The sequence below is a fragment of the Hemibagrus wyckioides genome, linkage group LG06, assembly GCF_019097595.1.
Source record: "Hemibagrus wyckioides isolate EC202008001 linkage group LG06, SWU_Hwy_1.0, whole genome shotgun sequence".
In the NCBI taxonomy this organism is placed as follows: domain Eukaryota; kingdom Metazoa; phylum Chordata; class Actinopteri; order Siluriformes; family Bagridae; genus Hemibagrus; species Hemibagrus wyckioides.
The window spans coordinates 16,206,702-16,277,476 of record NC_080715.1 but is presented as its reverse complement, the minus strand read 5'-3'; the positions used below and the strand labels follow the sequence as shown (position 1 = coordinate 16,277,476).

At 35.8% G+C, this 70,775-nt stretch overlaps 10 protein-coding genes across 14 annotated transcripts in view; 8 read left to right on the top strand and 2 right to left on the bottom strand.

Annotated features, from left to right (window-relative positions):
- The window catches only part of lnpa (limb and neural patterns a), a 14,502-nt gene extending 13,564 nt beyond the window's left edge, over positions 1-938 (bottom strand). For all 3 annotated transcript variants that reach the window (XM_058393368.1, XM_058393367.1, XM_058393366.1), the window contains exon 1: positions 851-938. The gene's annotated coding sequence lies outside the window, so the exon portion shown is untranslated. The remainder of the gene's footprint in view (positions 1-850) is intronic.
- A 9,722-nt stretch (positions 939-10,660) lies between these two features.
- Positions 10,661-15,484, bottom strand: evx2 (even-skipped homeobox 2). The gene is made up of 3 exons (XM_058391233.1): positions 14,517-15,484; positions 13,655-13,896; positions 10,661-12,872 (listed from the first exon to the last, which is right to left on the bottom strand). The coding sequence occupies exons 1-3, from the start codon at positions 14,929-14,931 to the stop codon at positions 12,282-12,284; spliced, it is 1,248 nt and encodes a 415-aa protein (XP_058247216.1). The 5' UTR covers positions 14,932-15,484; the 3' UTR covers positions 10,661-12,281.
- Positions 15,485-19,324: 3,840 nt separating this feature from the next.
- Positions 19,325-21,469, top strand: hoxd13a (homeobox D13a). 3 transcript variants are annotated; one of them, XM_058391187.1, is made up of 2 exons: positions 19,325-20,016; positions 20,272-21,469. In XM_058391187.1, the coding sequence occupies exons 1-2, from the start codon at positions 19,425-19,427 to the stop codon at positions 20,517-20,519; spliced, it is 840 nt and encodes a 279-aa protein (XP_058247170.1). In that variant the 5' UTR covers positions 19,325-19,424; the 3' UTR covers positions 20,520-21,469. The 3 variants fall into 3 exon arrangements, with proteins under 3 accessions (XP_058247170.1, XP_058247169.1, XP_058247171.1); XM_058391186.1 differs by having other exon boundaries at positions 20,269-21,463; XM_058391188.1 differs by having other exon boundaries at positions 19,325-20,030; positions 20,269-20,493.
- Positions 21,470-24,154: 2,685 nt separating this feature from the next.
- Positions 24,155-26,020, top strand: hoxd12a (homeobox D12a). The gene is made up of 2 exons (XM_058393675.1): positions 24,155-24,732; positions 25,033-26,020. Exons 1-2 carry the CDS (start codon positions 24,192-24,194, stop codon positions 25,269-25,271), a joined length of 780 nt encoding a protein of 259 aa, XP_058249658.1. The 5' UTR covers positions 24,155-24,191; the 3' UTR covers positions 25,272-26,020.
- A 2,810-nt stretch (positions 26,021-28,830) lies between these two features.
- hoxd11a (homeobox D11a) lies at positions 28,831-31,101 on the top strand. Its single transcript, XM_058393674.1, has 2 exons — positions 28,831-29,471; positions 30,235-31,101. Exons 1-2 carry the CDS (start codon positions 28,862-28,864, stop codon positions 30,462-30,464), a joined length of 840 nt encoding a protein of 279 aa, XP_058249657.1. The 5' UTR covers positions 28,831-28,861; the 3' UTR covers positions 30,465-31,101.
- A 3,684-nt stretch (positions 31,102-34,785) lies between these two features.
- On the top strand, positions 34,786-37,277 carry hoxd10a (homeobox D10a). Its single transcript, XM_058391118.1, has 2 exons — positions 34,786-35,601; positions 36,344-37,277. Exons 1-2 carry the CDS (start codon positions 34,887-34,889, stop codon positions 36,616-36,618), a joined length of 990 nt encoding a protein of 329 aa, XP_058247101.1. The 5' UTR covers positions 34,786-34,886; the 3' UTR covers positions 36,619-37,277.
- Positions 37,278-38,332: 1,055 nt separating this feature from the next.
- Positions 38,333-40,974, top strand: hoxd9a (homeobox D9a). The gene is made up of 2 exons (XM_058391096.1): positions 38,333-39,457; positions 39,790-40,974. Exons 1-2 carry the CDS (start codon positions 38,902-38,904, stop codon positions 40,032-40,034), a joined length of 801 nt encoding a protein of 266 aa, XP_058247079.1. The 5' UTR covers positions 38,333-38,901; the 3' UTR covers positions 40,035-40,974.
- Positions 40,975-43,736: 2,762 nt separating this feature from the next.
- Positions 43,737-63,108, top strand: hoxd3a (homeobox D3a). Its single transcript, XM_058393148.1, has 4 exons — positions 43,737-43,985; positions 58,187-58,249; positions 60,655-61,191; positions 61,482-63,108. The coding sequence occupies exons 3-4, from the start codon at positions 60,750-60,752 to the stop codon at positions 62,228-62,230; spliced, it is 1,191 nt and encodes a 396-aa protein (XP_058249131.1). The 5' UTR covers positions 43,737-43,985; positions 58,187-58,249; positions 60,655-60,749; the 3' UTR covers positions 62,231-63,108.
- Positions 48,189-52,834, top strand: hoxd4a (homeobox D4a). The gene is made up of 2 exons (XM_058393150.1): positions 48,189-50,240; positions 50,642-52,834. The coding sequence occupies exons 1-2, from the start codon at positions 49,775-49,777 to the stop codon at positions 50,929-50,931; spliced, it is 756 nt and encodes a 251-aa protein (XP_058249133.1). The 5' UTR covers positions 48,189-49,774; the 3' UTR covers positions 50,932-52,834.
- Positions 63,109-64,802: 1,694 nt separating the features above from the next.
- On the top strand, positions 64,803-67,768 carry LOC131354996 (homeobox protein Hox-D1-like). Its single transcript, XM_058393149.1, has 2 exons — positions 64,803-66,637; positions 66,752-67,768. The coding sequence occupies exons 1-2, from the start codon at positions 66,154-66,156 to the stop codon at positions 67,072-67,074; spliced, it is 807 nt and encodes a 268-aa protein (XP_058249132.1). The 5' UTR covers positions 64,803-66,153; the 3' UTR covers positions 67,075-67,768.
- Positions 67,769-70,775: the final 3,007 nt, after the last annotated feature.

Sequence of the window (70,775 nt, the reverse complement as noted above, 5' to 3'; positions counted from 1 at the left end):
ATAAATTACCCTCTATAAAATCAGAAACATTTAGAATGATTTATCATAACTTGATTACTACTGCACATTTTGTGTCCCAAAATACCAAAGTACCAAATGAGCTGTGTAAACCTTAAAACCTGATACCCCTCTCTATTTTAAACTTCAGGGCACACAAGTGATCAGTAAGCTGCTTAAAGATCTGTCCTAGCTAACTTTCCACATCATCACCATCATCATCATCATCATCATCCAGGAATAAGGGTTGTCTAGTTCATTCGGCCAGGTTCAGCTGAACAAACGACTCTTGGATGAAGTAAAGCACTTTTAACAGCCCAGGAAAGCCTCGAAACTTACTTTTCTACGTGTACTGTTAGAGCCATTCTGCTAAACTCCACCAAAGTCCCGAGTCTCCTTATCCATTCAGACATTTTATTACTTATAAGCAGACACACGAGAAAATCTCTCTTTAATAGTGATATAAACATATAGAAACTACGATCCTGCTAATCCGAATGAATTAAAGATTCGCTTCCTTTTTTTAGTTGTAAATGACGTCGAATTAAAAAAAAAAGTAGCATGTGTACATGGATAAGGTCAAAACGATTTAAAACACAGCTACGATCGACTAAATAATCTAGTTTTAGATGCAATAAAAACCCTGTTAAACCGCCTATCTAAGCTAAATCAACTAGGCTTATGCACTGCACGAGCTAAACTAAGAAACCTAACTAGTAGACATGACACAAAGTAACCTGACTGCGATAACTTTTACAGTACTGCAACAACACGGCACACTCTGCTGTGTATCAAAGCGCAGAAAACGGAAATAAATATAAATACATATATATATATATTGTGGATACTTTACCTCACAAACATCAGCAGAGGGGAGGAAGAGTAACTTGTTTAATAGACGTCATCGAATACCCATAACTCCCTGCGGTAATCTCCTGCCGCGATTGGGTCGTCACGTGACATTAACTTCCACAGAGGGCTGGAAAACAAAGTGATGTGTTGGGCTTGGTTTCCTTATGATATTAAAGCTATAGTGAGTGGAAATTTTATTTTGTTGTGTCTGAAAAGAAAATTCTCAAGTACTAAGCTGCTGTTAGTCGTCCTAGTGAAAAGAAACAGTTGCCAAACCACAGGCCAAGCTAGCAAAACTAAGAGACCATCTAGGAAACTATTCTGAAACTATTGCTACCCTTGCAACACAGTAGCTGAGTTATTTTTAAGACAATAATAACACAACATTTGGCAATTAGAAAATCTAATTAATTGTTCAAATTGATCAGTTCCTTTAATTACCCGCAAAATTACCAGTTGATGAAGATGAACTCCTGGTTCAACCGGCTTGGCGGTTGGTTATTTCTTGCACCTCATGGCTTATCCTACCAAACAATATTTTTCTGAAAGACGCTCAGCCAGTGCAGTGTGAAGGGTGTCAGCTCAGAAATTTGTCCTCATACATCATATGCCAGCTCAAACATGTCAAATGCCGTGGCTCCACAGCTGAAAGAAGTCCAGCTACATGTTGACGGGCAGAAGCCGCAGCCAATCAGAAGAGAAATTGAGAACTTAGTCGAATGTTAAAATGTCAACAAACAAACACAAGAGTGAACGAGTATACTTATGATAATATACTTTAAGAAGCAAATAGATTCAGCTGTGGTGGAGTTTTGTTTTTTTTCTTTTAGGTGACTGCACCATCTACGTAGTATTTTTTTATTTTATTTTTTTACAATGCTGTGCAATCAAATATGTATACCGCCCAGAACATCTCAGCAAGGATGAAACTCATTGATATCCTTTTACAGCTATGCTGAGGTGAAATTCCTGCAGATTGTTAATGATATTTGTGTACATAACAAGGCTGCTTGAAATCAGTGCATTCAATAACCACAGTACTGCTGTGCCATTTACACATCTCCATCTCCACAACTTAAAATTTCGAGCCTTGCCTGGTGCATCTAAGGCTTTTTCTATGAGTATTGTGTACAATGCTGCCCAATATTCATTCCAAAATAGGTAACTGGGGGTGTCTGGGTTTTTTAATCCTCAAATACTTTACTGGTGCATTTTTTTCTCAATTTAGAAATGCATAATTTAGTACTGTTTGCCTTTATATTATACAGCTGTAGAAGAGGATATGTTCCCTTCTGAGTCTGGTTCCACTTAAGGTTCCTTTCCATGTCTTCTCGGGTTCTCTGAGAGTTATTCTGTGCCACTCTCCCTCTACCTTGCTTAATAAGGATCAAGCATCTACATCTGGATTTCTATAAAGCTACTAATGTCTGTTGGTAGATGTGTTATACAAATAACAATGAGTTTAAATGAATATAAATAATTATGACATTAATCATTAACCCATGGGACCCATCTGACATTTTTTTGCTTCCTAACCAATGTGCATTGCATTATAATTACCAGAACACTTCATAAATCATAAACCTAAAATAGACTTCTCTAAGGCTAACCCTAAATCCTCATCATGTGGAGGTTGCAGTGTTAATTTGAGGGGAGTACTAAAAGTACCTTTTGTTGTGATTGCACTGCTGGTGGTTCTGTTGGTCAAGCATAAGCATGTCCTCTTATAATTCAGGGACATATGATGCTGTTGCTATGAGTAAAGTGCAATATAAATGGTAGCATGGGATAGCAATATATGAAAAGCACACATATTGCCCACATTTAAGTGACATTGATCAGTGTCAGAACATGAAGAAGGAACTTTTTGTTATATTTAAAGAACTTACTTGGCAGGTACTTCACTTGTTTGTTTGCATTTGCTGTGTCTCTTTTTTGTCCTTTCATTTAACTCCTTCTTTTTGATATATTTTTTGGTTATTTTAGATGGCAATGTTATTCTATTACTTTTGCATCCTGTCAAATGCACCAAGATTAGAGTACTGTGGAAGGACAGGAAGACTAGTAACTGCATGCAATTTTGAGTTGAAACAAGTTCCTGCTCTTATGCCAAAAGATGTCATATCCATTGTTGCTATATATTCATTTATATGAATCTGTATATGTTACTGTCCAAGTACTTAATCTTTGTGGCCGGTCATCACATGTATCCTTTTTCTGTGTTTGACAACATTTCATTAGATTTAGGAAATAACATTTATTTATTTCTATTTTATGTTGTGTTTATGTTCTGTCTGATAAATGTTGTTTTCTTAATTTGTTTGTAAATTTTGTAAATTTGTTTATGCTTAAATACATTACCTTGCATTTGCATTGCATTTAGAAAAGAATGGTTGTGTTAGTAGTCCAAAGGGCATGTGTATTTATATGGGTGCATAAATAAAACAGTTATTTAATACAAATTACATCCTGTAAATCTAATTTTGGACACCTATGGCAACTGGATGGATGCTAAGTTTATTGTCTATGTGGAGTTTTGCATGTTTGCATGTACATGTTAAGGGTTTTCTCTCTGTTCAGGATCTATCCCTGCAGAGGAAAAGAGGTGAAAACAAGGCATCAGGTTTCTTTACCGGATTCAAGGGCTTACTTTCTAACAGACAAATACATCTAGTGTAAATGGACAATAGTTAACAGACAAGAAGTGTGAATATGAATGGGAAGAAATAAAGAACTGGCAGAACTGTTGACGTGGGGACCCATTGTTTGTGGATTGCCTCAAATTGCATTAAAGTTGAGGTTAACTTTCATAGCAGAAACTCCTTCCCATTAGTCCATTTTGGTCTTCTAGATACTATATACCACATAGTATGTCCCGCCAATTATTGTTTTTATATGTAATGTAACTAAGTATTTTGTGAGTTAATAATTATTTTGGGTGCTATTTAAGCTTAACACAAGGCCTTAGGCCTTAAAACCAACACAAAACAACAAATAATGATGAAAACAACTCTTTCATAATGCTCAAAATTAAATCAGATTAAAGTTCAAATGCATATATCAGATGAGTTTAAAAAACATCCGCACACTTTTTTGATCATAATATATCTTGGGTAATCTGTCCATACATCGAAAGACAAAGTCTGACATCGAAAGAAATTACCAGCTGATATGTACAATGGCATAAATGCAGGCTGCACTGATATTTTAACTGATTTTTGAATTCTTACTGGCCCTTATCAGTAGGCATGGGCTCTCAACGAGATGTGTATCAAGGTTTGTTCAACCATTTATCATTTTCAATTATTTCATTTACGTCATATCGGCAGAGACCCTTATCCAGCGCAACTTAGATTCTTCATATGTTTTTATACCTCTGAGCAGTTGTACTGAAATACCAAAAGTACTTGAACACTCATCCCCATTCTATAGATGGGATGTATGTCAGATAGTTCATTCAGCAATCAAGTTTCAAGTTTCATTTAATAAATACAACTAGCAGAAATGAAGATCATAAACAGATTTTTCAGATAGAGATTTTTTTGTAAATTAGAAAAAGTTGCAGCATCTGGAGGTTCCAATAGAAAATTTGAAAACAAAATGTTTTTATCCTATTCTCAAATATCTTGTTTTCTATTGTATTGTTAAACATTTAACGCTTAGTATATGGCCAAGTAATTATTTTTATATTATATATTGTTTTAGCTCTTCAGGCTATTATAACATTAGCTGACAATATTTAGTAGCTAACAGCCAGAATTATGAATAATGCTATTTCAGTAGAACATAACTTTAGATGCCCTTACCTCATTACAGTTCATATGATCTATTTGAGGATGAAAGATGACTGTGATAGCTAAATGTTGAGTTTATCCATTCTGAAATCGCCTCCTCTTTTCTGAAAATCCTGGCTTCTTCAGCTTTGGTCTAAATCTGGTTCAAATAACCAAGATAATTTTAGTTTAATTTTGCATTATATGTGTGGTTTAAATTAATTGATCTGGAAAGCCACTATTCCAGATCAGCACCATGGACAGTTACATATTTCTATTGTACCAAGACATGAAACGAATAAATAGCATAAAACAGTTTTACACCATATAAAACTATCAGCATTAAATTACCACCCTATCCTAAGGACAGCCTACAAAGTTTGGAGTCAGGCAAGTGTGCTATTTTATAAGCTCCCAAATAATGAAGTTTGACATAATTAATGTGTTTATGACTATTCATGCAGCAATGTAGTATACTGACAATATACTAGGCTCCTAGATACAATGTTTATTTAGATGCTTGCCTTCTTATTATTCATATATCATTGTGTTACTTTTTTTCTTGCTTTTGTGATATATCATATTATATTAGAAGCAAATACCTGTTTCTTCAGTTCAGAGACTTATGCTGCCAGCTCTGGGCCTGTAGCCAAAGAGACCCCAAAAGAAAGGACGTTGGTTTCAGGATCTAGAAAGCCAAATCGGCAGGACACAATACACCCTTAACTCAACTCAGCCCCCTGACCTCATGTAAGCACTAAAAATGCAGAGTCGTTCGAAACAGTGTCCTCACCACCGCAAAAGCATCCTGTGAAGGAAGTGTATGAGAGGATCTTTACAGCTGAAAAGATTGGGATACTCTTTGGGCTACTACATTGTACCAGTGGTTCATGGAAAAATTTTGCTGGGGTACAAACTTCAGTTCCACAATTGTGTCAGGGCCTCATAAATGTCATACCTTATCAATGCTGCTGCTATGATCTGACTCTGGTTCTCTCTTGGACAGAATAAAGTGCTCTATTTATCATTTAAATTTGTACTTAACATTTTAATGTGTGTTTTATGTTGTTTTCATTCAATTCTAGAACTGAGAGAGCTAAACTAGTCCTCATTCAGCGTAAGTTTATCAGATGCTATTCATGCACTGGAACTATGGGATTGATTCATATCAGTGGATCTGCATGATGCATATTTCAATGCTTCCAGTGGCCCATCACACCCACTTTTTAAGATTTGCTCTTTCAGGGACATGGTTGTTCTCAAGATGTATGCTGGTGACCCTGTTACCTCTGATGGTCAGAGGCATCAATATATTGCTATATTTGTGTGACTGCCTCTTATGTGCCTCTATCACAGACACATTCACCGACCTTGCACACATCATGATTCTCACTCGTCCTGGTAACCTCAGAAAAGAGCTCCCTATCAGTGAAATAACAGCATCACAGTGCACCTTCTCCAAGTTATTTTCATAGTTATTATTGCTCTCATGGCATGAGTACAAGGGTCATGTCCAAACTGGTTTTCTACCAGTTCTGACGTTGGTCAGTTCCTGGTGAATGTATTCATTATCTATACATTATCCAGTAGATTTTTGCCAACTTTAGCAGTTGGGATGGTCAAATAGACCGCTAATTACGTATGTAAGTATGGATCTATGAACACCGGATAACCATTAAGGTTCCCTTTCATTTTGAACTATCAGATTTAACTGGCGCTTGTTGGCAAAGATGAATATATGACTGCTATTTTATTCTAAATGCTATCGCCGTAATACGCCACTTTGTCACTTTTTTTGTGGATTTTTCTGAATCGTGGCCTACGGTTTTTGACTCCATTTGAAAATATTGTGTCCGAATTTGCTCAAAAAAGCAACGCTTCACCAATATTGTCTGAACCACGGCCAACCGGAAGCTGGATAAAATGTCAGATTTTAATGATAACTTAAACATTTAAACTTTAAGCCATGTAAATTGTTTTGCATCTAATGTAAAAGATACTTTATTTTACATTTAATTATATTTAAATATTCTGATTACTTTTATTTCATTGAAATGCAGCTTGTCAGGACAATTGACAGAAATTTGATTTACACTTTTAATTCGTACAACCAGCTTTGTATTATATGTAACTAGTATTAGTGTAATCTTGGCGTTTATTGTATAAATTTATGATTGTGCAAAGTGAAAGAAAATGGTGACACTCACAATTTACAGTACAGATCATCGTTGGAAATAGGCTGTCATCAATGTTTTGTAGCCTTGTTGAGAAAATACTGTGAAATTACTCTTCGATGGCATAATGCTTCATTTTTGTGAGAGCCGACAAATTTGTTCTCATTTGGTAACGCCAATTACAACCATCCCACTTTTTCGTTCTTATTGATAGCAAAGTAAACAAACGACACAGAACCAATATGACTTTTTAAATTCTACACATAATTTCATACAATATAACAAAATCAGCTACAACATAAGATATTTCGATATATAACATATTTCCTTCAAATGCTTTTAGAAATTGTTTTTACGTCATAAGAGGGTTTTCCCGAAGTACTTCGTTGTGTCTTTTATGTGAACGTTTAACTAATCTTTCCTGAAACCCTACTTAACCTGTTCCATTCGTTATTCACCTACAACTGGAGCTTGTGTGCAGTTCTACCTCAAATAGACAGAGGCCGCTAAATTCTACACAACATTCAGTTACATAGCGAAAGTATGCTCCATTTCCTTCGATTGTTAATCTGATGAAGTTATCCACATCGGGGTGGTGCAGCGGGTACTGTGGGCGCCTCACACCGGCAGCGGCTAGGTTTGAAACCCAGATTGAGTAACTGCCTATGTGGGGTTTTATATTGTGGATATTATATTATACATTGAATAAAAAACACCCCAGCGCAGGATCAAACACTGGTGCCAAAACGTTACCCACTTCAACACACTAATTAGCTAAGTTAGTTTACTACTATTTATTTATGTACTATTTATTACTCTATTTTTTTTTCAGCATATCCCTTCCACGTAATTTTCTTCTGTTTCCGCTGATATCTGACTCTTATGTTAAATTTACTGTCAGTCGGTTTTTGACTACTGACTTATGCGGCTTCTGTGCAAACTCTGGCTGGGTGGAGCAACAAAAAAAATCTCTGATAATTAAGGCTTTCGGGAAATACTTGCAAAACAGGCTCGTACGTTGTTTCAAAAGCTAAGCTAAGAAGAAACAGTTATAAAAATGAACCGTAATCTATTTGATGCACAGCCTATTTGATATATGAGTTCTGAAAGGAGTGATTCATTCCACAAACATGGTTTTCTATGAGGTGTCATTAGAGCTGAGGATTCGTAAGCAGCCGTCAGATGAGCGTTAGTTCGTGTGGAGGCGCCCGCTGCTTTGACCTGACCTCGTCTGTGCACTCGCTCCTGCTGTTCAGCTTGATCAATTCGCTCAGGGCAGTTTATCACACCCCGCCCTGTCTACATCCTAATTAAAACAATTCTCAATTATTGTTGCGACAAAATTCGTTTATCTTTTTGCAATCTCGCTCTCAGCTCATTATATGTCTAAATTGCCGTGAATCGCGGAGGATGTTAGTTTTATTCCTCAAAGTTGTGGGAGCTTTAAACGTGCGCATATTGGAGTGATGGTCCAGGAAGTATGCTAGTTTTGCTTAATTTATTAATCTATTCCATGAAAACCACTTGAGGGCTAGCTATCTTCGTCGCAAAATTAGAAGGCAGTAACATGACTAATTGTTTTAAATTACATTGCCTCATGTTATGCAACACTGGCAAGGTGAATACCATATAAGATGTGTTCCCAGAATTTTATCAATCACCAAAAGCCAAAAACACTGCACAAATTAAAACTTTGGTCCTTGTATTCCGTTGGTTCTCGGCGAATATAACGAAATGTGGTAAAATGTATCTGACTTGTTGTGTACCCTTCTGAACATCAATGACTCCTGGATTCCATTTCCGCGAGGCAACCCAATGGACTTCCCTTTGGCGCAGTATCCTGGCATGACATTAAAGCCGATGAAGGCAATTTTCAAGGATAATTGATAACATGTTTTAATGCATATGCATGAAAGCTTGTTTTACGGGACCGACTCTACATGTTTATGTAATTGATTGAGGGGATGACCTCCTATTCAGAATGGTTTTGAGATGTAGCAAAACGCACAAACTTGCAAATAGCCCAGCTTGTGTCTGAATTAATACCCCATTCATCATCATTATGGGCTGATGAGTTAATTTAACCATTTCATTCTGTCTTAATGAACTATGGTTAAATTAATGAAAGTAACATTTGAACAGAAGCGTACATAAACAAATAAGATTATATATACCTCTGCAACGGATTTAGCAGATTCGTCCTCACTTTAGCAGTTGAAACATTTAAAACTAAGGAGATGGATTTAGTTTGCAAATACGAAGAATGGTATTGCAAATCTCACCAATGAATCAAATCCCCTCTCACATGTCCAAAATTTGAGTCTGTGAAAAAATCTGACGCCAAATGGTAAATTGTATACATTTTTTCTTAATTAGGTTATGTATGTAGATCACCCATTATCAATAGACAAATAAAAATAAAAAATAAATAAATAACATCTGTGTGTATTTTATTTCCCCTACTGAGGTTGTTTCACCTTAAAACGACGGAGTCGTTTGGCCCACGTGCTCCCTGTAGTTTTGGTTTTTGTCCTCCTTGCAGCTGCTGTCACCTCGCATTACTCGCAGTCAGCTAAATGAAACATTATTCTAAACATATGCATCGTAATCAGTTCGGTCACACTTACAAGAACACGCGTTAATAAGGCAATCAATCACTGTGGAACAAGCGAGTTGTTCTGCAGCAGCTCATAAACAGTGTGTAATGAAGAATTGGAGGTTAGAATGACACGCGCTGATCAGATAATCAATGTCAAAGACGCGATGAATGTCAGTAAATGTAGTTTTCACGTCGTTTCTATAAAATCTCCAATTTACAACAAGCAGTTCAATTACCCAGAAAATACAGTCAATTAAATAGGGGTGATTGGACAGTAGGGGGAGGATCATCGATCTTTGCATTTCTATCTCGCCAGTGGACATTTAATTTAGGTTTCCTATTAGCAGAGAAATAAAGAAAATATAAAATATATTAAACAACCCGCAGATATATCTTCTTGTCAAAAGAAATTCGGTTAAGGTGACAGACATTTTTTACATTTTATGATGAATTCTTTTTTAGTCTTTGCACACTGGATACAAAACTAATCGTGTTATTGTGGCCAGTGTTTTTCTGCCCTCTGTCTTATTCCGTTTAGCTCTCCATCTATCTCAATGCCTTTGTTGGATGGGTTGTAACCCTTGCTGGAGTAAAGAGCATGAAGAACCACAGCAATACATCACATACAAAGCTGAGTCTAATCCTATTTCTTTAATGGGGACGTTAAAAAAAGCAACTTATCTCAGAATCCCATGGGGGTGCTCTGGTATATATTTAACCGAGCTGCAATTAACGACAGTATCAGCTTGTATCATTTAGAGGTAATGTAAACATAATGGTAAATTATAGGGTCGAAATGACCCGTGATCTCACTCTTCATATTCCCTACAGTTTTGGTGTCGGTTTAATTAATTTTAGTCTCTCTTTCCAAAAAGAAAAACATGCGTCGAGGTACGAAGTAGTAGAAACATCGCTTTTCAACATCTCTATAAGTTTTATTTATTTATTTTTTTGTAACTTTCTTCATATTAAAAAAATCACTGTGCAGATAACGGCTCAGTTCAATCATACTGATGAGTTGAATCAAGATAAAATTATTTATATAGTTTTATTCTAATTACCTTTAAATATATGATCGATTATCAATAGTAATACAAAACAGAATGCAAACTAACTTTTTATTTAAGCAGTTTGTATGCCGAAAGGGCATGATACCTACTTCAGAAAATACCCTTTTAACTTTTATTAACTATTCATTTTGATAGTTGAAATGAATTTACAAGATATTTGGAAGGGACAAAATGCTAAGCAACAATATTCCGATTTTTTAAATATTTATTTCCCCAAGAACAAACACCATCAATAAATAACAATTTACATTTTATATTGCACATATTTCTCAAGTGAAAATATGAAAAATCATACAGTTGTTAATATTTAAAATACAGAAACGTAATTTAAAGAGTCATAAATCACAGCGATCCTGGGGAGAAGGGCAAAACACAGTTTTTTTTTTTTAACTCCCATTTATTGAACAAACTGTTTCTATAGCGAGAACCAACCCTTCGCATCCCCTACTAATGTATAAAACCCTTTAACATTCGAAACTTTCTCAGCAATGTAATATGCATTATATACAATGACCATTTGGTATATGTCCTGCATTTCTGTATTCTGTCTTGGATGCCATGATATTTATTTGAAATTGTGGTGTCGACATTAAGTGTGTAGAACTGTTAGAGCACCTAAGACAAACTCAAACATTCATCCAGTCACTTGAATTAAATAGATGTCTAACTCATTGAAATAAATAAATAAATACAACGTTGAAAGTTCTTTTCACATAGCTGTCGGTATTTTGGTTTAATTCTATCAGAACTAGACTATGCATGTTATGACAAAATATCTCACCATTCATAACTGGCTATACAAGTGCTGTTTTGCGTTTGTTAAAATGCGGTTGTCTAACGGGCAAAATGTTATCTATGTGACAAAAAATATACATGCAGACAGAAATGCATGAGCAATTTGTCTAAAGTTTGGGCTTGTGCGGATAATCCCGTTACAATGTGAGTGAAGAGTCTCTGTTGGGAGCATTATGGAAATATCGGTTCGTATTTAATGAGGCTGCTCGCATCAGCGGAACACAGCTGAGAGAAAATTCTACCCACGACGACTAAAGCTCCAATAAGGAGACTGGAAATAGGACTCAGCGGAAGGGGAGTTTTTTCTTCCTTAAATTTCTTCAGATAACGAATGCCACGTTTGTTACTGTATATGCACCAATAACAATGTGTGAAGCACAAGGTCCTTTATCTGCCTCGTCTAATGACTTCCCACTGCGGGTTGTTATGATGTGACATCGGGTCTCAGAACAGGGAAGTTCCTTACATTTTCGCTTTCAAAGGAGCTCCATCAAGGTGCATGATTGGCAATTTTCGTCATAATCTGCACATTATTAACAGCAGAATTGACACTGTGGAAGCAGTGTAGAGTCTCAGCGCCTATAGTTCCATGGAATTAAGGGAGTCCCTGAACGGCATCGTCATCATCCTCATCCTGGTACCTCAGCAGACACTAAAAGTTGCACATGCACCGTATTTTTCTCTTTACAGCACGAAAGTGGTGTGCCCTGTCATAATATTTGAAGACGAAAAGTGGGGAAAAAACTAAATATATATATATAAAAAAAATCCAATAGACGCTGGATCACACATCTGTGCTGTTTATTTAGTCACATAGCTTTCGAGATACCGAATCTTTCTTTTATGTTTGTGACGCTAGTTCAGGATGTTATCATTTTAATATTTGTTTATATTTTATAATTTTGTATAATGGATTCTGCTTGGAATGGCTTGGAAAAATGTCCTTAGTACTTTGAGTGCGCTAACAACACGATGCTGATTAAAATCAAATGTAGCTTTCGCTACATGTTCAGATGTGAAGTTATCTATTAAGCGCGCTTTCCTCTCTTTGATCTGGCGAGGGAACGGCGGTTTTGCTTAATACAGCAGCCGAATAGGGTAGAAATCCGCTTTCGGACCTGGGCGCGCTCGCCGTGCATGTGAAGTCCGAGCCCGCGCTGCGAGAACTGAGCGCGCCGCCGCTGTGGCAGCTGAGACACGAGCAAGCACTTGCCGAAGGTGCGCTCACCGCCGCCGCAGCCGCTGCAGCCGCTGCTGCAGCCGAACTGTTGAGACCCGCCGGTGACTGGTACAGTCCAGGATGGCGAAAGCTGCAGAGTAGCTCTGGACGCGAATACGGATGGGAAAGCGCTCGGAAGGTGTCAAGGGGCCGGATGGAGGTGGCGAATGGTGATGATGCGGCCCCCGAGGCCGCGGCAGCAGCGGCCGCGGCCGTGACGCCCACGTGCGGGTAGTAGTGCAGGGGCATGTGAGAATGGAACGGGTACGGCAGACTTCCGGTGGCGGCTGCGTGCGTCATCATGTAAGTGTAGAAGCTGGGATCGGCCGGATGTGGCCAGGACATGGCCAGGCGCTGCCTCTTGTCCTTCATTCGCCTGTTCTGGAACCACACCTACACGAACATACACATACACACAAACATGCACACAAACAATAAGTCTGCGTATAGATTGACCCTAATTTTTAAAATCCGATTGTCTTCGCGTATGTTTTCCCATTTTGCTTGTAAATTTGCTGGGAAACTGAAACAAGAAGAAGAAGAAGAAGAAGAAGAAGAAGAAGAAAGACAGAGAGAGAGAGAGAGAGAGAGAGAGAGAGAATAGTTGGAGAGATCTATAATAAAACATTTTAAATTATAACTTGCTAGGAAAAATATTTTTTGTAATATGGCGTGAGGGCATAGGTAGCATAAGTTAAATTTATTTACAGTATAACAAATTATAAACTGTTGTGCAAAAAACAAAATTGGTAACATCAAAAACGCAGGAAAATAACCTAAGCCAACGTAGCGTAAACCAATCAGTATTTAATAACGCAATATGCGGAATTTTAAAAAAAATCTCACACATTTATACACTTTAACTGCTTCCTACACCTTATAATTGCTTCTCACCTTAATCCGAAAATGGATTATATCTGGGGGTTTTTTCGTGTATCTCAATTTCAGATTTAATATTTTTATCTACGTTTAAAAGTATTATAAAATAAATTTGTTTCAATTTAAAAAATGTGTATCATGTGAGTGGGAAGTTTTAAATGCTACGCCTTTTTCCAAAATTATGAAAACATGCATTTTTAAAAATAAATATTAAAACATATTTCTATAATGTTTTTATGCATTTTAAAATGTATTTGGCTTTTTTTCTAACCATCAACATTGAAACGAAATATTACCTTTATCGTGGTTTCAGGTAGGTTTAACGCTGCAGCTAGCTCACATCTTCTGGGCCTTGAAACGTAGTTTTCCCTGTAAAATTCTTTCTCCAGTCTCCCTATTTGTTCCCTGGTAAAAGCAGTCCGGTATCGCCGCACCTGGTCTGAGTTTGAGTTGGTGGAGCTTCCGATGGAGTTTCCGTTATGATTGGAGACAGACGAAGAACTTGAGCTCGAGGTCCCCGAGTTACTATCTGAGAAACCTAATGAGCACGAGAAATGATTATAGACAAGACAAGAAATGATTTTAGACAAATGATGGACAAATGTTAACATGCTTATTTGGTTACATTAATGTCACAATTTTAAACATTTCATTAAATTACATATGAGAATTTTGCCACATACTTTAGCCTACACAGTGTGAATTTCCCCTGGTTATTTATCTCTGAATCAAATATAAGTAATGCACCCACTGCGTCTATTTATCCAAAGTAAATCAATAAATTTATAAAGCATTATTTCTGATATTATTTAACGTGTATTATGTAAATAAAATGCAACAAATAATTATTTGTATGTTTTGTATTAGTAACAGGTTATTTTTAGCATGATATTTTAAACATAATAATAATAATAATAATAATAATAATAATAATAATAATAATAATAATAATAATAATAATAATAATAATTTTTTATCTGACTTTAGGCAATTAAATAGGGAATCAATTTCAAACGCTCTAGTTCTGTATTGTTTTTGTACACTTAGGCCAATACGCTTCCCGTACTATTAAGACAAAAAATATAATTTGTATAATGTTGAAATGATAAAATCTCAGCATCCATTACTTAAACGAAATAAAGGGGATTTGTGCTTTACCTTTATTATTGTTTTCCTTGTGTTGGCTGACACTGCTTGGGGAGCGATGAGATGGGCATCCCACTTCCACATCGCTATTCATTTCGGAGTCTGTCGAAACTTCAGGATACAGACTTGATTTCTTCCTGTTTTCCGAGGATGTGATTTCCGCCGAAGAACTGTTGTCGCTGGCGTGGTGATTTCCGAATAAGCTGTCTATTTCAAATTTGCCTTTGCTGGGTACGTCGCCCAGGCTAGCGTGTAGCGAAGCGGAAGTGATTCTAGGGCTCAGTCGCCCCGCGTGCTGAGAATTTTCGAGGGCCTCGAGCACTGCGTTTCCGTTTGACTCGGAGAGGTTCGGGAGCCTCTTGCCTGACACGGGACTGTGCAGCCCTCTTTCCATCAGAATCATCTCTTTTCTTATCCTCTCCATCATGAAGTAGCGCAGAAAAAAACAGCCCAAGTCCCGGCGCCGCTGGTACTCCGATGAATTTGTGGCGTAGCTAATCCGCCGTCAGCTCTGCTACTGGTACTAAATAATATAACACCTTTATGGGCAAGACGAAAGAAAGAAAGAAAAAAACAGACGAATGCCAGTGCGGGCAACGAATGACTGTTCAAAATGACCCGTGCATCTTATCCAGTCCGAAATGTCATTCATCAAAAAAAGTGGTTCGCGGTTTCGTCGTTAAAGGTGCGCGTGACGCTTCTCGAATGATCATTTATTGTAACAGGTTTATAAGCAAATAAATAGGAGCAGGACTGTCAGTGGAATGATGTAGTCGGGCTGAGCTCGCTCAAAGCCACATATCCAGGTGGAGGGAGAGGGGAGAAGTGAGGAGAGGAGCTGCTGTCCCGTCGCTGATCTGCGTCTGCTTTAGATGGCTCCTGGGTTTGGCCTCTGGGGTGAAATTGACAGTCTGATTAATAAAATGAGTGCGGCAACATTTCCCTCTTCATTTAGGAATATCATTATACTTTGATTCTCTATTGTTCCTCCCTTCTGCTTAGACTCTCGCTCCCCCTCTCTGCCTCCCTTCTGATTCTTTTTTTTTTTTTTTTGAGTAGATTATTTCACTCAGATGTTTTGGACTGAAAGGTGTTGAAGATCTTTACTCCAGGGTATCGGCGTGCGCAGTTTAAGAACAGACGTTCTTTAAAGATAGAAAGAAAAAGAAAAGAAGAATAAAAAAAACAATCATGTTTATGCTACTGTCATGTAATCAATCTACATTGAAAATCACGATAGTATTCTGTTTAGAAGTATAGATTTGTGCATGTATTTTTGCAGCTATAGTATTTTTAATGTATATGAATTTGTCGTTAAAGAAGAAATAAAGCCGCCAGACCAGTTATAAGGTTATGTGTTATTTATGTTAAGTGGATAATAATTTACAAGAAATACAATTTATGTATAATGTAAAGTGCATAATTTTCTTCGAATTTTTATTACAAATGTATTAAAATTTGACATACGTTAACCAGCATAGTCTACAACTACATGGAGATCTTTATTGAATCAATATCCAATTTTTGATAGAAAATTAAGGAGGTGCAAAGGAGTACTTTTTGTTTTTTATTAAGAAAAACAATTTCACTTTGAACACACGCGCGTTTCCCTTAATAAATCACAATATTCTTACCAAAGCGTCGTAATTATGCTTTGTTGGAACAGGGAATAAAGCTTATATTTGGTAACAAGGGATAGTCTGTCTACACCTGTGGGTTACAAAATCATTGCTGTAATAATCTCTGAAATTCGTTCTGCTCGTCTATCTGTATTGCTGGCCTATATTTATAGTGTATTTCGTTTCTAAAGATAGTATATATCTAACTATGTGCGAATTAATATCTAATGCGTATATGGTGTTTAGAGATGAACTCCGGATCAAATGTGCAGTGGAATGAATGGAGTGAGTAGACGGCTTGTGAAGGTGAGGTTAAGTGATGGAACTACGTGCTTTCACTGTGGTTGGAGACGAAGCGCTTCCCCGTTCTTTGGCGCCCCCAGCAGCTTCTTTCCAAGTCAGTACGCGCTGGCTAGCCTTCTTAAGCAATAGATAAAATTGCAATCACCAACATGATATGAAATTGGAAATGATTCAACATGTATTACAAATAAATTAAACGCTCACAAATTGGAATTTCAGATGCAAACAGCAAATATTCCTAAATCGCTGAACCCCTATTATTTTATTTATTTATTTATTTATTTATTTATTTATTTTTAAGAAAATATAATTTCGTTTATGAACTAGATTAAATCTAATTAACATGTATTGGCAGAGAGGCACGCTACATTTTGGGGAGTATTTATATGGTCTACAATTACTTATAGCTGCATTCATTTGGCACCCCCAAAACAACAGTAGTTCCCTATTACATTAAAATTCTCATAAATATCTTGAAAAAGGCTATGTAGTAAGATAACACATGTATAAGCCACTTCTAGCGCATGTGTCGCATAAGAACGAAGCTCTTGTAAGTGTGCTGATATTTATAGCCTAAGCTAGTGTGTTAATATACTGTGTGAAATAATAATATGAATAATAGATATTTACATTTAAAATACGACTTCTTATATTTTTTCTCTAAGCAAATTTCCCACCGAATTAAAATGTATTACTAATTACAAAAAGAGTCTATAAAGACACGCACCTTCAGTTTGCTGTTTCTGAGTTGCGTTCTCCTGGTTTTATTGCACTTGTATGTCAGTGCAATGACAGCTAACTACAGACCACAAGGTTGTGTCCAGACAAACCTGTGTTAAAAAAAGATTAAAATGAGCTAACTGAACCTTTGGTAGGCTGAATCGAGACTGTGCATTAACGACTAGTTAGAAAAAACCCTTCTTAGTCTATCGCTGAAAAATGTGAAAACAAAAGTCGCATTTGGCATTTTTTCAACAAGAAAATTGTTTGTGTTTGTATATTTAAACAAATCCTTTACATAGTTTTGTAGGCTATATACACTTCATTCTTTAGTCAAGCCAATCGGAAAAAACGTTTGCCCATGAAACGTTAATGGTTCCCTACCGCCACCTTTCGCCTCCAACGAGTAGATTAAGCACTGTTTATAGAAGGGGAGAAGGGGGTCAACAAGGCTGGCTCTGCATGATGCTTTATCAATAAGGACTATGTTATATATATATATATATATATATATATATATATATATATATATATATATATATATATATATATATATATATATATATATATATATTTAGACCAAAGTTTGAATAATAGCATGAAATGTGTAACGAAAATGAAAATAAAAATAAACGCAAAGTTGTTTCTTTTGGTAAACGTAAGAGTGGAAATTAGTGTGCCTCAGTCCAAGCCTAGCAATTTGCAATTTTATAGACATTGAGCTATAATAACTTTATAATCATTCCTCATATCATATCATCAATCTTTCATCATAATTTTTTATCTAAAAGCATATATAAAAAAATGATTAAATGTATACTGTGATTGACAGGTCTTTAAAAATTACAGGTGAGGTTAGTTTCAATGCCAGGTCTTCTAAGCTTCATAAGCTGCCCAGTCTTTATTCCAGTAGACTGATTATTGCTTTTTGGAATGGAAAATTCATATCTCTGTGAAACTTGATTCACATTATCAGACTAAATCGTGTTTAATGGGAGTAAGCTTGGTTGTCAAGCGAACAATGAGTGCCCACAATGTGGACTGATATCGCCATCTACTGACAAAACTAAACTGCTGCATGTCTGTAGGACTTTTCGATCAACGATGTTCTGAAGACTAACCTGCATATTAATGCAAAAATGTAGCTTAAGCTATCTATCTATCTATCTATCTATCTATCTATCTATCTATCTATCTATCTATCTATCTATCTATCTATCTATCTATCTAAACCTGTAACCTTCAAATATCTTTACTGATTATTAATATGTCTATATACGCACATAACTCAATGTACAGACAAACATGATTTCTGTTTGAAGAATGCCATTTTAAGATATCCCCCATTATCCATGTTTGCATTTCTTGCGAAAATGTTCGAATTTATTTGACATCTATATACCACATCGAAGGTGCTTTGTTACTCCAGCTACAAGCAAACAGAGAGCAGACACAAACAAAAAATACACAATATGAAAGACATTTATTCTAGTCATGTACATTAGTCTGCAATTAGCCAGAACGATATGGGATGGCGTGATATTTAACAAGCATACATCAACTTATTGTTATTGTCTGCTTACTTATTACATAAACTTAATTAAAACTAACAGAGAGGCCTATGAAAAACATATACACCCGTATAAAAGACCTGTATACGTAGACTATATACATAGTTCAGGTATATGAGTAGAGTCTATAATATTTTAAAAGCTTAAAGATTCAGAGACTTGTAATGCGTCAAATAAGTAATTTTTTTACTTTGTAAACGTTATACTGTTTATCGGAATGTCTTAGGAATCATGTCGGGTCTTATTTCTGACCTTTAAAAATCATTATGCACATTATTTGTTATGTAAATTTAGATGGATTTAAAATCATAAATCTATGTAGTTAGTTTTTATAGACAAACAATTGTCACCAGTTGAATGAGGCATTTGTCAACTGAATTTGTCAAACTGAACTATAATTAAATGTAAAAAAAAAAAAGTAGATCATTAACAAATGCTCAAACTTGAACATGGTCTTTGGTTTTCTGAACGTCTTATTCCCTTAGTAACGTATTATACAAGGTTAACCTAGTTATTTGCATGTCACGTGGACTGTACTAGCCAATCGTGTTTCGGGAGACAGCGTCCTGTAATTAGTCAGGAAAATATAAAAAGCCTTGCTGTCAATTGATTTTTTTTAATGCTTTGACTTGCTTGACTGGACCGATTTTAGACAGGATGGTGGTTTTGATTACTGTCTGGTTAATTGTGTTGGTTGTCATATAAATATGGAGCGGCAGGAGCTTGGCGGGGAGAAAGCCAATAGAAGTTTTTACACGTCTGCGTTTGGAGCACATTCGAGTAGATCTTCGTCTTACTTGCTGTCGGATACACCAAACTCTCTGAGCCCCGAGCCTCTATCATCTTACGTATCATTTCCCAACGCAGCGTCTTGTACCAACTCTCAAGTTACTTTTGGGTGCCACTTCGCTAACAGTTTCTACAGTTGCAAAGCTTCTCCAAGCGCAGTGTTTCAGCAGCGAGTCATGAACCACCACAATGTTAATGGGAAAGTATATGGACACTTGGCTGACAAACAAGATGTGGTGGACTTCAGTAGAGCTGCACTACACTGCGGTGAGGGTCCCACCCTGGTTAGGGACATTGGTGTTTATCAAGGCTATGCAGGACCCTATAGGATCCCTGGATATATTGATGTCCCTGTAGTTCAGCGCGCCAGGACAAGAGATCACATACATGATAGTCCTTTCGTAATGGAGGAGTATGAGCCCTGGAATTGGTCGACTAGTTGGAGCAACCAAATTTATTGTTCGAAAGAGCAAACGGCCAGCCCATGTATCTGGAAATCGTCACTAACAGGTACAACATTTACTGTAAGCCACATTTTACTTCACCTTATGCCTGTAAAGATATAGTATGCTTAGTAATAATCGCTGCATGTTTGAAAGATTTAGGCTAGTAGGCTAGTCTCACAGGCATAAGAAGCAACAAGCTGCATTAGACCATTTTAGTCTGAAATTATATATATATATATATATATATCATTATGCAAAGTCATATTTATGTAATTTGTAGAAGGCTGCTATTTTATTTTGAAGTATATATTTCCAGAAGACCCTGCGCCTGATACCAGCCCTTTTCTTCGGCGCGGGAGGAAGAAACGGGTTCCATATACGAAACTGCAGCTGAAGGAACTCGAGCATGAATACACCATTACGAAGTTTATTACTAAAGAGAGGCGACGACGGATAGCCTCCTCCACTAACTTGTCAGAGAGACAAGTTACTATATGGTTTCAGAATCGCCGTGTCAAAGACAAGAAAATAATTTCGAAAATATCTAAAGACTTTGAATCTTTTTAATGAACTACTACATAAACTACCTTTATACGCTAAATGTTGTTAATGGTCTGAAGGTTCTTATTTATAGAAATTAATCCTAATGCGCTATAGGTGTATCCATTTTAATAGCTTTAATTTCTCATTGAATAATTAATGTTATTCTACAAATACCACATTTTTTCCATATACATGTCTTTAAATGTTAAGGCTACTGAAGACTTATTATATACACTTGTAATCCTATGATATTAGTTTATTCTATAGCAATGCCAGTTCGGGTTTTTCATATACACTTCGGTTATGTTAACAGTGATATTTCTTTTTTCCAATTAAATACCATAGCATCATTTGTGAATGATTGTGATTCTGTTGAGGTATAAACAAGAACCTATGCACTTGTTATAAAGAAATGGATTGTTTATTATACACATTTTATAAGGAAAGTATATACGTTATAATGAAACAGAATGTTATTTATTAAAGAAAGAAAGCTTTTTATGGCAACAGCATGAAATACACGCCCTAGATTCAACCACGTATACAAATGAAACGTTCGTGATTTGTGTTTATTTGTGAACACACGAAGCTAAACAATAAAATAACATTTGCAGTGATTTGAAAATTCATTGCAAACTTTTTTGTTATTTGTTATTTTCGCTTTGTCTGTATTTGGCATTGAAGGCTTGAAAGCTATTGAAGGCTCATTGTACTACATAATTTCAAGTTTCCCCTAAAGTGTGTTTGGAGTCGGGGAAAAGTTGAGCCACCAGGAGTGGAGTTGTGATACACACATCACTTTATTTTCAATATGAATAATGTCAACTTGTCTGCTGTAATTGAGTGTTATTGTTTGGAGTGCTACACTCTAGGGGGAAATCGTGTTTGTCATGTTTAAAAAAAATAACCAACTGATTAAAATGGTTACTCAGAAAATGTCTTAAATTGTTAATAAAAAGGCTTCCATTTTTTACATAATTAGTATATATCATATTTTTCAGATAGCATTTGAGTATGCCTTTAACCAAAGAAGAACGTAGCGAAATCATTTTCATTCTGGATCGGGAAGCTGTCGCACGGTTGCGATGTAAACAATAAACATGGCAAAATCATCACACACGACACAGTTGCTACACTGGGAGCCACATTGTGAGAGACGAGTCTGTGTGTGTGTTTACAAAGAAATGGCAATCCTATAGAGAATGGTTTGTAAATAAATTAACATATGGCTAAAAAGAGTTAACTTCCCTTGCGTGTGAAAACGTTTGGACATGCATTTTAAAAGTTGCAGTAAATATACATTTTATGCAAGGGCGCATAAAATCACATTTTTGGATCATTTAAATAGTGAGTCTCGTATTTAGCGTTGACCTTGACACGCATTCTTAGCGGCGACCTTGACTGCAACGTCTGGGTGCCCAAACTACCGAATAGTCCTCAATTTGTGGAAGTTTGTTTCCATCTACTGGCGATGTTGTGTAATTACAGTAGAGAATGAACGAAAATGCCATTCGAATATTAATGTAATAATAGGTGCCAAGTGGCGTTGAACTAAACGAAATAAGAGACACTTAACACTTGCAAATCAGAATGGCCGAATAAAGGCTAAACGACTGTATGTGCACGAGAAAACTAAACCATGACCTAAAATCAATAGAGATTTCCTTTATCTTTGTCGAGCACGATCAACAAAAGCAAACTGTTTCAATTTGTGTACAACTATATTATTACAATTAAAAATAATTCGGACTGTAGCTGCAAAACTGCCTTTGCGATTAAATGCACTTGGACTTGTTTTTGCTAAATATATGTCTGGACTTTGACCTTGAAATTAGTTTTTATATTTGCAGTTAATCTGTATGTTTTGCATTAAATAAATACGACAACTTGTGCTATTACTCAGAATGTCGAGCAAACGAAAGAAGTCTAGTTTTAATGCGTTTTATGTAATTGCTAGACTCGTAAAGGGTGGGAGGCTGAACCGTCTCTTCTCTTTCCGGCGCGTTTACGATTCATTCAGTCTGCTCTTGCTAGGCAATAATTTGTAACGTTTGGAAAAAGTTACTCAAGGTAAGACAAAAATCTACTGAAATATTTCGTGCTTATTCTTAATATTAGGCATATTAGATACTAATTTTTGCGGCTAGTGCTTATACAGTTTCCAAGTAATATTCTTACTCGGCCATTCACATTTTGTTATCTAAAATTGCTGAAAATGCTCGAATTTATTATTTGTTGATTAAAGTTTTGCCATCACGTTGGTCTAAATATTTTCCCCTGTTTCCAAATACTTTAAATATAAATTAGGCAGAATTAGTCAGTATATTATATCAGACACTGCATCATTCTACCAGATCATCACATCATATACACAATTTCGGGAAATTCGGTGATCTTATTCGGTGATTATTGGTCAATAATTTTGACATTGAGAATTCGTTGTATTTCTATCTCAGACTCAATACAAATCTTTTAAGCTGTAATTATTAAATTTCACACTTAAAGTCCACTTCGACAACATACCGTGTGGTATTGTAATAAGAGAGAAAGGCTGTTAAGAATATTAAACTGAGACATTTTTTTTACTGAATACCTCACTGAAAATTACACTGAATTCTGAATTTGACTAACCGAAAAGGGAAAAGATCAACCAAAGGCTCAATGAAAGATTAAAAGAAGAAAATCAAATATGTAATGCCGAAGAAGGCTAAAAAAATAAATTCTCCATATATGTCTGTGGAAAAACACAAATTTGCTAAAATATCTGTAGACAGAGAGATAAACATATTTTACGACGTTGCAAAAATTGCGAGAACAAAACTGGAGGAAAATTAGCTCACACCTATCGGCTTAAACATCGTTTTCAAAAACAATAAAACAATACTAAGACATTACCAGTAAATGAAACGCGATGATTTACACCTAAGAAATAAAGAATTTTATCAATAACATCAAGAAGAAGAAGAAGAAGAAGAAGAAGAAGAAGAAGAAGAAGAAGAATGGATGATTTTTTTTATTTAGCTTCTACCTAGTTTAACCTCAATGATTTGTTTGCATTTATGACTCCCATATAAGATAGAACTGAATACAAAAAAGTGAAAAAAAACAAAAACAAAAAAACCCCACATAATTATAATGAAATAATATATTGCAAAATTATACAGAACACGCATGCGTTGTGATCATTTTAAGTTTGTTATTCAAGTTGCAGGGGTTTTTTTTATTAACAAAACAGAACTTGTTTTAAAGTAAATTGGGCGGGGCGGTGGTTATACGTGGTTATTCGTGGTTATACGTTGGTTATCCAACTTATACGTTGTATTATATTGTCGTAAGCAATTTGCAATCGCAGGCTATATGGCTCTTAAATTTATTGACATATAACTCGTTGTAATTAAAGCTTTTCTTCAAACCTTACCTTAAGAAAAAAAAGAATTTTAAAAGCCACAATTTAGTTATGTTAAGTAACACTATATAGACAAGAAACGACGGTCAATTGCCTATTTAAAGTCTTTCCATAAAAAGACGTAGCCTATGTATTATGCTGTGTAGTGAGCTGGGGCAAGGGCGGGGACCGGCGTCTTCGGTTTGCATATCACGTGACTGTGCATTAACAAATCAACAATTACTGACTTTTATTCTTTTAGGGGTAAAATAAAATCGCTTGTAAGAATTGCGTGGGCGAGCTTCTCAGAAATGTGTGAGCACAATTTTCTTAGCTCTGGCTATGTTAGTCCTGTGTTGAATTATCCAAATGCGGATTCGTTGCCTTTCTCCAGCTGGCCCAATGGCGCCCATCCGTCCGGACTCGCGCAGCTCTACGGCAGGAGAGAGGTGTGTTCACTCCCGTGGACTTCCCCAAGTTCGTGCACAAGCCCGCCACAGAGCCTCGCATTTAGTGGTTATTCTCAGCCGTTTATTACTAACTCAGTGGCTGTGACTGGTCATAGCAAAGGAGACTCCTGTAAATACTACGTCCAAGATGCAAACCCCAAAGCAGAGTTGCCGGACAAACACATGACAGCGTTTACTGGTGAACATGGGATAACAACAACTGCCAGCTTTAGCAAAGGTGACTTTTCAGACTTGGACAAACGGTTGCAAAACACGGTGGCACAGGCTGGGGTGAATTCCAACAGCCATGCGATAATCGATGGCACTGAACAGCTTGCACACTCCACTGTCCATGCACACCCCACATCGAGTTCTCAGAACACCAGTGCAGCCTTAACGGACGGTACGCAACTACTTTTAACTGGAGTTATACGGTCTGTTTATATGAAACTGTTATTTTACATGTATAGTACAAGATGCAACAAGATGGCTGTTCAGTAGGCCTTTTCATTTAAACAGATCTGAAGTCAGTAATGTTCGTTCAGTATATTGCATCTGACATCTGCCATATTAAAAATTTGCAATTCGTTGTTTCAGAGAGGAATGCGTTCTATGAAACTACTGTAACATATTCAGGATCCAGTGTGGTCATAAACAGTTTACAATATAGGGGAAAACTGCTAATGCCTTCTTTTCTTTCTAGGATTCCCTTGGTGTCCTTCACAAGTAAGAGCCAGAAAAAAGAGGAAACCTTACACGAAGCCACAGCTGGCTGAACTTGAGAATGAATTTATGATCAACGAATTCATAAACCGACAGAAACGGAAAGAGCTGTCTGACAGACTGGACTTGAGTGATCAACAAGTAAAAATCTGGTTTCAAAACCGGAGAATGAAAAAGAAACGCTTATTAATGCGTGAGCATGCTTTCTCTATGCACTGAAGAAAATTCAGTGTTTCTCTTAATGGTGACCACATGGTACATTTTGCTCCTTACCTTGGCAATGAGTTACCGAGTGATATACAGTGATATAAGAAGTACAATGCACCGTTTTTTATGATACACTGTAAGGATACGAAAAAATCGACAGAATTTTCAATGTTTGTTTACGGCAGATTCTGGTGTAACAGATCACGAGAACAAATGTATAGTTAGTTCCCGTCATAACACTTTTTGACGTAATCGCCAATAGATAACATTTTACAGCCATTCTGTAAAAGTAAAATTAAAATGCAACATTGCCTGTAATGTCAAGTAAACATTTTTTTTTCTTGATTTATTCAAAGATTTTACCTATACTCAAATTGTTATGTAAGCTGCCCCACTGCATTGCACACTGACCAAAATAAGTGTGTGTGTGTGTGTGTGTGTGTGTTACATTTCTGTTTTCTAATGAAAAGCCTTGAACTGAAGCAAGAGCGTCAGTCTGGCGAGTACAAGCTCTGCTCAGTCTGTAAACAGTCAGGTGAATTCTAAGTCTGGTTGGTAATCAAGTCCTCACACAGATATACCTTTAACGAGAAATCTGTTCTATTGTATAGAGGGGCAATGTATCCTAACTTTAAATGGATTGCATACACGTAGCTATACTTTTGTTGTAAAAAAAAAATGTAATACGTGTCTATAGCTTCACATTGGGCTATATAATTAATTTAATTTATAATGTTTTGTAATACATTAATCTAAACCAACATGTAGTGTGTTTGATATTTTTTAATCTAGGCCCTTTTTCTGGTGATATTGATCTGTACTCTGTTGCTTAGATCACACTGGTGCGTGAATGTTCAATGCCTATAGGCATTAGTGGCCTAGTGTATTATTATTATTTTCGATTGTTTCGATTGGCTGGAAATGCTCGATGTGCTATTTGTAATATCGAACTGTGTACATGTGGATTAAGACGTGTTTTTATATTTGTTATGTTATGTTAGAATAGCCAAGTGAATCACAACCTTGTAGGAGATTGAAGAAATGTTTGCTTTCAATTAATAGGCAAAAAAAAGAGTACATATGTTTGAGCGAGTTGCTCGCATATTACACATGAATACGTTTTCGGACTCAGCGTACTGGAGCATCACTATAAGGATACAGTGAATACTAAGAACGTGCTCTATTTTTCTTGAATATTTGAATTTCTTTAATATAAAATAATATTTGTCAAATATAAATACCAGACACACACACACACACACACACACACATATATATATATATATTTCAACATGCACATGCAACGTCCAATTAAACTGGGCCGTTCTTCTAAAAGATCCAAGCGCTATATAATTTATTTATTCTGTAAGATGGTGGAGCGCTGGCGCGCGGCAGATACGGGGACACCATATCAAAGTTAAGGTCAAGTTAGTCTTCAGCCTTTCACGATAAATACACAAATACATACATTATTCAAAATAAAAATGGTTTTGGGTGGTTATTTAAAACATTAGATATTAAGAAACCTTTTTATTAATGTATTATTATTAATCATCATTATTATTATTAATAAGAGGAGGAGGAGGAGGAAGAGTAGTTGTAGAAGTTGTATAAGTAGCAAAAAAAACAACTAAGCAGATCGAATTCTATGAAAGCTTTCTGCTGTGAAACATCTGTGTTATTGTGATGTGTTTTTTTGTATTCATTTAGTTTTCTTATTTCTTATTTATTTATTTTATTTAAAATATTTTACATTCCGTAAAATTGTGTTAAATACGGGCTTCTTTAACAACAAAATTGTGGTATATATACGTCATCGTTTTTGGGATAATTAATATCAACATCGCTCTGTCCACCTATATGCTGATATGTTGATTTGTACTGATTGTTGATTTGGTTTGGAAATCTTTTGTAAACTAGATAGCCGTAGCTTCCATAGCTTCTTTCATAGACTTCTCACATTTTTCTGATAATTTTTAGTGAACGGCAAAATGTGGATCTATTCGTAATATATTTTCTTTTGTTAAGCACGTGATTTGGTTTGCTTGAAAATTACAAGTAATCTCAGTCAGGACCAAAGCTAGACGGTTTAAGCTTTCATACAGTTCGAGTTCAGTAAAATTCAGTAAACTAAATAGCAACTTAGGTACCTGAACGATTTAATGTTGGATTAATTAAGCTATAAAACATATTTTATACATTCTGTAAGGTTTGACTAGATTAACCATTCTACCATTGAAATAATATTCTAATAATATTTTTTTTCTTGGCTCCAGTGTAGTCAACAAATTCTTCCACACAACTCAAGACAGTAAAACCAGGGCTCATCCTTTTGTCTCAGCAATAAAATGATTTAAGTGCTGACGGTTATTGTAGATTGCCGGCTGCCTTTCAGTACTCAGACGTTCAAAGCCAGAAGAGTTGTTTTGGACTTGGCAGTGTGAATCCAACGTAGCTCTCGTTTCACGACATGTTTCTGTGTTTAATTGTTACGATGCAGCGTTCGACAAAAGCTAATTCAACAGAGCTTGGATTTACTACTAAACACTAAAGTAAGTGCAACGCAGATACAGTAATTCTATTACCAAATGTTACTACTACTATCCTTATGATTAGTATCAGTATTAATAGTTGTAGTAGTAATAGTACTGGTGGTGGGGAAGTAGTTGTAAATTCTTCGGCGATGTAGCCTATACAGTCATTTTTCCAAAATTGGTTTAGGAATAAGCCTACGTTTTGCCTGTGAATAAAACTTATTTCTTTATTCTCTCACAATCTGACATAAAATATATACTTCATAATGATTTGCATTAAACGGCTAGATAAATGAGTTGTCTGCTTTTGTCTTTAAAAAGATGCAAGAGTTTCCTTAAAAATGTTCTCTAAAGCCGAGGTGTTACTATAATAATCGAATGTGAACTGCTGTTAAATCCAGTGCCCGATGCGAAAAAATAGACGAAGGATAGCAGGCATAGGCTTCTGTAATTGTTGAGAATGGAACAGAACATCAATTGTAAGTCTCTGTGTTGATTGAAATCTCCGATGGAAGAAAAAAAGTATATTATCCCGTTTATAAATGTCACAGACGCTCATCAAGTGTAAGACGTGGGTACCTGGGAAGAGAAAAAAAACCAACAAATATTCTTAAAAGTCACGAAACTAAACCCTGTGACTGAGCAATACAGACATTGTAATCTAAAATTTTACTAAATGTACTTAATTAGTTGTAATCTGTAATGCTTATTTCTGGAACAAAGTGTCTTTGATAACCTAGCATTTCAGTGATTGTTTAGCTCACTAAAGCCTTGTTTATGCACATGGGGAGTTTCAGAAGATGCAGGCAACCAATAATTTGCCGTCTGCTTTTGCCTATGAGCTGCCCGAGACAGTTTCTAATGACTGATATTGATATATGGTAATTTCTTTACCGGATCACATGACACAATTACCTCAAGAATCGATCAAGATGAATTGCACGTCAGCCTACGTTTCCGATTTTTTTCTCCCTCACGACTCCTGTCCACACGCCTATGGTGCAATAGATGTACAAAGTTTAACACAGTCGAGTTGCCTGTTCGTGCTCTCTAACGCCAAACCGAGATATGACGGACTACGATGATCGCGGTAACTGCGGGTCCAATATGTATTTACCGAACTGCACGTACTATGTTTCGGCGCCTGATTTCTCGACTGTGTCTTCGTTTTTACCGCAGTCCACATCGTGTCAAGTTAATTTTCCATACTCTTCCAATATAGCTCAAGTCCAACCTGTTCGAGAAGTGGCTTTCAGAGACTATGGACTGGATCACCCGAGCAAATGGCATTACAGGGGCAATTACGCTTCCTACTATTCAACGGACGAGATAATGCACCGAGATTTGCTCCAGTCATCAAACAGGGCGGAAATGATATTTAAAAACGAGTCTGTGTACAGTCATCACGGCGGCACGAACTCCGCGTGCAATTTTTTCACTAACGTCGGCCGAAACGGAGTACTTCCTCAAGGCTTTGACCAATTTTTCGAAACTGTTAACGGTGGAAAGCCCAACCCCGAGTCGTCCAGACAAAAGACTGAGCTTACTGTCCCCGGAGATGCCGCATGTAATAAAGTGTCCTCAGATAGCGCGGATCAGACGAAAAGAGACGCTGAAACCACAGAGGAAGAATCTTCACTATCAACATGCGAACAAGAAGGGAAGAACAGCGGTTCAAGTAGGTACACACATTAAACAATACTTAAAGCTGCTAGGCCACTTTGTCGTTCGGTTTTATGTGCAGCTTTATAAGCATGCAAAGGTTTTACATAGCCAATACGACTTGCTTTGCTGTTGTAAAACATTTTTTATGATGGGAAAGCAGTTCTGTGGGCATATGGCACTGAGGATGGCGATTTGTGTATTTCTAAAATGATTACATGCAACTTGTAACTTATATAAAAGACCACAGTAACATGTCATATACTCTACCGGGCTTGTGAATTGCAGTTAGCGCTGCAACTATTCCCGTGTCTATTTCTGCTCTTTCGTGTTCCATGAGCTTGGAAGACCAAGCTTATTAGGTTTTAAAAAATACTGGTCTACCCCGACAAATTTAAATTAAAAGTTTACGTGCTGCTCGTAGAAACAACAACAACAAATACCTTGTTGGCATGCTTTTGTGTCTGCACGCATGTACATGTTGGTGTCTGTGCAATATGAATGTACCACTGGTTTCACTGGTGTATTTGATTCGTAGGTCGATACTTTGTTGTGTATTTGACAATCTGTTGTTAGCCTCACGATAATCACAAAATCACAAATCGTGTATCTGTTTATAAACATAAAGTTTGTTTAGTCTTTTGAGGCCGTTGTAGAAAACGTCCAACTTTAGTTGATCTTAATGCATTAAATGTCAGCCTGTTACGTGGTTGCGTAACTAAGTTAAGCACAGTTGCATTTTAATTGCATTGTTAACTAATTTATGTTTCTTTTCTTAGGTACAAAGTCCCGAAAAAAGAGGTGCCCGTATTCAAAATATCAGATCCGAGAACTTGAACGAGAATTCTTTTTCAACGTGTACATAAATAAAGAGAAGCGGCTCCAGTTGTCAAGAATGCTAAACCTTACAGACCGACAAGTAAAGATCTGGTTCCAGAACAGAAGGATGAAAGAAAAAAAACTCAACCGAGATCGTCTCCAGTACTTCACTGGAAACCCTTTATTCTAAAATCATTAGTCTATTTTAGCAGACCATGTTCGTGGCTTTCACCGAGTCATGATTATGTATGTTAGAGGGACATTATGCATCCAACCGAAACAGATACGCAAGCTAAACTGTGAGGTCTGATGCATACTTTTAACTATGCAAAAAATTTTGGTAGCCTATTACAACAATGAACTCTTACCTCTGTGAAAATTATATCCGTAACAAGCAAACATTCTAAAACAGAATGGTACCGAACGGTCGACAATCTTTTCTTGTTTTGTTGTTTAATTGTGATTGCTACAGAAACGTAATCGTATTGTATCTTTTTTTATTTATTACAATTTACATGGTACAAGGCTACGTAACTCACTACGATTGCAGTAAGCAAAACAAAGTTTGATTACAATAATCAATGCGTGTTTCCATTAGTGTAGAATTGTGTATGCATTTGTTTCAGTAGCATGGCGTGTATTGGTGTAGTAAATAAATATGAATATTCCAGAATTCTTTGAACTTCTTTTAAGTAATAGCTTGTATTTTGTGTGAGAGAATGTGCTTGACGTTATATTTTTATTAAAGCTATTTGTTTTTAAACATATTAAAAGCAGAAATGTGCATGTAAATTACTAAACATATTCTTTAAATAAACTTCTTTACACTTCTTCGATCCTTTTAATGATATAATAGTGTAGTTTGTCGACGCTTTAAGGTTGGGTGCAGATACAAAATTATCACGTAGACTAAACGCGTGAAAAGCTATATAGGCCTAACTAAGGCCAGACGCCTCGAGTTTTTGTTCTTTTACACTAAGGGTGTTTACCAAACCTTGAACCGCGTCTAGACAGTTCAATAAAGTCTAGCTGTAAAGGTCTAAATTGGGGGCTATTGTACCCTCTGGCCAGTCCAAATGCAACGTTGGCCCTAAACCCTGCACATTGCACGGATTTTCTTTTTTGAATACGATGTGGATGTACACAAGACCTTATAGATTTAGAAAGAAAGTAGCATTCCTAAAATGAATCAATAACGTAGTAAGATGAAAACTTGAGAAAATTTGCTAAGATTTGAAACACCGCATCATCGCAGCGGTAGTGACATTTGTGTCAAAGGTAAGACTTGAATAATAACATGGGGTTCCTATTAGCCTTCTATCTTATGGGTCAGTGTGGAAAACGTCGATACAAATATGAAAATCGGGTTTGAACTTCCGTAATGTCAAGGTCGCCACCCTTAACCCGTTTGTAAAATATAGGTGCTTTTTTCGTTGTTCTCGTTGAGAAACTACGCCCTCCAAGAAATAAAACACTGCAGCATGAGCCAACATGGCCGCGGCGCACTACGCTTCCTTCCATTCAGGACCTACATTCCTCAGCCTGCTACACAGTCTAACCAGAAGGTACAGCTCCATGTAAAAAAACAAATCTAAATAAATAAATAAATAATTTTGCTTTCAAATAGAAAACCTTTATGACAGATATTCGCATTTAGACCATGTGTTACACCCATGTGAGCTAAAATATCATTAATAAACAGATTTGTTTTTGTTTTTTTGACAAAAATAATGTCAAATGCACAAAGGGTGAACGCTTTTTCTTTAATCGTTAAAGGTTTTTTTTGTTTGGAAGATATGCTTCTTAGAGAAGAAGACCGTAACCAAATTTAGTCTTTCATTTAGTCTTAGCCTGTTACAACAACAAAGGCTCGTATCGAAAGTGGAAGATTTACAAAAACAATAGGCCAAATAAAAAAAAAATATTTTTGTCAAGAACGACATAATTTTTTATTTAATCAATTACGCCTACATATTAACTTATTAATTAATTTCACTGCATACAGTAACATGAATGATGGAATAAAGTGAAATATTATTATATTTATTTTAAAAGGTTTATGATTTTGGAAAGAAAGGACAGTTTTCCCTGACAACATGTTAAGATATAGTTCTGTCGGTTACATATCTACATGGGGTACTAAATATACTGTTCAAGGCGTGATATAAAAAGATATAACAGTATTTACTACAGTGGTTACACATGCAAACATTTTTTGAGATTATACTGATATTATTAGACAATTACACGGCTGTTAATATTAACATTAAAGTTATAAATAGGGTTCTTATTTTAACCAAATTTCTAAAAATGTAATTTAATTATCTCTTACTCGCTTTTGACGTTAGTATACTCAGTGGCCACGTGGGGGCACGCTTACCACAGTTTTGTAGAAGACACTGTGTATTTCAAGTGTTCAGTATGTAACAATGACTGTGATCTTGGGAGTAAGTCGTTTGTATCCAAAGATTCTGACATTTCGTACAAGCTGCATTTTTAAAATAGGATCACAGTATATCGGGTTTTAAGGGAAAAGCATTTTTATGGTATATTGCATATCTAACAAACCGTCTTAGGCATTAGGAAGATAACATTTATAAGAGCTCATCGCTTTCATCAAATTGTGTGTGTGTGTTTAAGTAATTTTCATTCCAAACTGTCAGAAAAAGTGTTGTTTAAATAATATATATATATATATATATATATATATATATATATATATATATATATATATATATATATATATATATATATATATATTGTTTGCATATATATGCATGCATAAGGAATACTTCTCAGTGTTTTTATATATTTATCAATTTGCTACGCTACGCTATTGAACTACTAGTCTATTGGCTTTTTTTTTAAATATTGATACAACTGCGTACGCGATATAGTATCTAAATTTACGGCATGATTGCATATACAATTGCAAAATATATATTTTTAAAAATACGGTGATCACTGAGAATAACAGCAATGTCAACATTCGAGGTTACTTTAAACGTTTTCGGCATTTTTGTCCAGAAACACAACAGTTGGTTCATCGTGTAAAGTTAACAAATAACTGACTATATCAATAAAATATAATAAATAATAAATTATAGTAAATGAAAAAAATGTAAATGGTCAAATAAAATGTTACATTTGTGTATATGTTGTTTCCCTTTTGCTTTGTTTCTCAGTATGACCCTGCATGTAGCTGCGGTCAGCATTCATTAGTTGCTTTTATTAAATGTAATGTAAAAAGAAGTTAGCAATGTACATCTATAAGAATTTTAGCTACCATAAAGAAAATGGTTTGCTTTTAGCTAACAAAATAATTATGCAATCATATTTAAGAAAAGCGAATACATAAAAAATGTACCCTTTTTAAACAGTGGACATGGAGTAGGCCAATTATTATATTTATCTCCACTCCTGTGCCATTTCAAGCATTTTATTAAGGTTAACTGATAACTGTTAAACTTGAACATGCATCACATCACAATGATACATAAATAACCCTAGCGCATTTTCCATTCATGTGCTATGAAAATCGTATTTTAATGTACAAGCGACGCTTAAAATAAGCCGATGACTGTGAGAAAAGAAAAATTAAACACAAAATTCTAAGGATTAATTTATTATAATATACAGTGAATCCTGATACAACTTCAATTACACATTCTATTGTAAAAAAAAAAATAAAGAAATAAATTATTTTAATATTTTTAGCATGTGAAAACGATTAAAATAAATAAGCAGCATGTAATTTATTTTAAATTAAACTCAACTATTGCATCTAAATAATGTTATTTTAGCTATTGCTGCTGCTGCAGTTGTTGTTGTTGACCAGAGTGGTAGCGATGTAGGTGATGAACCCTCCAAGGAATTTGTAACTGATTTAGTTTGAAAAAAAGAAAGAAGCTATTATTTGAACCAGGCCTATAAAGCCACAAAAGACTTCCAGAAGAAGGGCATGAGAATCAGCGGTTGCAGGTGTATTTTACAAATGAATATGTAGAAGTAGCCAGATCAAATATGCACGGTAACCAAATACCATGGAAATATACATAAAATATAACATATAAATTAATATTTTAATACCATTAAGTCAGTTTTTAAATAATTAATAATTAAGGAAACAGCCCATATACATTCCGTCAACTGAACCCGTACTATACAATGCTTTTTTAAAAGTATTCCAGCTAATAATATTTATTTAACTTGCACTTGAATCAGTTTACATGGTAAAGAAATGTGTGCTTACGAGCAAAGTTTTCTCAGTATAAATCAATGCAAATAGATATTTGTACATGCGTTGTTTTTTCGTTCTTTATTATACATGAAAAGCATACTGAATTGTTTAAAACAGCATTCGTCTTTGTCCGTCTTGATACCAATTTCAAGTCCGTGTTCTAGGTGTCGCTGTTGACCACGTCTGAAGCTCCAAATCATGTGTCAGTGCGCACACGTGACAGAGAAGAGCCTGCGTCTCAAGGCCATTTTCAAATTTCATTGGTGAGATAGTCATGTGGTTGCAGAGAGACCCTCCGGGTTACGCGGGATTGTTTTGCTAGATATGTCAGCTTACAAAGGACATCTCTCTCTTCTTTAAAATCTCTCCAAAATGTCCTATCCCAACAGCTCTCCCACTGCTAATACGTTTTTGGTAGATTCTTTAATTGGGGCCTGCAGAACAGACAATTTCTATTCCAGCAGCAACATGTATATGCCATCCAGTGCAGAATTGGGAAGTTATGGAATGCAAACCTGTGGACTCTTGCCGTCTCTTGGCAAACGGGGGGAAGTAAACCACCAAAATATTGGCATGAACGTGCACTCGTACATACCTCAGCTTGATAACTGGGTAGATCCGAACAGATCTTGTCGAATAGAGCAAGCGCCTAACCAGATGCCCACTTGCACATTTTCACAGAATATAAAAGAGGAGAACAGTTGCTGCATGTATTCCGACAAGAGAGCAAAGGTCAGTTCGTCCGAGATGCCCGCGTACTCCAATCTGATCTCCGAGGCGTGTACGGTGGACGGTCCAGAAATTCCGGTCCCGGGTTATTTCAGACTGAGCCAAACATACACGACGGCTAAAAGCCAGGATTATAGCCACGAGACCAGCACTCCGAACACTTTGATGCAGCTGAACCGACTGACTCCTAAGCCGCACTCCGCGTCCTTTGTCGAAGCGGAAAAAAAGGTGCCGGAGATTGAGGAGGAGGAGACGCGCAGCCCGAGTCCGGACAACACGGCGAGCTCTCAGGAGGAGAAGAGTAACACTGCCGAGGCGCCTGTCTCCAGCCCGGAATTGCCACACAAGGAAGCGAAAGGTGGGTACAATAAAAAGATTTAATCGCGTCGCGCTGTAATACGAACGCTCCACCATCATAAAACCCAATATAAAACACAAACAACCCCGAAAGTCGTAATGTTTAATGAGAGGCTTACTCGGGTTGCAGTAAAAGACTTTACAGGAAACGGTGCCGCGCGCTAACATTAAATAGCCTACCTTTTGTTGCGGTCCCTTTAAAGTTTCTTTCTTTCTTTCTTTCTTTCTTTCTTTCTTTTTTGGATAACCTGCAAGTTTAGTTATTTCTTTACAACACGAATATATTTTATTGTTAATTTCAATTATTATAGATTTCAAGCGTATATAATTAACTGGCAACATAAAACTGGAAAATTCATTTTCATGTTTGCTAAACTTTAATTAATTTTTTAAATAAAACCACTGACTTGTGCTAAAACTCTTAAATAAACCTATGACCACTTAAAATTGAATAGCTTTGTTATTTGAAGGCTAACCTTGGCCAAAAGCTATACCTTTGTTATAGACTATTCTACATCTTAAGGTCATAGTCATAGAATAGCTGATTAAAACCTGAAACAGAATGGTGGGTGATTTTGGTGATTCGTTCTATATTTATGTAATATTAATTACAGGTTATGAATCATTCTTATTTATTGATGATTTGGAAAACTTTTGAGATATTTTCGATGGGTAAAGAGTCACTCATTTTGAGTTATTTTATTTATTTATGTATGTATTTATTTGCTCTGTTTGTTTTCCAGAATGCAAAACGGATACACCGACGAGCAACTGGTTAACTGCGAAGAGTGGTAGAAAAAAGAGATGCCCATATACAAAGCACCAAACCTTGGAATTAGAAAAGGAGTTTTTATTCAACATGTACCTGACTCGAGAGCGCCGTCTAGAGATCAGTAAAAGCGTAAACCTCACCGACAGACAAGTGAAGATTTGGTTTCAAAACCGCAGGATGAAGCTGAAGAAGATGAGCAGAGAAAACCGAATCCGAGAACTTAATTCAAATCTCACCTTTTCGTGAACATGCAAACCAGTGCATGCCCTCTGTCTGCCTCTCAATATCTATTCATGATGGGTTATGCTACAACATGATGCTGTCGAATATTGGACGTTTTTTTTCTCGTTCAGATACTGTGATTGTTGCTATACGTCAAAAATAGGTTTTTACTGTAGTTACTTGATGGTATTCAAGTATTATTATAAAAAAGTATGAATTGTGTATAGCCATTATGTTTCACAGGGTATGAAGTGGTCTTAAATTATGATACGTGACAGAAACACAAATTCGTTGTGTGTTTTTCATGGGAGACAATATAATGTCGCACAGGACAGCACTGAAATTCCTTGCAAACCTGACTTTGGACCTGAAAGCACAGTTGCCGTTTTTAAGCAAAGAGTAGGCTCCCCATCGTCTTCGAAAAAAAGTGTACATTTATGTGAAATCTTGCCATTTTAAATTGCTCTGTATAGTAAATGTGATATGTAATATTAAAATATTTACATCTAGTGCATGTTTGTGGCATGTATCATGTAATAAATTGTTTGTCAAAATAGCAGATTGTGTGTAAACAATGTTTCAAAAACTCTATATAAAAACTACATCAAAATAACAGCAAACAAAGTCCCCAAAACAACCTCCAAAATACGTACAAGCCATTAAATGAAAATATGGCACTAATATATTGTATTCTTTGTCGTTTTTCTATAAGTAAATTGGTAAGTACGTATAATTACTAATATTGTTATAACTCCTTTAAAATGTTTATGTGGTAAGTAGATTTTTCCCTACGGTAATACAAAATATAGCCAGTTATATAAAAATACCTTACTTTACCAAAATTACTAGGAAGCCTTGAAACGGGTTAAAATAATACCTTAAACACAGCACAACAAATATAATCAAATGTTGATAGTGTCTGCAAAAAATAAAGTCAAAACAATACTAGAATAAATATGTTGGTATTTTACATCATACAATAAAATAAATATTTCATTAAAAAATTGTAAATATTGCATAAAATATTGTTTAATAAAAATACAAAGCAGTGAAATTTGATTAAAAAACACTTTTTTTACAGAATTATAATAAAGAACATCTCTCTCTCTCTCTCTCTCTCTCTCTCTCACTGGCTCTTTGTGTGTGTGTGTGTGTGTGTGTGTGCGTGTTGTGTTGTGTTTATGTCTTAGCTTTGTTTACGTATTATATTTAACTAGTTATTCAAATTCACTAATCACTTTTATGTTCATGTGTCTATTTATGTTATTGTCTGTCCTGGCTTAATTTCCTTCATAGGTAGAGAGCTCCGATAAAAATATCAAAATATGCCTTCTAAATATATTTCTGAATAAAAATAATACTACAACAATAAAACAATTATTGGCAAATAACGGGTTGACAGATTAATTATCAGTTGACTAATAGCAGGATAAGCTTATATTTACCATCTTGCGAGAATTTTGAATCGCGATCAAAACGCATATCATCTGCGGGGTGATGATAGATCGAAGTTTTATTATTTGTGTTCAAATAAATGCAGTCATAGACACATATTTCACTTTGTAATGCGATGTGTCCGTTTTATTAAGAGCACATTAATGCATATCCAAATGCACCTCATAAAGATTTTTATTGATAGACATAAACACATTATGACTTACTTCTTAATAAATACAAACGACATTCAGATTCTAGGTTCTATGTGAAACTTGCGAGATTTCAGAAATATAAGTTTTCAACTGAGAAGAAACAGGCAGTTTGTAAAATATGAGAATCCACCAGGAAACGTGGTATGTTGTTTTACAGCGTGTTATTGCATTTATTTTACGAGGGCTTAAAACTCAGTACACTATTAAATAGCCCACTTTACAAGACTGGAGTATAGGATATATCTCATGACGAGATCTTGTAAGATTTTACACTCAGCTGGTGTAATTTGGCATGCAGATATAAACGTTGAGCAGAGATCGTGGAACAAATGTGTTCTTTTAATCTGGGTAGGTAAAAAATAGTCCGTGGCCTCCTCCATTTTACCACTAGATTAAAACAAAATGATTTGGGACATCAAAGTATACTGCAATATAAATTTTTAGAAAAAATATCTGTATACGTATATATATTTAGTCAAAGGGCAATATCAAGCATACCGTTATAAGCGGATTGATTTACTCTCTGTATTGGTAAATATGATCACGTGATTCATGTAACCAATCACTGAAGATGAAGCCAGCAAAAATACTATGATTGTGCGGAGGCAAGGTTTCCGTAACAGTGTAACCTTTTATATGACTACGAGGGGATCCAAAAATGTCGACCAGTTCAACTCTGAGCAACTATTATGTGGACTCTATAATGGGACACGAGGCGGAGGACGTGTACGGAGCGCGTTATGTCCAGAGCCCGCACTCGGCGGTCGCTAGGCCGTCAGGTGTAGGGGAAAACGCAGATTTTTCCTCCTGTAGCTTTGCTCCCAAAACAACCGTGTTCCCCACGTCATGGTCCTCGGTTCATCCGCCGTCCTCGGCTACGGTGTCCGGAATTTACCATCCGTATGTGCACCAGTCCCATATCGCATGTACAGATAACAGATACGTGCGTTCATGGGTAGATCCGATCTCGAACCACATCTCATTTTCCGGCTTCCATTCGAGTAGTCGTCAGTGCGGGACAAAGGCGGAAACTTTACCGCCGAAAAGGACTGAGAGCTCTGCCTTCGGCTCTGACGCTCCGGCGGCTCCAGACTACAACTGTAGCACCTTGGCCGAGTGTGTACAGAAAGCTACCAAAGATACCGCTGACAACGATATTTCCAACCAAAGCGAGCCCAAAGACGAGAAACATCAACAACAACAACTTGACCCAAGTAAGTAAAAGAAATTGCCCTGTGATTTACAACCGTCAGAACTGTACGAGCAGGGTGTGTAAAGCTGGAGGTTTTACTAACCAATAAAAGTGTCTGAACTCTTACCGCAGGTCCAAAGAAATGTATGCAGCTATAAACCTACTTTTTTAAACAGAATTTACCGATAATAGCATCCTCGCCATCAATTATTGCGATTGCAAATTGCTTATTAAATTCAAGGAAATAAATTAAGAAATTTATTTCATAGTGCAGCTATTTTTGTTTATGTAGTTTGTCCATTTGTTTATTGCTTTTTTAACCTTGGATTTATTGGGTTATTCATTCTTTTACAGGCAACCCAGCAGCAAACTGGATTCATGCACGTTCAACGAGAAAGAAACGATGTCCATATACAAAATACCAAACACTAGAACTAGAAAAGGAATTTCTTTATAACATGTATTTGACGAGAGATCGCCGTTATGAAGTTGCACGAATTCTGAATTTGACAGAAAGGCAGGTGAAGATCTGGTTCCAGAACAGAAGAATGAAAATGAAGAAGATGAACAGAGAGAGGGGTAGCCAGGAGCCTCAGTGAATAACACTGCGGGCAGCGCGCCGCGCCAAGTGTTCTCTATGTATATGAGTAATATGTTACGTTTAGCTCAAAGTTGTTGGAGCCTCACTGGTTTATGTTATTTGTGTGTCTTTGTCGAATAATTTTGTGGAAAAACACAAGCTTACATTCTGATTATTTTGGATTGGATGTATAAAGAGTCTTAAAATAATTACCAATTGTTCATTCTTGTAACAAATGTTCAAACGGTTGTGCACGCAGGTAAAGTACACACACTAGTTATGTTAACTGCTATTTTCATTGTGTGTGTTAGTGCACACTTAATTAAATCTTAATAGTGTACAGCACACTAACTGAGGAACAGTAATCATGGAGGAGTAACAGGCCACGCTACTCTCCCTAGTTACTGACACCCAACAAGGAGTATTATTCATAGAGGAATATTTGGATATGAATCTAAATAGAAAAACAACTTTAAAGACTTACATGTTGCAGGATCTACCATCAAAAAATGTCTTTAAGGATCAGTTTAGTAGTTGAGATCCATAAGGTCTTACTAGCTAGTTCGAGTGCTGGCTATGAACAAAGATTAATTTAACACTACAGTGTATAATAAACGCATCTATGTATTTCCATATATTGAACGTGTAAAAAGTCTTGGGTGCTTTTTTAAATTTAACAGCGATCAGCACTGCGTATTTGTCTCTGACAAAACTGAACTTATAAGTATTATGAATATCTAAAATATACTAGCAAAATAAATTTAACAATATAAATCTCCTTCTGGGGCTAAGATTGTGGACCAGAGAATACCGCTGAAGGTTGTGTTTGTTTGTTTTTTGTTTTTTTCGAGGTCGAGAAAATGTTTTCAACGAAATAAACACAGTTGGTGCTTGGACTGCACACTTTGTGCGTTGTTTTTATATCAAAAATGTTTAGTGTTAGTTGATATCGGTAGGCCTAATAAACCGTTTATTATTGGGAAATAAGTGTTGATGAGAACCCCAATTTATTTTCAGTCCTTACTTTAGAATTACTTTAGAACAGGAAGAGACTGGGTCCAATAAAGCAATATAGAAGACTAGACGTCTGGTCTAAATGACTTTATGGTCTAAGACAGTAATTGCATTCTGCTTTGAAAACGTTCTAGTTGGGTGTTTGTGTCTGTTGCTGACAACCAAAAATGCAGACACTTTTCTACGGGGTGTCTGGTCGATAAATTGTCTGTCGGTGAGACTGAAAGAAATCGACCCAACACACGGAAAGTCAGGTTTATTCACCAAATGCATTTCCACTCATGGACAGCAACACTTAACTTTGACTGTTGCAAGTAAGTTTTAATTAATATATGTACGCATTTCTAGCAGGAAATCGGTTTTTACCAGTGTTTACTTACGCTGTCTTGCTATGTTAGTATATACAAGTATAGATTACATAATATGCATTAAGCTGCAAAGATTCTCTTTAAATATAGTATAAAAATAAATATAGGTTTTTTTGATATCTGATTTGAGCCATGCAGGCTTTTATATATATATATATATATATATATATATATATATATATATATATATATATATATATATATATATATATATATGCATGGCTCAAATCATATATCAATTTTTTAAAAACTATATATATATATATATATATATATATGTATATATATATATATTATATTATATTTAAAGAGAATCTGTGCAGCTAAATGCACCCGGTTGAGCATGTTATCAAAATATGAATATGGTTATATTGCCGGTAGAGGGCAATATAGTTCTTTGAAAACATGGGTCCAGGGTGCTGATTAAATTTTTTTTTCTTTTGTTTTTTTTTTGAAGCATGCGCAGACCAATACAAACCACGTGCTTATAATCAAAATTTTGAAAATTACTTCAGAAAAAAGTTTTCCGCGCAAAATAAAAATGGTAAACTGGTAATGCATTTTAAGATTGACTTTCTCTTTCAGTTATAAAATTATCACATTAGTTTTTCATGATGATTCAAGAATAAACTAGAAAGAACTAATATATAATGGTATATATACATATATAGAACGAATAGTCTGGTGTTTACGGTAATTAATTAAGAGTGAAAAAAATTATATCAAACAAGCCAACAAGTCAGTTTTTCCTAGGATTTTACCTATACAAACTACAAGAATCTTACAACTCTAGCCTATTTTATTGGATGCAATTTTCTTATAACTCCTATTCTTTCTATTGTAAAATGTATATATATATATATATATATATATATATATATATATATATATATATATATATATATATATATATATATATATGTATAAACTATGGAATAAACTATATATTTAACTATGGATTAGGTAGAACAGAATTAAAACCTATACGGCCATTGAAGTGTATGAGCATTGTAATTTGGCTGCATTGCTCCGGAAAGCGGCCTTGAAGCTCAAATACGCTGCACACATATAACGATCTCTGTGGGAAATCCTTATTTAAACCATATTTGACTCCTGTAACAGTAACTGTTCATACCAAAGTAATCGTTCCTAAAAGGTGATTTTTGACGGCCGCTTTCAGCACATACTGGACCATAAGACATTTCTCCTGTGGGACAAGGTGTGGTGTGATGATACTCCTTTCGGCCTTAGAGGTGCTCAGATTTTTTCGTTTTATAGGGGAGAGCTGCAAGTTATCATATGAAATCTGGTGGAATTACGGGCCATGGCCAATGTTCTAAATTTTACGGAGTCTATAAGTTTAAAAGACAGAAGCTCTTTACGACACCGCGAGAGGCCGGCCTGCTACAATAGTCCAACTGTAAATCGCGCAGAGGTAATACGGGCGCTTAAATCAGCGCGCGCCTCTTTCTCACACGTCCTCTTGCTTGAGCACACAAGGTTGGTTGTCATTAAATCCACTCTCAACAACACGGGCATCCAAATTGCTTTATTTTTGCTGTTCCACACATCCCTATTTAAATAGGCCTGCAAGTACCAGAACCCAAAAATAAAGAAGGATTTTGAATATGATTTGAATTGTATGGTAGAAATAGACATAATAGCATTTGTTCTGTGGCCATTATTTGGTTTCCTCTAGCGGGTAATTCCAGTCCCAGCATTGACAGAATTGGACATTTAGGCTCAATTACCTACCCGAAATAAGCGAAATTCTAACACTTCCATTAGCATGCTAGTAGCAGCCGTTCCGTCAGGAAAATGTAAATAATATTTGAGAGATTTACTTGCAAAACCACTCCCAAATACAAAATACTACATGAACCATGTACTGTGGCCACTGAGGCATATTTTGTTTATGCTTAATTTTCTTTCAGATGCAGTTATAAATTTTGTTTATGCATAATTGAAACAATACAAATATATATTCATCCATCACCCAAGTGTTTTATGTTAGTTTTATTTTTAATGACATTATTGTTTGCTAGAAATTTGACCAAGATTTACCTAGATACAATATTTATATTATAGTATATAGTATAGTAACAGACATATTGTGCTCAATAGGATGAATGTGTTTCAGAGTTTCAATATGCGGCCATATGCACAAAAAAGAGAGGGTTTGCGCCAGCCCCGAATTCCTTTTTTGTTCGAAGACAATTTACAACTTGGCAATAGAGATTTTTATGGGCCTGTATCGCCTGTCATTGGATGCCACTGGTCATGTGCAGGAGGCAAGCGTCTTCATGGCCCCCTTTCCTGATTTTTCAAGCGATTTTTTTTACCGCATTCTGAGCTAAAGCGCTGTAACCCAACTACATTTTCTCTCCTCGCATGTTTGTTTTGTGTATTTTTCAGAAAGCCCGAGTGAGATATGCTTAGCTCCAAAAAAAGATTCCATCGCTTAATAGCTGTCATTTTGGGCTGACCGACGCTAGTGCTCGTATACAGACTGTATATGAAAACAAAAATGCTTCAATATATCCGCCAACGACACAGAAGGGAAGACATGGATTATCTGGATTCGTTTGGTAAGTTTATATCATTTAAGGCTATTCTGGTATGATCAGTAATTCCACATTTAATTTTAATTTGGGCCGGGAAATATATATTACTAGAGAAGCCTACACTAATAATATATCAGTAATTGCTGACAGTTTTCCTTTGTTTCGAAATGGTCTGTCTAAACTCAATAAGAAACAACACAATATTACCTTAAAACACTGAGAGTAAATATAGAATACCATTACTAATATTTACTATAACATTGCGTAAAGAATTGAAGAATTATGACACGTCATCCTTAAATCAAAGTTTCCTTCTTAATTCTATATAGTTATTGCCAAATAATTCGCAGGAGAATATTTAATTTGCTTTGGGTTTCTTATAAAGAAAACAGCAGCAATAATATTAACTAAAGTTAATAACATTATTATTATTATTATTATTATTATTGTTGTTGTTGTTGTTGTTGTTGTTGTTATTATTGTTGTTGTTGTTGTTGTTGTTTGCTTGATGTTTGTTGTTGTTAGTGCTGTTTATTTAATACAATTTTTCAAGTAATGACAAGAATAAGAGTGTAAGTGATGTTTAGCTGTGAAATGCAGTATTAAAAACATTCTAGTAATCCCTGGTCACTTTCAATGTTTACACATTAAAATGTGTAAACATTTATACACAATGTTAATGCATGAGGAATATTTCGTCGCCCATATGCCATGAAAATGTTATTTTGAATACTGAATTTGTTTAATTGGAATGTTATTTGGTTAATAGGAAATACGTTGCTGTAGTTGTGTACTTGAATGCATTTATTTCCGAAAGAGACTGTCGAAGTCCTGTGGCCAGTTGAGTGCTGTGAAACAAAGACAGTATTTCATCATTGGCTGACAGACAGCTGCAAAACTATTTACAGCCCTACTGCAATGCGGCAAGAAACGGAGAGAAAGGCGCAGAATCAGAAGCATACCAGATAGCACACAAGCGCCAATAAACAGCTCGTAATATTTTGTTATTTTTAATATACTGCTCAACAAAACAAGCTACAAGGTGATAAATAGCAAACCTTTTGGCATGCTTAAATATATTATACCTGTCTTCATCACCGTGACTATACATATAAAAATAATATATAAAAGAAATAAGGTTTACAATTTTACTCTGATGGTCATGATTTTGGTAGTCACTAAACTGAAAAGAAAAAAACGATGTAAAATAAAAAATGCAAAAGGTGCTATTTATTTGTCGTGCAGTATTAGCAACTGTATCCCTTGCAACGTTTGTACTCCACACTAGGAATTTATGAATTTATGAAAGGCTTTGTACGTTCAAGTGTATTAATATTGGCCTTACGTCATGAATAAAGAACAAAAATGCGCCACATGCGCCAACGAATTACCAACTCCCCTATTAACCGACAGGCGGCACTGTTGTCCCACACTCTGACACTCGCGACAATCTTTATTCACAGGGTGTATTTGTATCACAATGTCGAGTTGTGGTTGGTTTATGAAAGCATGTGACCTAGCTGTAGGGCGTTTTTTTCCATGAGTGTGAAAGGAAAATTGGTGGAGTCTAGGTTCATGAAGCAAAATTTAAAAGCAAATTCAGGTGATAGCATTAATCAGAAAATACACGGGCGTAAAATAGTAGGTGAATAATTTCAGAACAGTTTTATAGACTTAATAAGCCTATACATAATGAACGGGGTTTCCCAGTAGTGATTTATTACATTTCTTTAAAATTTGGTGTTTTTGTATTATATTTTATATTACATTACATGATTTTATATTATAGTAATAGTGAACAAAATAAATATAAACAGATTTATAAACAGATCGTTGTGAATGAATTTTCCCTTAAATTTTTTAATGAATTTTATTCCCTTCATGAAAGAAATTCTAGGACTTCAGCATATATTTCTTAGCCTATTGCAGCATTTGACGAAGTCGAAGAGTCACCATATGGAGAGGGAACATAGAGCTTAAAAGGTTCTCACGTTGACTGTAGTGCGGTTCGCACCAGGGATGCGTTTTATTGCTTTATTGCCTTAAATCTGCAGTGTGAAAAACACTCACAAAAGTTCACACGTCCTGGTTTTGAAACGGACATCATTTGCTCTGTAGTGTATGGCAATAAAATGAAGGAAATCACTAGCATTTAAAAAAAAAATCCATCCACCAAGTGTAAATAATGCATACTTAAGATTAAAACTTGAAGATAACGTTATTTTTCTTCCAACATTCAAATGCTTTCTCATCTGAGAAACACGAATGCTTTTATTTCCTCTTGACATCAGTGTAATCTCCATTATTGAATAAGTGCAACTTTCAGGGTTATTTATGGCACCCGCGCGCTGTCATGAATGGCTGTGGGGAAGCACGTGATACCATTAAACTTTGTTTTATGGCCAGGGAGTTGACAAGCCAAAATATAATTCACATTGTGTATTAGAAAGGCCTTGCAGACGTTTAGAAAAGATCACAGTGTCGGTACGGGAGCCAGAGTAAGTGCTGATTTAGTTTGGAACATGGATATCGACGCTTCTCGGTGCGCCTTACGTGATCAGAGACTCCCTCGAGGTAAGCGCGATTACAATAGTTGTCACTGAACTTGTGCGGGGTTGAATTGCATAGCATTTCATTCGTTATCGTTTTATTTTAACTCCACTTGCTGTTTCTGTTGTGGCTTGTTTGTTTGAAGATCTTTTTTGTTCAATGTTAACCGTAGCTAGATCTTACCGAGTCGTGTAATGCATGCAATGAAGATTATGGCGTGACTGTTATTTAGTTGTCCGGATTTAGTGCTGCGTTATCATGAAAAGTGGGCCTCGAGAACAATGGCTACATTTTTTTTAAAGTGAAGAATTAAAGTTAGCAATAAAGAAATGAAAGCGCGGGGGGGTAGTTTTACTTTCATTTTGCTACAAGTGGACAATGATAAAAATATCGCTTAGTTAAAAACTAACTAACAATATCACGTTCTTTGCGTCCAGAATGACCATATTCTTAAATTGTCATAGACTACTCATCACTGTGTTTAAAACACATTAAACGAATGTTGATTTGATATAACATTTAGACAAATCTACTTGTTGTCTCACATTGGCATACAAGTTGAGATCAATTGAAAATGCAAACCAATCGCTCATATTAATCAAAATTTGCAAGACTTTACTTAAAAATTAAATATGCTCTCTAGCGCCCCCATCTCAAGTATTCAACATGTAGAAACGTCTAAATATAATGTATTGTTATTATTTTTGTCATGTAATAATAATAATAATAATAATAATAATAATAATAATAATAATAATAATAATAATAATAATGTTTTACATAGAATATTCCATTTATATAAAATTTAATATATGTTTGGCTCAGTTTGCCTGATTTCTTTAATTAGGTACTGTCTCCACGTCTGTGAATTTGGGGCATTAGAAGGAACTGTGTTCTGAGATTTAAATCATAAAGCACATAATATTTTGTAATTTAAGCATTTAAATGATTATGCAATGCAGCCTAGATTTCAGTTTTTACAATGCGAGATGATGAGTATTGTTCACAATTCGTCTGTTTTCAAAATGTAATATTTAACAACTATAGAATAAAATACAAATTTGTAGTTGTGCAATTAAAGGGGAAAATGTTGAAATAGTAATAGGGTAAATCCTGTGATTATTCAGGTTCTGCAATGGAAATTACATTTTCGAAAACTATTTTTCAAATTATTTAAATTTAGCATCCTAACCTAAATTCGAAAATGATTTAAAATAATTGTGGCTCCTGGTAAACGTTAAGACAGAGGTCACGACAAGCGCTGACTTTTCTGTCCTTTTGTTCATCAGTAACTCGGCTTTGACCCGCGCGAACAAGTCTCAGGGCAAGGTGAATCGCAGGTCAAGCTGTCTAACACATTTTAAAATGCAAAACGCGTGGAACATAAATTATCTTTCATACACAAATCAAGATTTACTGATATAGATTAATTGCGGTATAAAATTACCTTTAATGTTATCGATAATTTTTAATTTTTAAGACACACGCACAGTATATATATATATATATATATATATATATATATATATATATATATATATATATATATATATAAACTGTACTGTTTTTAAGTTATTTATTTATTATATTATGTAGTTATTATGTAAGTCAGTTAAGTAAATTAAGTTATATTTAAATGTGGAGAACAAGTAGAATTCGTGGTGGAATCAAAATCACATGTGATGTGAGTTGTAAATGATTTTGGTTGAGCTCTGCTTATTTATTTATTTATTTATTTATTTATTTATTTATATTAACTTATATTTGTCCACCCGGTGTCCGAGGATACTTGAGACCGCCTGATTTACATTGGTGGTACGGTCATACGTAATGTGCGAATAAACCTTACAATATCGTTTTACTACCATATTAAACCATAAATATACCCAGAAATACGATGACATGAAATTTTCGATTTCATTGGTGAGTTTTGTATTTACTTATTTAATTATGTTTATTATTAGACAAAAATGAATAGGGAATTTGTTTAATAATTATTCATAAGAGTTTATGGATAAGTTATCCATGTAGGTGGGATTTGTTTTTGATAGTTGGCTCTCTGGGTTAATGGTTTAGTCATAAACAGAATTAAATATATCCCGTCGTATATATCCCGTCGTCTATATATACCCTGTAGAACCGAATTTGTGTGAAAAAATCACAGTCACAGATTCGATTCTAGGGGAGTATATGGTCGATGCAAAAACTTCGAATAAATCCAGCCTTTAACTTTGCGTTTCATATAAACCATTACGCGTTGTAGGTGTTGCTGTATTAAGGCCCAACAGATGGATCCGTTTAAGTTATACAGACAGTTGATGAGTAACAACGTTGTCTATACAGCATTGACACAAATTATTATCCTTGGTGTTGTGCATATTGATAAAGGGAGGGGGGTTGCTCTTTATCAAGTTTTGTGCAAGTGCTTTTACAAGAGTGAGTGAAAATAATACTTGGGGCATTCCCTCGGCTCCCATAAAGACACCCTGGACGTTAGCATTATTTTCATTTCCATTAGACTTAGAAACAAAATGGTACACTAGTAGATATGATACACTAAGGTATAATTTAGGCTAGTGTACTTTACTCTGTCTTTATGGGGTTATCCGTGCAAAGCTTGAGCTTCTTTGCGTAACCAAAGCCTCTCCACCTTCCAGTTGTGCTATTTGGTGTTTGATTATTGATTGGCACGATGCATTGATGACCATCCACAGCGCTCCTTAGAAGCCCCTGAAAGAGTGTGTGGACCAATGGGGCGATGAGACTCCTGTAACTTCTGAATGACCTCTTCATTACAAAGACGGTCTCAGTCAATTGTCTACCGGCTTTATTCGTCTCTTTTTGTGGCAGAGGTCGCATTGTATCTTTTATTTGTTTACCAGTTAGAATCTCTGGATAGAGTTTGATGTATATGGTTGAATGTTATTCCTAGAAAAACAAATATCTATATGAATGTGCGTATTTATCTTTCATTTAAAATAATTTGTAATTATGGATCTTCAATATGGTGATAGCGTTCACTGAGCTTTATTTATGAGAAAAGTGTAGGCTGTTAATTTCGACCTTTGCGTGCAGTAGACATGCTACACCATTAAATTGTATGTTCAATCAATCCTAACTGATGAAATTATGCAAAGTTTTTAAATTTGCTGCTAGGTGTGCATGGCTTCATACCCGCTAATAGACTCCCTTCACCTCGATTGGCCAAATCTGGTCACATGGGTGGCTAACTTTATTCAGTTGACAGCAAGTAGGAGGGCTTTATGGAGGGAGGAAAAGACAACTCGAGAAAAATTAGTATTTTCTACCTTCAGAAATTAATGGCCATGAGTTCGTACATGGTAAACTCCAAGTATGTGGATCCCAAATTTCCTCCATGCGAGGAGTATTCGCAAAACAGTTATATACCTGAGCAGGGCTCTGGATACTACAGTCCATCGCAGGACACTGATTTCCAGCATCCAGGGATCTACTCACGGTCAAACTACACGGAGCAACCCTACAGTTGTAACACTGTGCAGAGCTCAACACTACAGCCGCGGGGTCATGTGCAGGAGCAAGGCAGCCATCCCGGATCTTTTCCCACTCAAAGCGAGCAGTGTTCTCCGATCCAAATATCCGCCCCGAGGACTTGTGATCAACAACAAAACACAAAGAATCAGAACGGGATACAGTCCAGGCAACCTGCAATAGTTTATCCCTGGATGAAGAAAGTCCATGTTAGTACGGGTAAGATTCATTCTTTTTTACTGTCTGTTTCAGGTCTTGTTGAATTCCGTTAGGCCCATATGAAACACACAAAAATTATTCGGTGAAATATTTATGGGTTCTTCTGAGGGGGCCGCCAATTACACTAGTCATAAATTTTTATTGCTCAGGAAATAGGCCGCTGGCTGTATTGGCTGCCTCGGCGATAGTGAGGCGCACAAGTGAGCTATCGAATTTTTTCATTATTTCTTTTTTGAAAACTATGGAATCTGGCACCGAAAATAAATATCTTAATTGGTTTAATTATTTTGAATTTAAGGAAATTTTTGGACAAGTTAATGCAGAGTGAAATGTACTTCTTGAAGGGTTGTTCTCTTCGTTGGGTTTACTTGCTCACCCAAGTGTGTCTTTGTCTTTTCCAGTGAACCCAGATTTCACAGGAGCGGAACCCAAGCGCTCGCGGACAGCCTACACGAGACAGCAGGTTTTAGAACTAGAAAAGGAATTTCATTTTAACAGGTATCTAACCAGACGGCGTCGCATCGAAATAGCGCATACTCTTTGCCTCTCTGAGCGACAAATTAAAATCTGGTTTCAAAACCGAAGAATGAAATGGAAAAAAGATCACAAACTGCCAAACACGAAGGGAAGGTCGGCATCGTCTGCAAAACACGTGCAGAAGGACAACCAGACAGATATTACAACTTTATAAAAGAAATGGAAGCATTTTTCCCCAGAAGTACATATGAACTGTGTATGATAGACAATGCTTCGTTTGTCTTTGCATGGTTTTAAATCCTGACATTCCGATCTTTAAGCTATTTAATGTGAAGCAGAAGCACACATCATTACCAAACGCAGTATGAATTGATGCGATGAAAGGAGTCTGATACAATTTTAAATATTGTATGTATGAAGTGGCAGGCTATAGGAGGGCATCACAACAGGATTCACGGGCTGCCATGAGGTATATATTAAATTTCAAAAGATTGCAATATCTATATGAAAGCAAGTGAGTTTTAGAAATTATATTCTTTTTATTATTACTATTACATTTTCCGTGTAAACACTACTCTCCTAAATGCATTATGGCCTGTGATAAATTCGATATATAATTTTGTAAACAAAGCAGTGACTTACGATTTTAGCTAATAATTTATTAAACTATTTGATCAAAGTTTAGTAAATAATTAATTCCTGGCCTAGAAAAAATATTAACATTTTATTACGGACATGATTAACCAAAATATTCGTTTTCTGTATTGAAAAATCCTACAGTAATTTAGCTACGGATATGGCTAACCAAACTATTCGTTTTCTTTAATGGATTTGTTTTAAACAATACGAAGTTCTTAAAACATTAACTATTGTATTTATAATAATACGGAATGAACAGAATAAACCGTTCTTCGAAAATGACTCTAAAACAGGAAGCGCAACATTTGAAATCTATTTTACTTTGTTGACCATAGTATTGGATATCTTGACGGCTATAAATCTCACTTGACAGTTTTGTAAACAATGTACAATTAAAGCAGCTGTATATCTGTCTTCCAGATGTCATCAGAAATTCCTAAATAATAGTCCATTTATTGTTTCACGTACTTCTGGGTTTTAGCTAAACTTTTACTTTCCAATCTTCATTACTTTATTTATTAAATGCCAGAATAAGAATGCTGAGAGTTCTTGTTTTTAATTTCTATGTGAATTCAATTGGTCGTTCCTTAAATATATTGTGTTCAGTTAGAAAAAAGTGCATTATTTTTTATTCTATATATTTCTGTATTTTATGCATATTTTCTACGAGCATATTTTCTAGTAAAAGATTAATAGAGCTCATTAAGAAAAGGTTTATCCTCAGACCGCGAATACCCAGTTGTAATAAGAAACTATGTGTATAGTTCGCTGTTTTGGGTTCGTTAATTTTTTTTATTTTGAGCAACTGAGATTGGCTTAGCTCTGCTCTGAAAATGTGAGTGGAGGTATTCACGTCGTGATTAAAGATTGACTGTTCTACTGTTATTGTGATGTCTTTGTCTTCTTGAACAAAACCGTGAGGCGCTCACACATTGCGAAGACGTCTTCTGCCTCAAGTCTTCACGTTGAGAGGTCTGAAAAGGTATTTTACACAGAAGTTCGACAAAAGCCTCGCGGGCAGGTTCATCCAGAGGACACGGTTTCTGTTGTCTTTAGACGCTTTTGAGCCGTGAGCACTGACCTCTAAACCTCTGACCCGCGAGACAGGCCTTTCTCGCCCAGACACTTCTTTGGACTAATGTAGAAAAAAAAATCACAAGTCGTTATATACTTTATATATAAAGTTTCGTTATATTTTTTTACATCTAACTGACTGTAAGTAAGTTAAGAAAATCGCACCGGTGCATGATGGATTTTGATCTGAACAGAGTAGTGTATGTAAATGTGATAATGTGCTCCATTTTTAACCTTGTAGATTACAGGTGATGACCAGGTCCATGTCATCACATACACTGTCCGGATATTTACCGCGGATATTTAGATCATTATTTTAATAAATCACCCATACTTCACAATACACTGGCATAAGCACGTGCGCGCGCACACATCTATCCGTATCTCTCTCTCTTTCTCTCTCTCTCTCTCTCTCTCTCTCTCTCTCTCTCTCTACATATATATATATATATATATATATATATATAAAATATTGCTATTATATTGCATATTACATATTGTCTATGTCTGTGGTTGGGTACAGAGAGAGACAGGGAGAGAGAGAGACAGCAAAAAAAAGCGAAGGGAGAAATGAATTTATGCATGGGTGTAAGTCGTGCTTATCATCCACGTTGATTAGCAGTCACTCTAACCATAGGGTCAAGCAAGTTTTTCCGTTTCCTCTAACGCTAGCTATAATTCTCGCTGTAAAATACTCAGTACTTCAATGCCTGTGCCGAATATATGCAAAAATTCATTACAATTAGATAATTCTGTCAGGGTTTTGTACCCAGCTATCGCCCCTATGAGCCTATCCAAAGCGATGTGAAGATATGTTCTTCGAAACATTTTTCTATAAAACTGCAAGTTGTCCTTCAAGACTACCAACTACCAGCAGAAGGGCTACAAAAAGGCTTCAAAAACAAACCGCACCTTTCTTTTAGCAGAATTCGCACATCGTTTAAACGCTGATCTATATGTCTTAATACAATAAATGGGAGCCATAGGCAGTACCATTTGCACTGACACTGCCCTGACTACTAGCGCCGCTCCCTCAATGGTGTTCAAACGGCCATATTTGATTTCCAGCTGTTCGCAGAAAATGTCTTCGCCAAGCGAGACAGCCCTTTAAGATATATTAAACTGCGCTGTCGACATCCGAAGATAGAACTCGGTGACTATATGGTTCCGTTCTATATCTTTTTTTTTTCTTTTTGGTCACGTGACTGTCTAAATAATTAATGCAGCACGTCCCCTTAGAAACACGGCGTCGTCATTAATCGCAAGGACTCTATCAGACTTGAAAACTGAAGAGATCCAAGAAAATAATATCCAAACGGTTCGGTACCCTCGGCAACTATAACCAGCACTTTTGTACAGCATTACAACCAATGGAAGCTTGGTAGGTAAACATTTAATGTTCTTTTATTATTAAGATGGTAAGGTGAACGTATCTGTCAGAATTTTGACAAATAGCGCCCAGTGATAAATGCACGAAGCTTCCTCGAGGACAGACAGGAGTCGGAATAAAAGCATGGTAATGACTTTTTGCGTATAAATCGTTGTGATCACCTTCCGATTCAAACCTACATAGCAGACCACGACAGCCGATCAGTCGCATTTCTGGTTATTATATCATATAACGGCCAGTGTCATGACAAATTTCAGTTACATTTATGGGGGGACATTTCGGCACTGGTTCAGGCGTAGTGAAAAGGCCACTTCTTGATTTATAATCCATCGAAGATGCAGTTGTTCCGAGGTTTACCGGTGGCTATTTGCTAGGATGCATTGTTGTGTGTTTAGGATTATAAATGGGTTAAAATGCACTGTAGTGAAAACACACGACACAGAAATTTGAGCTTTATGCATTTATTGATAGTTTATTGGCGTCTTTATGCATTACAGGGTGTATATTAAACAAAGCTAACAGTGAAAACAATAATTCTCTAAAAATTAATATTCACGGAATAGTGGCACACACATAGATACATACATACATACATGCAAACAAACACAAAATTAATTTGTATTTGCTATTTGTGAAGATAAGAAGTAATTGTAGATTATTTCGAAAAGTATGCCAGTGGTTAGAAAGGGATGACGGAGATGTGTATTGCTGTAAATTATGGTCAGTAATTCCTGAAAGGGTGAGAGGCTGTTGGGGGCCGGCCGAGGACCGTAAATCTTTCACTTTTATTGCTCCATGAACATATGCTGCAAACGGAGACCGCTCGCATTCTCTCCTCAGGACAAACGTGTTCGGCCACGTTCCTGTGTCGCTTCATCTTCATCCTTGCTTTGAGTAATCCACTCTAAAATATTAAAGCAACATGAAAATACAGAGACAAAATTCTCAAAATTTTAAATCTCAGTTTACTTTTGAAGCTTAATTGAGCTATTTTATTGCTTCAAAAGGGTATAAGATTATAAACATTTTCCCCACAACCATAACAACAATAAACAATTAATAAACACAACAAGGAAAAAAAAGTCGTCTTCATATTATTATTATTATTATTATTATTATTATTATTATTATTATTATTATTATTATTATTATTACTACTAGACGAGTGTTATATATAATGGTGGTGTGAGAGAAACCGAACAGGGTTTGTAATGATTTTGATGAATCTCCCTGGATGACGGGGTCATACATTGCTGTCAATGCTTGCGCCATAATCGTCAAACAATATTTCAAGCCTTCCTTATAAACTATTATAAACACATTAAAAAAGACAAATATATAAAAAAGTTTAGACCCACAATCTATGATTAGTATGATAGCTTACCCCGACATATTCCATTTTTACTGAATAACATTTTCATATTTCAACGATGACGCTGATATTGTGATATAAATACAAATAAATAGCTAGTTACAATTTTGAACTCCAACAATCTCTGGTATATTCTTGGTATATTTGCTCATATGAATTTGTAGTATTTACACCACTTGTTTATCAGAAATGCCCTTAACCGAAAGAAATGAGTCAATACACTGAATCATTTTTCAGAAAACATTTTTAAAACCGTTTATAATGAAAGTGTAGTGAACTAACTGTAGCGAGGTTTTACACGAAACGCTAGCGACCCTGCTTTTAAAATGGGTTTGTGAGGTAGAGCTTGGTTGGAGTAGCACCCTCAATCAGGACAATCTACTATCCAGATCACGTGAACAAATATGCTCGTATTTTAAGGCTGCGCCTTTATTTGTCATGATAAAGCTTTCTGAAACGCCAATATCGCAATGTTGATTCGAGCGATGACCCAGCTTCTGTAAGCGTTTATTTATTTATTTTTTCCGGTGGGAGGTTGACTGCCAAGAATATTTCGTTTTTGGAATAAGGATACCTGCTTGGCTTTTTATTGGTAGTTGAGTGAGTGGCTTCCATTCTTTCGGGAATACTGTCTGCATCGGTATATGGAAATGTTTGGAAAAGCGCAAGATTGGGTTTAGGACTGTGCCGTGCACAGACAAAGGGTGAAGGATATATCCGAGGTGCTACAGGGATAGGTATTGAAACTTCGAAGCGAGACTCTATGATGAATTGATTCCCAGGTAAGCAATTGCATGGCAAAACGCAACCTTTAACCATGGACTACTGGGCAAAAAATATGATTTATTCCATTCAGCGCAGATGATCTTTATTAACGTCTTCAGATCTTTAAACCAAGCAAGTGCGATTTATGGAGATGTGTAAAACTAGTTTACAGTTTTGAGCATCCATGAGCACTTTCCAAAGGTTAGCTTGGGCGGTTTTCTCATACATACAACTGAAGGTGGATTTTATAGCTGATTTTGCGATCTACAAACTAAAACAAAGAGGGGACACTACTGCAACCTCTCCTTCAGGCTCATAGCTTGGAGGATCGTAAATCACTTTAATTTGTTGTCTTATACTCACAGTTATGTTAGACATGATATATTTGGTTTAGATTATATGCATTGTTAAGCAGTAACGTTATCATATTCAAAATCAATCCAGTTGTTATATTTCGGATTTTGGGTTTTTGTCGAGAAATCGAGATTAGAATACCTATTATACCTATATATATAAAACTATATTTATATATGAACTTATGCAGTTTATATAATAAAACGGAACACACACACACACACACACACACACATATATATATATATATATATATATATATATATATATATATATATATATATATATATATATATATATATATATATATATAATACACTATATATTATATATATAAAATATAATAAATCTTTTTTTTCTCGATTCTTTTTATTTATTTATTTATTTATTTTATTGATTTTTTTTATTTTTTGGACCGATAATCAGGCGCTTAACAAGGATACACATATACAAACACATACATACATACATACACACGCACACACACACCCACCCACACACACACACACACATATATATATATATATATATATATATATATATATATATATATATATATATACATGTGTGTGTGTGTGTGTGTGTGTGTGTGTGTGCGCGTGTGTGTATGTGTGTTCATATACAATTAATAAAAATAAATAAGAAGTAAAAAATAAGCTTAAATAGCAATATTAAGAGATATTAAGATATCGAAAATAATTTGTGAAATGGTTTAAACGTATCTAGGTCTTCTGAAGTGTTTAATAGCACGATATCTTTATCCTTTCTTTGTGGAAAGGCTAAGCAATATCCATCAAAGTATCAAAGTACAATATTAATTTTAGCAACATTATCAGAAAAAAGACGAAGAACATTTACTACAATCATAGACACATCATCACAGACATATTTAAGCTCGAGTTCATAGATCATTATTTTAACAAGCTATTGTGCCATTATTTCTACCAAACTTACCGTAACAATGCGTGGGCGAAAACATTGTAGTCTGATAAAGGCAAGCCATGTTAAGCAACAGAGACAGCAGGATTTATCCCATTAAGCAAAACATTAAATATGAAGCTCCAGCAAAAGTCTACTACATTTTAAAGGCATTAAACCTATTTGGAAATGTTGCAGATTCATACTAATAGCGTAGGTAAGATTCCCGTATCTTTCTTGTTTCCGCCAATTTTCTTTACTAGTGCGCTAAAGAGCAGCGCATCTAGCTTGAAGACAGAGATCTGGAGAAGTGTTTAAATATCTCATCTTCACGGACTCTTTTGGTTTAAAAACACAGGAGGAAAAACTTCTGCGGTGTGGATTTCATTGTGACTTACTTGAGCACCTTCCGCTCGTTGTTCATTAATCAGTGAGTTATGGCTTGAGAAGCCAAAGGTCATGCAAAAGGCTTATGAGTGCTAAATATTTTGGCCAGCTACTCTTTGTGTAGAATCGCTTATGTCAGTTTTTTTTCAACCTGCGTTTTAAAATGCATTACTGTTGCTTACACTTTTGACATAAAGTAGTCAAATAAATAAATAAATAAATAAATAAATAAATAAATAAATAAATTGAACAAAACACATTTATATTTCGTGGCTTTATATTTTTTTGGTACATACATGCTCTTTTACATATGTAGTGTGTGTGTGTGTTTGTGTGTGTGTCTGTGTGTGTGTGTATGTGTGTGTGGGTGTGTGTGTGTGTGTGTGTGTGTGTGAAAATTAATTTCAATTCCAATAACAGGAGGGTATGACAGATGTAGAAATAGTAACAGTAGTTTTAAGATGCAAAGGCCTCTTGGTTAAATGTTTTTATGGAGTCCACGAAAGACAGAAGTAAAAAAAAAAATACAGTTAACAAAGCAAAAATCAATAAATTATTTTCATTCTCCAGGTCGTGGTGCAAATAATGAGAAGCGCTTGAGGGAAAACAGAAAACCGTGGATAAAAGACTACGGTAAGTACCTTATCTCTTTATTTATTTATTTATTTAAAAAACGAAAGGGAATATTATTTGAATTCATGATACATTTAACTTTCGCCTAAAATTATCTAAGCCCTGTGAAAGTACTACCTTCGTAACATTGAAGGGTGACACTGTACAAAATCAAGTCATGGCTCCATGTGGAATGAGATATATAAAACCTGCTACACATGCTTGCTACAAATTCTGTACTAATATTAGGAGTTACAACACTAAGAGTACTTTTTAGACACCACATACAAACAAAATAATTCAGCATTCATACGATTCAAGATGCAATTTAAACGGCCTTTGCTTTAAATCTATCTGTTTTCAACTACGAATAATTGCACGTGTATGTTATAACAAGCAATATATTAACCACATATATCCCAAACGAGAGCAGAGTATACTCGCTTCCATGCAGTCTTCCGGATTTCAATGTATATATTCCTTTATCAGTCCAGTATCCTCTTCGTTAAATTGTAAGATGACGCCGCATTACTTTATTTCAAGACCGATATCTTACAATGTAGAGATTGCAGACTGAAGTAGCTGTATTTATACTGACTGCCTGTTAGGGTGTACTAGCAGAGTAAGGCATTCTTTAACCCGGGCATCCTCCTACGCTTGGGATTTTTTACACTACAAACCGTCTTTAGCTTCACTCGCATGTTCTACATAACAGATATAGTTGAAGAGCCATATATTTTGTAGGGTTCTACAGTGACAGGTGCATTAAAATGCGTGCCGTGGAACTGGAGGCCGTCTGGTGCTGTATTTAGCTGTTTTAACAAGTTATAAGCCACTTAACTTTTTAAGGGATAAAATATGTGAGAGTAGATCATTCTTGTATGGCTGGCTATAAGCCACACAGCTCTTGAGTACTGCAAACTGCTAAAGTGATCGGATTGCACCGTTGCATTTACCACGCTTTTGTGATGTGATTAAAGTAGTTCGGTAGCCCTCCCACCCACCACCATCATTTTCCACAACTGCATTCACTGCTAGAAAAGAAAAGTCACATACTGCACATCTCATGAATTATGAGAGATACATTACGAGGTAAAAAAAAATCGATCAGAAAATATTTTTACTTGAGTCAAATAAGCCTACAAATGCATGGAATAAAAAAAAACAGCAATTGCTTACGACAGATGATGGTAATGGTCTATAAATGGTATAAAACTTTAAAAAAAACACCCAACAGCTCGACATCACGACAGCGCTCCTGAAATTTTGAATGATTTCCACGCGCTGACTTACAACCCGTTTTATGAGTCGTTCCTACATAGAAAGTCCACCTACAACGGAGCTATAGGCATATTGAAGGCAAATATTTCGTCTTTTATATATATATTTTTTAAAGCATTGATAACAACTTAGATTTCCATCGCTCAGGACGGGCAATGAAGTGGTAAAGAAAGGGATATTGTTCTGGCCAAAACTGCTGATTCGCCTTCTGTCGTCTTTACGTTTGACTCAGTAGGGAACTTTTGGAACAAGTTAAAGTTTAACTCTCTTGTTGCACTGTTGCTTAGGCTTATGAAAGCATTGAAATGCTGCTTAGGATAGAGAAAATTTGACTAGTGATTTATTTAAATGGCTGATCAGGTGCATTACGGCAAAATTTACTTAAAAGACGATAGCTGTTCATAATCATAAATGACCATAAACAAAATCCCCAATGTGGGAAAAAAGTGTACAATGTGTAAATATATTTTTTAAATTATGTGCCTGGGATATTCTGAATGTTTGAACATAATTAATCAGTTACATAGCCTTGAATATAGGTCATGATTAAAATCAATCTGATATATGGATAGATGTTTGGATGGATGGAAGGATGAATAGGTGAATATTCAGAGCAAAAAGATATAACTTAATGTAACTTGCACTTACTATTGTTTCTGGCATGTACCTTAACACTGACATAACGCTGGAGTCTAAAGAGTTATGTCTAGAGTTCAAAGTTAAGAAAGTTTAACCTAGGTTAAACTTAACGGTTTGCGTGCAAGAACGGCTAAAATCAATAGATTTATATACTAGCACTTTAATAATATTTATACTAGAACATTTTTGTAATTTGGATTTTTGTAATTTGCATTTTTGGATTATTGTAATTTGCATTTTTGTAATTTGGATTGTAATTTGGATTGTTGGATTAATATACTTCATATAGGTGAATATTAATAGAAAATGTAAATGAAACCTTTGCTATATATATAATATCAGAAACAGGCAAAACCTGACACCAATATATTTTAAGGAAATGTGATTTATCACATGTAAAATAAATAAATAAATAAATAAATAAACGTACACCCTCTATACTGAAATCAGAAACGATGCTTTAACCTTAATTGATCTGATTCCTGACTTTTCTTCTTTCTTTGCAGATCAAAGCTTAAAAAACCTGTGGGAAGTCCCTATTACATAACACTGGAGCCCATGCCATTGTACAGACATACAAAGTAGTATAAAACCTTTCAAAATGCAGAAAGCCACTTATTATGATAACTCTGGACTTTTTGGAGGCTACTCATACTCAAAGTCAGACTCTTATGCATATGGGCCCGCCCATCAGTCCTACCCCACATCCAGCATAGAAAATGACTATCAGGGTCCCATCTGTTCAGTACAATCTACAACGGTCCGGCCGCCGGTGCACAAAAACAGCGACATCAGTGGCAGCTGTATGCGACCAAATGGTAGCCAAGGCAGCCAACCAGAGAGTGTTGTTGACCAACAACAAGCGCCTCCTTTAGCACCCACCTCACCCAACTCAAGCAGCACCACCACCACCCAGAAAAAGAAATCTCCCAACAACAATGGCTCCAACACTGCCACCTCAGTCATCACCAAGCAAATATTTCCATGGATGAAGGAGACGCGTCAGAACTCAAAGCAGAAAAGTACCAACTGCACAACTCCAGGTATAGCCTATGAGAACATGTATTGGTCCTCGTGTGTGCATATGTAATGGTTATTTTGAGGTAGGGACTGGTCTAGTGCACTAATTATGATTTCTCATGTGTCTAATGCAGGTAGTATAATATATTTACTTGCAAAGCGAGTAAATAAAATAATACAGTTGATTGCACGTCCCTACCTCAAATATTAAAATCATTTCATTGGCTCCATAGAATTAATTAAGATGTTAAAACAGACTGTATGGGGTGTTTTATATCTTTAAAACATTATATTTCAAATCTATCCATTTCAGGAGAGACCTGCGATGACAAAAGCCCACCAGGCCCGGCCTCCAAGCGGGTGCGCACTGCTTACACCAGCGCCCAGCTCGTGGAGCTTGAGAAAGAATTCCACTTTAATCGCTATTTATGCCGACCACGAAGAGTCGAGATGGCCAATCTGCTCAATCTCACCGAGCGCCAAATAAAGATCTGGTTTCAAAACAGGAGAATGAAGTACAAAAAGGATCAGAAATCCAAGGGAATAATGCACTCTCCCTTAGGACATTCTCCGGACAGAAGCCCGCCGCTAAGTGGGCCCAATCACGTTGGATATTCTGGTCAGCTTCCAAATGTAAACAGCCTGAACTATGATGCGCCGTCTCCTCCGTCCTTCGCCAAACCTCAGCAAAATATGTACGGCTTGGCTGCCTATACGGCGCCGTTGGGCGGCTGTATACCGCAGCAAAAAAGGTACCCGGGTGCAGAGTACGAGCACCACGGCATGCAAGGGAACGGAAGTTTTGCCAATGCTAATTTACAAGGCAGTCCTGTGTATGTTGGGGGAAATTTTGTTGATTCGATGCCAGCTTCGGGCCCTATGTTCAACCTTGGTCACCTTCCTCATCCTTCATCCGCCAGCGTGGACTACAGCTGTGCCGCTCAGATTCCGGGCAACCACCATCATGGACCGTGTGACCCCCACCCCACATACACAGACCTCAGCTCTCACCACGCGTCTCAGGGAAGGCTGCAGGAAGCGCCGAAACTTACTCATTTGTAAGGATTTCAAGTGCGTGTGCCCAAGCGAAGTGTCGCTTTTTATTACCTCATGAGTTAAAAGTAATTTATATAACTACACTTCGAGAGAGACACAATGTATTACTCCTGTATTATTATTGATAGTACTATTACTGCTATGACTGTAACAATTTTTAAGCTGTGGTCCATATCTCTTGACTGTTGAAGATGCGACAGAGTGTTTGTTGTCAGTCATTCAGATCTTGAAAGAGGAGAACGTAATATGAAGGAAGTTTCATATCTTATTACTTGAAGGTAAGTTCTGTAGATTTTACAATAATAGGCTCCCATCTTTATAGGGATGGAATTTGTAGAAAAAAAATCATTGCCATTGTTAAGTCGTCTGTTAGTAATTGGTAAATATGAATCAGTTCACACTAAAAGTGTCATTATTTATTATTTTCATCTGAGATTGTATGGCAGACATTTATCACTATTGTATATTTATTATTTATGTCTTTTGTAACACATTTATTATTATTATTATTATTATTATTATTATTATTATTATTATTATTATTATTATTATTATTTATCTTTTCATGTGGACTATTTATATGGAGTATAGTACAAGTTATGCAAACTAATTGGGAATACTGCGTGCGGCATTATCACTTTTTTTTGTTTTGTTTTGTTATTTGTTTGTTTGTTTTGCTGCAGCAGCTCGAAAATGGACGGATTTCTGTGTTGTTGTTTTCCAAAAGAATATCCGGCACATTTTTTATCGTCACATTTTTGCCCTAATCACTCATAACAAATTTTATTTTGTGAGTGAACAGTAAAGTCCACAAATTGACGAAACGATATGGAAATGTTATATTTTATTGTGTTATAGATTTTGTAAATAAAGTGCTTAAACTGAATGAGTGAACTCATATTTGTGTAATCATATATTTCTTCTTTTCAAGATATAATAAGCTGGACATACAAAAGTGTATGTCTAATGGACATAATGTTGATATTACTCCATACCCACCCAGGATATCTCATAACGTATAAGACCAAGACGCCATTTTGAAATGATATCGACAGTAAACAAAGAAGGCAGAAGCATAGTCATGCGCATCCCAGCGCGCATTCGTTCAGAAATTATATTACAGCCTAAAGAGTGTATAGATACAGATATAAGCATTCATACGAATAGCCTACTATTTACGATTATATTCATTTTAACATGGAAAATGTACTAATTAAGCACTAATTACGAAATATATTAAATGGTTAGTAAGTACAAACGCCATGCAATTAAGATACATTTAAATGTTTAAGGCCTATTTAAGCATTATTTTCTTTGGAAAAAAAAATGAGGGCTAGCTTTCATTACATTTAATCAGTACTTTGGATACTGCAGAATAGTTTTCGTAAATGCATCTCAGTATAAAATCAAATATCCGACCACACTTTTTACGCTACTCAACTAAATATTATATCTCTTAAATATCATCCAACAAGTAGCTCTGCATTCGTATGTATTTGAATCCACACTAAATAGCACTGAGAATAGAAGCATTTCTACACATTGCTCGTTTTATAGGCATGGCAGTCCTTCTCTGACTGAATGGCTCTCTCACTCGCCTCCCCCCTAGCGAGGTATTTCAAAGCTCATTAATCAAAAACTCGCCGCTTTCAGCCTCGCCGCTGATTCCACCTCCTTATGAACAAAGCTTTTGCATTCCCAACTCTAGAAACACATTTCAAACTGCGAGAGGCCAAACTTTATCCCGAGAAAAGGAGTGTGACAGCATGCTTGCGGTGCAATCAGGGCACGGATAAGAGAATTCTGGAGATGTTAAAGCTACATAGTGGAGATGAGACGCTCACTGGTTTGCTCTGCAGATGGGTATGTACACCATATTTACAATTCCTAAAGAGTGTGTAGGATGGATTTTTTTTTAAATCGTGTAACCAAATATTTATGTGAAACATCTCGAAATTGGTTACTGCTCAATAGCTACAGAACAAAAGCGCTCAGACGAATTTCAGTAGGAATCTTACAGGAAATATTTCTGTCCAAATTTGGCAATTTCTCACAAGTTTCCGTTTCCCACGGCCCTACCGTTTTGGTCGATGCACAACAATGGCAGCCACTTTCGTACATCATTATAATGAATTGGTGGTTCTAAATTGCCTTTTCTAGCTAGCCTTGGTTAAGAAAATAACCATGCCAGCCTTTTGACATCGGAACTGATCACAATGAGTTGTGACAGACAGGTATTTCACACAGACAGAGAAAAATACTGTAAAACAATGCACGTGTAAAAAAAAAAATCTGTATTGGTTCGGACTGTTTTATAGACAGGCCAGACGGCATATGAAATTATGGTGCTCCTTAAACTATGTACTTGTCCGAGCTTCTATCTGAAACATTATGGATTATTATAGTGATCCGTGAATCATCTGAAAAAAAATCCACTAAATAAGAATCAGGCAGTTATAACAAAAGATGGATTTAAGAAAATAAAATAAGTTAGTTTGCTATTCCAATTAAACTGTTACTTTTTGAATTTGATTTATTTTGGTTTTGTTTACAACATTTGAAATTCTCAGAGCTCAAATTAAATATTAAAAGTACTAACTAGAAAAGAAATAAACATCTAAAAGTAGTTTGCTGTCCTTTTACAGCCACAGTGATTCCTGTCCTCTTAAACTGGCTATATTCACAGGCCCAATGTTTAATATTGTTTGGAAAATATATTCGAAACGAGGTGGAGTTAAGTAGGCGTATTGAGCAATTATTTGAGTGTTGGTACACAATACTTCTATTAAAGACGTTGATGCATTTAGCATGCCATTTTCCTAGCAATTTAGCTCTTACAAAGTAAAACTACGTTTCCTATGCATTATATCATGTCCTATGCATGCTATAATGTTCTCGATAAAGAAATGATAATGTGCTAAAATGGTAAATGTTAAATAGAAATAATTTAAACAGTCTTCATGGGCCTCACGGAAAAGACAATTAATACATTGGTGCATTCATTGACTCAAAACATGAAATATATGTACTGTAGTCAGCATGATACCTCAAAATTATAACTTTACTAATTAGGGTGCACTTTTTGGAGGGCCCATGATATATTGATAAAATGGCAAGTTGAACAATTCTATTTTGCAAAAACAAAATATTATTTATCATTGTTTGACTCAAATTCACAGACCTAGCTGATTAGCTGCTTCAACTCTCATCCAAGTTACTGAAGTAGGGCTGACTTTTCACTGTGCTCATCATCTTTTCACTGTGCTCATCATCTATTTTACAGGCTATATGGCAATAGTGTAACGTTAGCCAGAGATATTACAGGAAAACGAGACCTAATTGCTTACTAGCCGCTTAACACAATTCACAGATAATAAGCAGTTGTAAAGACCAAGTTAGAAAAACGCATTAGTCTGTGCAGTGTGGCCTAAGCTGGCATGTTGGAAGTGACCAAGCAAAATACCTCTCCTCATAATTTAAGGAAAACATTAACCTACAGATAAATAGCTTGTGCGTTCCAGTGGGAACCGTGAAGGTTAGTTTAATCTCACTAGCCTGATTAATGAGTTGTTAAAACGTACAGAGCAGCAGGCATGAAAGTCTGTGAGGAACCTGCATTGATATTCAATTATCAAAATTATCTTTTTAAAACGTAATTAATCTGTGCGTGGCATATATTTAGTTTGTGAGTTTAGTTATGAAAGTGTTCATTCTGTGAAGGCTCTAAATCAACAGGCTAAATCCTACAGTTTAGAAACCAGTGCAGAAGGCAGAATAGAGATCTGTGGTTCAATTGGTTGGGATGGCGAAACCACGCCCCTCGTATTGGTGGGCATTATTTACATGTTGAGCCTCAATATACAATAAGACATGAAGACAAGCGGTGGTGGCTATCATACACCATTTGAACTGACCACCTAAGAATTGCAATGTCCTTATATTCAGACTCAGGCGGACGCATGACTCTCAGATGTAAATTTTGTGAGGTGGAGCAGCAGGGAGAGACCCAGGGGAAACTAGCGACAGGTATTGTGGACGATGCTATTCACTTACCTCTGACATCGGATGTGCCATGTAGCTCAAGTGAGTTTGATGCGCCTCGGCCAAGTGCCTTATTTAGTAACGATAGATCCTGTGGATCCTACGCTGAAGCTGAGGATTGCATCATACATGCTCAGTTTATGAGCTCTGTATTCTCGAAAAGCGCGTCGTTCTACCTTAAGGATTATTGCCTTCACAGTACAGATGAGGAACATGCGCACATGCAGAACGGGAAAAGTTTGTTCGCTTACGATAGTTACCAAAGTTTTACTCCGTCTCTTGGGAGTTGTTTAATAAAACTTCGGTCAGAGGACACGGGGGGTGCTGCCAACGGATTCGAGTGGATGAAACCAAAAAGAAACAATTCAAAAAGTAAGTTTTAGTCATAGTACCAGGCGGGCGTGGTTTATCTGACAGAAGATAATGTCTGTAATGCTTTCTACTATGTCCAGATTTTAAGACATTTACGGTGTAATATGTTTACAGGATGTTCGCTAGCTTGCGGCTTGGCTACTGCAACAGCTCGCACCAGCTTCACTACCAGACAGGTGACTGAACTGGAGAAAGAGTTTCACTTTAATAAGTACATCGGCGGGCAAAGAAGAGCCGAGATGGCGAGCGCGCTGCATCTAAGCGAATCGCAAGTGAAAATCTGGTTCCAAAACAGAAGAATGAAGCAGAAGAAGCGGGAGAAGGAGGAGGGCCTTGTCCGAATTACGCGCTCTACGGAGCTGCACTCTTCCTCCACAGGCTCCCAGCCTGCTCACTGCCACAGCTACCCCTGCTATCATAATAGTGCCTCTGCATAGCCTGTGTGTGCCAAATGCCAAATGGTGTTTAGTTCATTGTTTGCACTATATAAGTTATTTGCTTGCACTATTTCTAACAAACTTTTTTAATAATTGCTTTACATTTTAATTTGTATTGATAATCTCTCAAAAGCAGGACCTTATATCTAATTTTCCAAACAATAAGAATGTCAATTTCAGTGCCTTTAAAGCATATATTTCCTAATATCTTACTTGTTCCAAGGACCATGAATGTATTTTTTTTTATTTATGCAATTGTTATGTTCTTAGCATAACTAAAACTGATATTGTCTTTAAAAAAGATTGTCTATGTTTAGACTATTAACATGGAATGTACATCTGAACTAACACTATTATCATAATAAATATAAACTGTATTTCCTCTGATGATACAACAGTGCTGCTCATATCCACCTCTGTCAGACTAGGGCTGTCTAACACACAGGGTTCCATTGTAGGACCTTCAATTTCCATTTTATCTATGCAAAAATGAAAAGGGAAAATATAGTTCAAGAGAAATCTCCCAAATAACAATTAGTAGTAAATGTTCCAGATAATTAATATGCGAATAGCTACTTGTCAACTATGCTCAAACATATGAAGCAGATGAGCGAATCAGCAGGTGATCTTCACACAATGGTTTTGTAACATGACCGCACAATACACATAATCTTCACATTGATACCAATAAATCAATTAATTGTACCCTGGTTAGGTGCATTTATGCATTTTTAAACAACAAATCTAAAAACTTTGATTTAAGCAAGTCGATTTTGGTTTATGTTAAATTGGTCATACATTTGCTCTGGTTTTGTAACCCACTATTTCAATGCTTATGTCATGGAGAAGAGAAATTTTTCACAACACTGAATCTGACATTCCTATCATTTTGTTTCAAGATACACAACACCTTTGGAATGTATTCAGCTTGGCAGTAGTTGATGATTTATACATATCATTAGAAGATTTAACCTAGCAAACATTATGTGGTTGCTCATTCCTTTTTCTGAGGCTGCTGCCCCATCCCTCTCTTTCCACCTCCTTCAAACTGACAGACAAACTGATCACACAGGAAAGCTGCCATCAATTACTGCAGCAACGTCTATACCACTCCACACACACAAATACCTCACACGCATCCCTCTGTCTCACTCCTATCCATATGGACATCTTTTAAAGCATTTCCCAGAGAAATTATGACGGAATAAAACACATCTTCATTCATCTTCACCATGGAATGAAAGACACCTAGTCTCTTAGGGTTTTACAGCACATCATCATATTAGCCCTCCCCCATACAGAGAAATGGATTATTCTGGAGAATGAACTTGGCTTTACTATAAATTACAACTATAGATTCTGAGAAGAGGCTTATTTTGTTTAAAATAGTCTCTAATACAATTAGGCTTTTAATTTATGTAAAATCAAAAGTCTGCCTTACAGTAACAGGGTTTGGAATTTAATCTGTCCACAAGATAAAGAATGATTCCCTGTGCTTTTCATTTGTAATCCCAGACACATTATTCCAGTAAAGTAGCCTATGACCATTAAATATGAAAAATGGCTAGCTGACAGCTCAGCCCGTGAGTTTGGGTTTAAAAGTTAACCGTCCCCTTACAAGCATGAGCTTAAAATGAGTAATTAAGCAACTTATCATGAGCCAGCGACATATTAAGCACGTGAGAGAAGTCCTGTATAAATGCTCATCTGACAATATCTTTATCATGGTCATAGCCTTGGCCAGGTAACTGCAAGCTCTTTAAACCTGCTTGACCTCCAATCACTCATACAACCTAATGCAACAAAAATAAATTAAATAAACAGAAAATATGTCGAACATATCACAAATATTCAGAATTACACTTAATACATACACATACTACACATCAGAATTCTGCATTAGACAGTTCCTTTATTTGAATGAAGGATACTACTTCTGCTACATTTCTTATACAATTAATTCTAGCACAACATCAGTAAGTTATGGATTTAGCTTTTTTTTATAGTTTAGAAAAATCTGAAGGAGCTACTTTTAGATAAGCCTTGTAAGCAGAGTTTAGAGTTTATGTGTGTATGTGTGTAAAGGAGAGAGAGACAGAGAGAGAGAGAGAGAGATATGCTATTAACCTAATGGCAACCTAAATGCTGACTGACACTGACAGTTGCTTTTGTAAAGACTATTGATGGGTCTATTAAATACATATGCCTCCAAATTCACATTAAGATACCTCCCTTCCTGTCCCTTCCAGGTCATATGAGATCATATGAACACACAAAGACTCTATGTTGGGATAAGGGTGCTCATCATAAAGAGAGATAAATGGCCAATTAGTGGAGGTGAGTCCATTATGATTCATGTTAGGGTCTTACAAAAATGCTGACAGAAATCTGAATCTCTATGGATTCATACATTTAGTAGAATATGAGTGCACATGTGTATATACATTGTAAGATTTCGTTTTTCTTTTTTGATGCATGTCTATTAATGATACATGTTCATCAGTCAAATACAACATGTTCATCAGTTAAATACAACCTGTATTCCTAGAGATATATTTATTTTGGTCTGTAAAATAATATACAATTATTGTATATAATTATTTTAGACATGTGTCAATCAAGATATGCCTCTGAGCAGCTATGTTCATAAGTGTGTATCATAATCATATTGTGACAATTTAACTGTCCATCATATAGTGACAAAATAATGGTTGTAGGTGTAACCTAATGGTTATGTCCTGGGAGATGGTACCCTTGATACATGGGAAGGGAAGGAGCCAGATTAAACTTGTAGAGACCACACCATCTCTACAGGTGTTTTGCATTCTTTGCTGCTAAAAGAGTGGAGCAGTCTGTCACTGGAATGATCTCACAACTAACTGATATCAGGATTGTTAATTTTACTAAACCTTATGTTACATTTCTGTTTCTCAGTCAGTTTTAGACATTAATTTTATCCCTGTTTTTAACTTATGCATCATAAAAATGTTTTGCCAGTCAAATATTTGAATAAGCCTGACATCATGTTTGCATATTAGACTAATTTAACAAAAATTATGCAAGAATACACATATGTATATCATACACACACACACACACATACAGAAACAATAAGTCAATAAATATTTTTGGGATGTGTCATAATAAGCAGTGTGTTTATGACATTTTGGTATGATTATTATGCCTTAACGAAGCAAGATGTTTGTTAGATAAACACAGAATTCTATATTAAAAATGTATGAATTCATAAAGAACAAAAAAATGTGTGGTCATTATGAGTATCAAGTGGTATCTTAATGGTCACATAATCCAATTACAGAAAAATATTAACAATCTGAGTTCTCGTAAGAGGCTGCAAAAGAGTTCTACTGTCCACAGAACGAAAACTACATTGATTTTGAACTCAGTGCCCTACATCAGAAACAATTTCTTATGTCATATCTATACTGTAGTAATAAATTCACATTGTACTATAGTGATGAATTCACAGTTACAGTAGGTTGTATTTTAATCACAGTGCGCACACACACTCACACACACACACACACACAAACACACACACACACACACACACACACAATACAGACAAAGTCTCTTTGCAGGGTTAAATTATTCTCCTCAGTAGCAGCAGCCATTTGATTTCATTTGTAGTGTGTCTAGTGGGCAGCGGAGGTGAGAGCACCTTTGGCTGCAGAGGGACT

What these genes read in the sequence shown, in the direction of transcription:
- evx2 (XM_058391233.1), bottom strand. Translation starts at nt 14,931, where the DNA reads ATGATGGAGAGGATAAGAAAAGAGATGATTCTGATGGAAAGAGGGCTG. An exon ending in CAAGGAAAACAATAATAAAG is followed by an intron (nt 13,897 to 14,516) that starts GTAAAGCACAAA and finishes CGTGCTCATTAG; the next exon opens with GTTTCTCAGATAGTAACTCG. An exon ending in TACCTGAAACCACGATAAAG is followed by an intron (nt 12,873 to 13,654) that starts GTAATATTTCGT and finishes ATGTTCGTGTAG; the next exon opens with GTGTGGTTCCAGAACAGGCG.
- hoxd13a (XM_058391186.1), top strand. Translation starts at nt 19,425, where the DNA reads ATGGAGCGGCAGGAGCTTGGCGGGGAGAAAGCCAATAGAAGTTTTTAC. An exon ending in CTGGAAATCGTCACTAACAG is followed by an intron (nt 20,017 to 20,268) that starts GTACAACATTTA and finishes ATATATTTCCAG; the next exon opens with AAGACCCTGCGCCTGATACC.
- hoxd12a (XM_058393675.1), top strand. Translation starts at nt 24,192, where the DNA reads ATGTGTGAGCACAATTTTCTTAGCTCTGGCTATGTTAGTCCTGTGTTG. An exon ending in CAGTGCAGCCTTAACGGACG is followed by an intron (nt 24,733 to 25,032) that starts GTACGCAACTAC and finishes TTTTCTTTCTAG; the next exon opens with GATTCCCTTGGTGTCCTTCA.
- hoxd11a (XM_058393674.1), top strand. Translation starts at nt 28,862, where the DNA reads ATGACGGACTACGATGATCGCGGTAACTGCGGGTCCAATATGTATTTA. An exon ending in AGGGAAGAACAGCGGTTCAA is followed by an intron (nt 29,472 to 30,234) that starts GTAGGTACACAC and finishes TTCTTTTCTTAG; the next exon opens with GTACAAAGTCCCGAAAAAAG.
- hoxd10a (XM_058391118.1), top strand. Translation starts at nt 34,887, where the DNA reads ATGTCCTATCCCAACAGCTCTCCCACTGCTAATACGTTTTTGGTAGAT. An exon ending in GCCACACAAGGAAGCGAAAG is followed by an intron (nt 35,602 to 36,343) that starts GTGGGTACAATA and finishes TTTGTTTTCCAG; the next exon opens with AATGCAAAACGGATACACCG.
- hoxd9a (XM_058391096.1), top strand. Translation starts at nt 38,902, where the DNA reads ATGTCGACCAGTTCAACTCTGAGCAACTATTATGTGGACTCTATAATG. An exon ending in ACAACAACAACTTGACCCAA is followed by an intron (nt 39,458 to 39,789) that starts GTAAGTAAAAGA and finishes ATTCTTTTACAG; the next exon opens with GCAACCCAGCAGCAAACTGG.
- hoxd4a (XM_058393150.1), top strand. Translation starts at nt 49,775, where the DNA reads ATGGAGGGAGGAAAAGACAACTCGAGAAAAATTAGTATTTTCTACCTT. An exon ending in GAAAGTCCATGTTAGTACGG is followed by an intron (nt 50,241 to 50,641) that starts GTAAGATTCATT and finishes TGTCTTTTCCAG; the next exon opens with TGAACCCAGATTTCACAGGA.
- hoxd3a (XM_058393148.1), top strand. Translation starts at nt 60,750, where the DNA reads ATGCAGAAAGCCACTTATTATGATAACTCTGGACTTTTTGGAGGCTAC. An exon ending in TACCAACTGCACAACTCCAG is followed by an intron (nt 61,192 to 61,481) that starts GTATAGCCTATG and finishes TATCCATTTCAG; the next exon opens with GAGAGACCTGCGATGACAAA.
- LOC131354996 (XM_058393149.1), top strand. Translation starts at nt 66,154, where the DNA reads ATGTCCTTATATTCAGACTCAGGCGGACGCATGACTCTCAGATGTAAA. An exon ending in AAAAAGAAACAATTCAAAAA is followed by an intron (nt 66,638 to 66,751) that starts GTAAGTTTTAGT and finishes ATATGTTTACAG; the next exon opens with GATGTTCGCTAGCTTGCGGC.